Genomic DNA, 72089 nt, shown 5'->3' with positions numbered 1-72089 from the left:
TGATTCACCCAGAAGTCCTTTCATTGTTGAGGATAGTTTTAGCTATCCTGGGCTTTTTGTTATTCCAGATGAATTTGGAAATTGTTTTGTCTAACTCTCTTAAGAATTGGATTGGTATTTTGATGGGGATTGCATTGAATCTGTAGATCACTTTTGATAAAATGGCCATTTTTACTATATCAATCCTGCCAATCCATGAGCTTGGGAGATCTTTCCATCTTCTGAGATCTTAAATTTCTTTCTTCAGAGGATTGAAGCTCTTATCATACAGATCTTTCACTTGCTTGGTTAAAGTCACACAGAGGTATTTTATATTATTTGGGACTGTTATGAAGGGTGTCTTTACCCCACTTTCTTTCTCGGCTTGTTTCTCTTTTGTGTAGAGGAAGGCTACTGATTTATTTGAGATAATTTTATACCCAGCAACTTTACTGAAGGTGTTTATCAGGTTTAGTAGTTCTCTGGTGGAACTTTTGGGATCACTTAAGTATACAATCCTATCATCTGCAAATCAAGTTTCTCTCCATTTACTTTAATATTGGCTTTTGGTTTGTTGTATATGACTTTTACTATGTTTACGTATGGACCCTCAATTCCTGTTCTTTCCAGGACTTTTATCATGAAGGGGTGTTGAATTTTGTCAAATGCTTTCTCAGCATCTAATGAAATGGTCATGTGGTTTTTATCTTCAGTTTGTTTATATAGTGGGTTACATTGATGGTTTTCCATATATTAAACCATCCCCGCATTCCTGGAATGAAGCCTACTTGATCAAGATGGATGATAATTTTGATGTGCTCTTGGATTCAGATGGCAAGAATTTTATTGAGTATCTTTGCATCAATATTCATAAGGGAAATTGGTCTGAAGTTCTCTTTCTTTGTTGGGTCTTTGCGTGGTTTAGATAAAAGAGTAATTGTGGCTTCATAGAAGGAATTAGTTAGCACTCCATCTGCTTCAATTTTGTGAAATAATTTGGATAGTATTAATATGAGGTCTTCTCTGAAGGTCTGATAGATTTCTGCACTGAACCCATCTGGACCTGGGCTCTTTTTGATTGGGAGACTTTTAATGAATGCTTCTATTTATTTAGGAGTTAAGGGGATGTTTAAATGGTTTATTTGTTCCTGATTTAACTTCGGTACCTGGTATCTGTCTAGGACATTGTCCATTTCCTACAGATTTTCAAGGTTTGTTGAATATAGGCTTAAGTAGTAGGATCTGTTGTTTTGCCTCCCTTTTCATTTCCAATTTTGATAATTTGGACACACTCTCTGTGTCCTCTGGTTAGTCTGGCTAAGGGTTTATCTATCTTGTTGATTTTGTCAAAGAAAAATTTTGGCTCTGTTGATGTTTTGTTCTTTCTATGGTCCTTTTTTGTTTCTACTTGGTTTGTTTTAGTTCTGAGTTTGATTATTTCCTGCCTTCTACTCCTCCTGGGTGTATTTGCTTCTTTTGGTTCTAGAGCTTTTAGGTATGCTGTCAAGCTGCTGATATACACTCTCTCCTGTTTCTTTCTACAGGCACTGTGAGCTATGTGTTTTTCTCTTAGCACAGCTTTCATTGTGTCCCATGAGTTTGGGTATGTTGTACCTTCATTTTCATTAAATTCTAAGAAACTTTTAATTTCTTTATTTATTATTTCCTTGACCAGGTTATCATTGAGTAGAGCATTATTCAACTTCCATGTATATGTGGGCATTCTTTCCTTATTTTTATTGAAGACCAGCTTTAGCCCGTGGTAGCTGATAGGATGCATTGGATTATTTCTACCTTACTCTATCTGTTGAGGCCTGTTTTATGACTGATTATATGGTCAATTTTGGAGAAAGTACCATGAGGTGGTGAGAAGAAGGTATATCCTTTTGTTTTAGGATAGAATGTTCTATACATATCTGTTAAATCCATTTGGTCCATGACTTTTCTTAGTCTGTCTATGTCTCTGTTTAATTTCTGTTTCCATGTTCTGTCCATTGATGAAAGTGGGGTGTTGAAATCTCCTACTATTATTGTATGAGGTGCAATGTGTGCTTTGAGTTTTAGTAAGGTTTCTTTTATGTATGTAGGTGCCCTTGTATTTGAAGCATAGATATTCAGGATTGAGAGTTCATCTTGGTGGATTTTTCTCGTGATGAATATGAAGTGTCCTTCCTTATCTTTTTTGCTGACTTTTGGATGAAAATCGATTTTATTCGATATTAGAAAGGCTACTCCAGTTTGCTTCTTCAGACCATTTGCTTGGAAATTTTTTTTCAGCCTTTTACTCTGAGGTAGTGTCTATCTTTGTCTCTGAGGTATGTTTCCAGTAGGCAGCAAAATGTTGGGTCCTCATTGCTCCAGTTTGTTAATCTGTGTCTTTTTATTGGGGAATTGAGTCCATTGATATTGAGAGATATTAAGGAATAGTGATTGTTGCTTCCTGTTATATTCGTGTTTGGATGTGAGATTATATTTGTGCTTGTCTTCTCTTTGTTTTGTTGCAAAGCGATTAGTTTCTTGCTTTGTCTATGGTGTAGCTGCCTCCCTGTTTTGGGCTTTACATTTATTATCCTTTGTAGGGCTGGATTTGTAGAAAGAGAGTGTGTAAATTTGATTTTGTCATGGAATATCTTGGTTTCTCCATATATCTTTATTGAGAATTTTGCTGGACACAGTATCCTGGGCTGGCATTTGTGTTCTCTTAGGGTCTGTATGACATCTCTCCAGGATCTTCTGGCTTTCATAGTCTCTGGTGAGAAGTCTAGTGTAATTCTCATAGGTCTGCCTTTATATGTTACTTGACATTTTTCCCTTACTGCTTTTAATATTCTTTATTTTGTGCATCTGGTGTTTTGACTATTATGTTACAGGAGGAGTTTCTTTTCTAGTCCAATCTATTTGGAGTTCTGTAGGCTTCTTGTAGGTTTATGGGCTTCTCTTTCTTTAGGTTAGGGAACTTTTCTTCTTTGATTTTGTTGTAGATATTTGCTGGTCCTTTGAGTTGGGAGTCTTCACTCTCTTCTATATCTATTATCCTTAGGTTTGATTTTCTCATTGTGTCCTGGATTTCCTGTATGTTTTGGGCCAGTATCTTTTTCCATTTTACATTATCTTTGCCAATTCTGTCAATGATTTCTATGGAATCTTCTGCTCCTGAGTTTCTCTCTTCTATCTCTTGTATTCTGTTGGTGATGCTTGTATCTACGGCTCCTTGTCTCTTCCTTTGGTTTTCTATATCCAGGGTTATCTCCCTTTGTGCTTTCTGTATTGTTTCTATTTCCATTTTCAATTCATTCACCTGTTTGGTTGTGTTTTCCTGTTATTCTTTCAGGGATTTTTGTGTTTCCTCTCTAAGGGCTTCTACTTGTTTATTTGTGTTTCCCTGCATTTCTTTAATGGAGTTCTTTATGTCTTACTTAAAGTCCACCACCATTATAAAAAAATGTGATTTTAAATCTAAATCTTACTTTTCTGGTGTGTTCCAGTATTTTCTTTGGTGTGAAAAATGGGCTCTGATAATGCCAAATACTCTTGGTTTCTGTTGCTTAGCTTCCTGCACTTGCCTCTTGCCATCAGATTGTCTCTGGTGTTACCCTGTTCTGCAATTTTGACAGTGGTTAGACTGTCCTATATGCCTGTGTGTCAGGAATGCTGTAGACCTGTTTTCCTGTTCTCTTTCAGCCAGTTATGGGAACAGAGTGATCTTCTTTCAGGCGTGTAGTCCTTCCTGTCTACTGGTCTTCATGTGTTCCCATGGGTGTGTGTGCTGAGTCCACCAGGCAGGTCACTTTGAGTAGAAAATTTGGTCTTACCTCTTTTCTCAGGCCTGGAGTCGCTACTCAGATCTGGGTTTCAGGTCTCAATGAGGGCAGCGCCTGCCCCACCTTCGCTCAGGACCCAGTGCACAGGGGGCCCAGATGGCACTAGGCATTTTCCTCTAGAATCAGTAATGTGGGCAGAGAGTAGTCTCCTCTGGCTTCCAGGCATGTCTGCCCCTCTGAAGGTCTACCTCTCCCTTCCATGGGATTTGGGTGCAGGGAGCTATTTGACACGGTCCCTTCAGATCAGGGCCTTGTCTGGACTGCAGTGTTGAGTGCCCCTATCTTTCTGTTCCCAGAGACCCTATAAAGTTTCCTCTTGGGCCAGGGATATGGACTGGAGTGGGCAGTATTGGCGATCTCTCCTGCCCTGCAGTCTCAGGAATGCCCACCTCTCTGGGCGGTGAGCTCTCTTTCCCATGGGGTTTGGGAGCGGGGACCTTTACCTATCTTACATCCAATAGAGGGCTGATATCCAGTATATACAAAGTACTCAAGAAGTTAGACTCTAAAGAATCAAAGAATCCTATTTTAAAAATAGGGTACAGAGCTAAACAAAGAATTCTCAGCTTAGGAATATCAAATGATTGAGAAGTACCTAAAGCAATGTTCAATACTCTCAATCATGTAAGAAATGCATACCAAAATCTCTGAGATTCCACCTTATACATGCGCGTCCAACCTCGACCAGCAAGGAAGACACGACCAGAGGAGATCTTCTTCAAGCAGTTTTACTCAGGAACCTTGATACAATCTTCTGACCCCAGGGAGCCCCCGCACCACACTTAAATAGCTAGCGCTGGCAAATCCTAGCAAGCCACGTGGTTCATGCAGATAGGCTGTCACTATGGGGAAGCTAGCAGGCCAGGCAGGCATAGCCAAATAAGGACTTGTTTACTATAAGGAGCGCTCACGGTTGGGAGGGTGGAAGGCGGAAACCAGCGCCATCTTTGAGGCGCGGCACATCGCAGCTCCCTACATATAGCTGTCAGAATGACTAAAATCTAACAACAGATGCTGGGCATGATGTGAAGAAAGAGAACTCGCCTCTATTTGTGGTGGTATATTAATCTGATACAACAACTCTATAAATCTTCCTGGATGTTCCTCAGAAAATTGAACATAGTACTACCTTAGGACCTTGCTATACCACTCTTGGGCATATACTCAAATGATGCTCCAACATATAGCAAGGACACATGCTCTACTATGTTTATAGCAGCCTTATTTATAATAGCCACAATCTGGAAAAAAAGAGATGTACTTCAACAGAAGAATGGAAACAGGAAATGTGGTACATCTATACAATGGCATACTACACAGTTATTAAAATCAATGGCTTCATAAAATTCATAGAACTAGAAAATATTCTGAGTGAGGTAACCCTATCACAAAAAACACACATGGTATGCACTCACTGATCAGTGGATATTAGCCAGTAAAGCTCAGATTACCCAAGATACAATCTATAGACCACTTGATGCTCAAGAGAAGAAATAGCAAACTGCAGATGTTTTAGTTCTTCTTAGAAAGAACAAACATATTCATAAAAGGATATATGGAGGCAAAGTTTAGAGCAGAGACCAAAAGAAAGGCCATCCAGAGTCTGCACCACCTGGGAATCTAGCCCTTATACATACAGTCACCAAACCAAGACACTATTTCCAATGCCAAGAAATGCATGATGACAGGAGTTTGATACATCTGTCTCCTGAGAGGTTCTACTACAGCATGACTAACATAGTGGTGAATGCTGGCAGCCAACCATTGAACTGAGTCAGAATCCCCATTGGAGCAGTTAGAGAAAGGATTGAAGGAGCTGAAGGTGTTGGGAACCTGGTAAGTACAGCAATGCCAATCAACCAGAGCTCCCAGGAACTAAACCACCAACCAGAGTACACATGGACAGACCCATGGCTCTAGCTGCCTATTTAACAGAGTATGGCCATGTTTGGTAACAGTGGGAGGAGAAGTCCTTGGTCCTACCAAGGCTGGACCCTACCCTTGCAGGGGAATTTCAGTGCTGGGAGGCTGGAACAGGTGGGGATTAGGTGGGGGAACACCCTCATAGAAGGGTGAGGGGGTATATGATAGGTGGTTTATGGACGGGAAACCGTGAAAGGGGATATCATTTAAAATGTAAATTTAAAAAAACTAATAAAAATGTTAAAAATAGAGTAATATCTAAATAAACATTCAGTATCTTCATTAGCTCTACAGTTTTATTAAGAGTTTAAATCAATAATTCTAATGTCTGAGTTAGGAAGCAAATCATCTCCCTAGTTTCTTGTTAGTACTGAAGTTTTGTCTAGATATATCCAGTCAACATTATATCTCCTGTCCTTGAACTGAACCTACAATATATTATTCATTCCATTTGTGACCTTTATTTACCAGGTAATCGTTTCACAGTTTTCCTGAAACAAATGGTTAATTGTGAATCTGTTATAATCCTGCTTTCTATCTATTGCAATTAAATCATGACTTGTGAAGGCTTGCAGAGTTCTAATTGCAGCCCTTTTTATAATGGGCTCAATAATTAATATTATAAATTTAGGAATTTTATAGAATCATTATTAGGCACTAAGACATCATCTATTTGTATCACCAGCATTCACTGTATTGATAGCTTCTCTCTGCAGATAATGGCAGCTCATCTTGCTCCTAATGTTCCTGGGCAAGTCTGACATATATGGACATTGCAGTCAAAGTCCCCTACACTGTTATCAGTAAATGCTTTGACAATTAAAAAGGCTTTTTTCAGAGATATGTCAGTAGATACTTATGCCCAACTTTCACAGGAAAGGTGCACATATATTTTAGCATGCATAATAGGACTTAACTTGCCTTTTTCATTGCATTTTATTACGCTAAACATCAAATTGTTACCTTTAGTATTTCACACATAGTACAGTAATATAGCAAACTTCTTAACAGATTATTTCAGTACATTATTTTAATAACTGATATCCTGTGTATATTAATGAACTATCATTTCTCAGAACCTGTTCCTTTGAATGCAATATTTGATTTTCTAAGGTGGCATTTCTCTAGACATAAGGATAAATGGGCAGGTGGCACTGATATACTTCATTTGGGGTGCTGTCCATAATATTACTTTCCTTATTACATATGACAGCACAACTCGTTTAAAGCAGAGTAATGGCCTGTTTGAAACTGCTGATATTTTTGGACCAAACTCAGAAACAGGTTTTATTAGAGAAAGAAAGAAGTTTTTGTCCCTAACAATTATTGGACCATATGAAATACTCCAGGGTAATTAACAAATTACTCAGTAATTCTTTAGGGGGGAAGTCTCTGAAGTTGAAAAAGTATAAATTATCTTAAAAGTTCCATTTAAGGACCAAATCAAATAATTAGGGGAGAAGTCTCTTTCCAGGTAACAAAACCAAACTTTTTCCTGAGGTTCTCTATGTGTTTAGTATCAGTGGTACTGGTTACCTGCTGCTGTGTCCAGACTGGGTAGGGTAAGTGCTTCCTTCTATTCCATGATATGCAGCAGTAGTCAGACCCATCTGCTCTTCTTCATCTTTATTTGCTCTTCCTACAATTAAGTTAACAAAGATTATTCTCACCCTTGGTGTGGAAAAATGACATATGTTATTTCATTTTGAAAACCATACATGTCTGCATATCATTTTATATGAAACTATGACAGAAATGGTCCGAAAGCATTGATTTAGAAGCAGAGATAGCATGGTGGGAGCTTTTTTGTTAGTTTTTTTCTGTGTTAGAGGAACATGAATACATTCAACATCCTTGTGAACACTTAGGTCTTTAGAGATTGTAAATCCGTGTTCCTTATCATTCATTCGTAAATGGGTAAATGGAGGTTTGTGTGAGACTCACTGTTAATTTTTTAAATGCTAACACATTGTCAGTATCAAAGGATTTTTAAAAATATTCCAGTCTATGATAATGGCACAATGCCTTGTTTTTAATGTGGGAACTAATTTTTTTCTTGATCACAGTGTTAAAAGATAAACGTTTCTCTTTATGAACAGTAAAATATGAACAGCAATATATTTCTTTCCATTAAATTTAAATATAGCTGAGATAAAACACCGTTATCTTCTTTTATATAGTTGACCATAAATGTTTATTAGATGCAGCTTACAGTGTTGTGCTTCATGATTACAAATACAACTTCAATGAGAACCAAAAGCAAGACCTAAGCCTTGGATAAATCTGCATTTACCTAAGGCAATTCCCCAATGTTATGATCTGATGTTTGTTCATCTATAAGGAAGAAGTGTAGATGGATCAACAGTTGAATAAGAGTAAGAATCTTTCCCAAGTAGTAACATTCATGTAGAGTGTTTCCTCTAAATGCAATTAATATCCTCAGCTGTATGCATAATTGTGTAAAATTTTGATTATATTTAGAGACAGTTGTCCTTCCAATTTCTTCTGCGAAAATATTTTTAAAAATTAAGGATATTGTTGGTTATAATTTTTGGCCTGAAATAATAGCTATTTATTTGATGTATCGTTCTGATATCATGCTATACTTATTAACCAGTGCACTATTAGTTGTATTTAGATTTTTTTTCAGAATAATGTGCTACAAAACATGTGGACTTTTTGTCAGCTATATTTCACTGAAGACTTAAAAAATGACTTTAACATTCATATGAATGGATGTTATATAAGTGAATGTAAGAATATATATAACATTTAATATACATAAACACATTAAATATATTATATTTATATAATAATGCAATGTAGAATCACAAGAAGAAACAGAATGTAATTTTGTTTTTTTAATATATCATTTTTACATTCAAAAGGAGTTTTAATTATCCTTAATTGTATGATACCAAAGCCGGTGGTCTCTCTTTTATAATGATTTGATAAGATTTCCCATTGTTACCCCAGGATTTTGCACAACAAATTTCTGATAATTTACTGCACAAAACAAACAATTTAAATGAACTTGAAATTGTACATTGGCATCTATACTATTTAGAATAATTCATTTAAAGTTAACCAGCCCCAAAATATTATGAAAGCTTACATAGAATCAAAAATAGTGTTTATTTGGGTCACGCTGAAAAGAGAAGGGCCAAATTTTGCAACAGTCTCAGAATTATGTTAGAATTCATCCTGATGCTCAACACAAACTACCTATTCAACAAATATTTATAACTAAAACCTGACAAAAGACACACACACACACACACACACACACACACACGCACACACACACACACAACATATGCAAACAAACAAAAAGAACCCTACACATATATAAAACTATTTTTAATTACATTATCACCACCATTTAAAAATAAAAAATACAAATTTTATATTTTTTCTTTGAAAATAACTTCTGCGGATCATGGAACAATTAACATTATTTTGTGATATTTTCCTTCCCAACAACAGAAAAAGATTTGCTTCAGAAGAGTATAGAGCTTTTTTTCTTATTTGCATCAACAATTTTATTCTGTACTTACAATAGAAATGTAGATAAAGGATTGAAGAAATGCCTGGACATTTAAGAGCACTTGCTACTTTTACATAGTTGCAGATTTGGTTCTGACCACCCATAGTATGGCAGAAATTTGCTTATAGCTCTAGTTCAATGTCCTTTTCTGGCCTCCAGGTATGTCCAGAATGCACATTCATAAATGTAGCCACTTGACAATATACAGAAAAATAAGTCTCAAAAACATCCATACTGTTAAATTCTAAACTTCTGAATTATAATAAGAAATGGAAGACAAGATTGGCAAAGAATGGAAATATGCTACTTTTGCCTATTAGGAATGAGCTTTGAAGGTAGAAGCTTGTTTTTCTATAATCAGTTAACTTTATTCCAGGTACTGTACAAAGCTGTATACAGTTTTAGATAAATTGTGGACCCTAGGTAAGCTTTGTTTAAACAAAGTCATTATGACTTCTAACCTCTATGTTTATGATACATTGTCTGAATTATTTTCAAGTAATGGGATTTTTTGAAACAATGTGATACGAAATTGAAAAATATGGTACTCTAATTTCTATTATTGTTATACTTTTTCGATGAATATCTCTAGTTGTAAAGATTATATGGAAATTTAATTTTCTTTATTAATAAAACATTTTTTGGTTCTTTTTTTCGGAGCTGGGAACCAAACTCAGGGCCTTGCGCCTCTTAGGCAAGCGCTCTACCACTGAGCTAAATCCCCAACCCCCTTAATAAAACATTTTTAAAGATCAGTATATATATATATATGTACATATATATCAGGCTGTAAATAACTAAGTATTATCTCAAATTATTCATCTTCTTTCCTCCAGCTTCCAAGGGATCAAGGGATATGATTGCAACACATATATTACTCTTGACCATTAGATAGTTAAAAATAGAATACCTCTTACTATGTATTGATTGCAGAAAATATCAGATGATGAAATTTAAATGTCTATAACAAAATCTGATTACATTTAACTCCGCATTAGCATATTTTTTCTCCATTCAATGCCTGCTTTTCCTCTATCTTTCCCAAAATAATGACAATATTTTTCTATATCATTATCTTTTGTTAGTTTTTTATCAATCTTCATACACTAACTGATAAAGATGAACATTATGTTTTCCGTATCTTTGTAGCCCCATAGGGAATTTATTTTATATGTTGTAGTGAGACTTGGCATTTATTTAATGATTTCCTTTTATTGTATCTATCATAGTCTACCTCAGTAATGCTCAGAATCTGGAAAATTATTTTCCAGATTTCTTCTCAGGTATGGAAAGTGTATATATCACAGATCAAATTATAAAAATTTTCCTCAACAGTCCATAGTAAAATTGTGAAAATCTTGGGGATAGGCTTAAAAATTTTTTCTGTATTTTTAACTCTTATTTTCTTAGAGAACTATAATTGTCTATTGCAAAGGACTTCGAATGAGTTCATACTTAAGAAAGATGAATTTAGGTGAGTTATTTTTTGCTGTTTATGTGTGCATAGTTTCAGAAAAAAAAAACTATTTTTGGTTGTGCAACCAACAATGAGACTGACATCCCTTGACAGTAATTAGTTGCTTCTAATTCTTTGTGTTGAACTGAGATTCTGTAATATTTTTCTTTTTCTACATTGACATATAACTAAATTTTTTTCTCCATCTTTATTAAATTGGATATTTCTTATTTACATTTCAATTGTTATTACCTTTCCAGGTTTCCAGGCAAACATCCCCCTAACCCCTCTCCCTCCGCTTCTATATGGGTGTTCCCCTCCCCATCCTCCCCCCATTACTGCCCTCCCCCCAACAATCATGTTCACTGGGGGTTCAGTCTTAGCAGGACCCAGGGCTTCCCCTTCCACTGGTGCTCTTACTAGGATATTCATTGCTACCTATGAGGTCAGAGTCCAGGGTCAGTCCATGTATAGTCTTTAGGTAGTGGCTTAATCCCTGGAAGCTCTGGTTGGTTGGCATTGCTGTTCATATGGAGTCAGAGAAAGGACTGAAAGAGCTTGAAGGGGCTTGAGACCCCAGATGAACTAAATTTTTATACACAAAATTTTTATGTTCAAATATTCTTTTACTTTTCACCTGTAAACATATTTGAACAGGTGTATATTTTATAACTCTTATTATTTATTCCATCCAGATATCATATACTGTATGTCTATTATATTTATCTATCTCAGTTTTTCAAAAAACATCTATTGATAATGCAGATTGAGTTTTTCTTGGGCACAATATGAATTCCAAAGCCTTATATACCATTGTTGTATTACATGTTAGTGGAAGCCTTTTTAAACTGTATACTATAAATATCATTATGAATATAATACTATTATGTATTAAGGATATTTTGAAACAATCACTATGTTTCATGAATCTGCAGTGATAAAATTATAAAGTGTATATTTTCAAGCACATACACATATACACACAAATATATGCTCATACAGAATTTTAATATATAATATTCTAATGGTGTTGCACAAAAACATTTTATATGCCAAATGTTTGAGAGCTATTAACTGTTTTTGGTTTCTTTGTTTTTGATACAGGAGAATGAAGGAACACAATTTCACAGTGATGACTGAATTCATCCTATTGGGTATCACTGACCGTTCTGATTTGCAGGTCCCATTATTTGGGCTGTTTCTTGTCATATACATGACCTCAATGGTAGGTAATTTGGGAATCATTGTTCTCACCAAAGTGGACTCACGCCTGCAAACACCCATGTATTTCTTTCTCAGACACCTGGCTATTACAGATCTTGGATATTCTACAGCCGTGGGACCCAAAATGTTGGAAAATTTCGTTGTAGATCAAAATACAATATCATTTCATCTTTGTGCCACACAGCTAGCTTTCTTTCTTGTATTCATTGGTAGTGAGCTATTCATTCTCTCTGCAATGTCCTATGACCGCTATGTAGCTATCTGTAAGCCTCTGCTCTACACTGTCCTCATGTCACCGAAAGTTTGTTGGGTTCTTATGGCAATGCCTTATCTGTACTGCACATTTGTGTCTCTTCTCATCACAGTGAATATTTTTACTTCATCCTTCTGTGGCTACAATATCATTAATCATTTCTTCTGTGACTGTATTCCCTTGCTGTCTCTACTATGTTCACATGCAGAGGAAATCGCATTTATTGTTATGATCTTTGCTGCTTTTGATTTGATTGTGTCTCTCCTTATTGTTCTAGTGTCCTACATGTTTATCCTCACAGCAGTTCTCAGGATGAACTCTGCAGAGGGCAGGTACAAGGCTTTCTCAACATGTGGTTCCCATCTAACAGTGGTGACAGTATTCTATGGTACTTTAATATTTATGTATGTACAGCCTCAGTCCAGTCATTCCACTGACACTGATAAGGTGTCTTCCATTTTTTACACCCTGGTTATACCTATGTTAAATCCTTTGATCTATAGTTTGAGGAACAAAGATGTAAAATTTGCCCTACAAAGGACTTGGAGAAATATTTGTAAAACATTCCCTTAGAGATTTAATGCAATATGAATCATACATATTAGGGAGAAATGTGAACCATCTCTAATAGGAAGGTTCATCAAGCAGAGAGCGCTCAATCTGTACTTAAATATTGGTGCTTTTGGTGAAGATTTAAATTTCCTTGTATCACAAACACCTCACTAAATATTCATGAAAAGACATTGCCTTCCTTGAGAAGATGCAGCATTTTGTGATAACTAATAATATACAAATCCATATAGGTTTAAAGTCTCAATGTTTTAAAACTAGAATCTAGAATTGTTTATTGCTTTTCATAGAGGAATAATATATTGTGGGTTATTTATAAGTGCTATTTCTCATCCAAACAATTTTGTCTGTTTATATGTTTGTGTTTTGTACATATTCTGTCTAATCAATGATTAATCCTTTTGAAATTTCCAACACACAAATTCTTACCTAAGTGCTTGCTGACAGCAGCCTAGTATGGCTGTCCCTGAGAGGTCCTGCCAGCACCTGATTAATACAAATGCAGATACAACCAACCATTGGACTAGCCTGGGGTCCCTAATTGAAGAGCTAAGGGAAGGACTGAAGGAGTTGAAGGGAATTGCAACTCCATAGGAAAAACAATACCAACTAACCTGACTACCCAGAGCTCCCAGGGACTAAAGGACCAATCAAAAAATATGCATGGAGAGATCCATGACTCCAGCTATGTAAGTAGAAGAGGATGGTCTAATCTGGCATCAATAATATCAGAGACCCTTGTTCCTGTGGAGGCTTGATTCCCCAGCAAAGGAAGATGCTAGAGTGGTGAGGAGGCACTCTTGCAGGAGGCAGGAGTGAGTGAATGGGTAGAGAAGCATCTTCATAAGGATAACAGGGGTAAGAGGGGAAGGTTTGTGAAGGGGAAAACTGGGAAAGGGAATATCAATTGACATGTAAATGAATAAAATGATAAATAAATAGTCTGTTGGTATTATATGTTTTTCTACATTTGCCAGTATCATTTAAATTTAACATCAGGATTTTATGGCTCAATACAGAAAAAAAAATTGAGTTGAGAAAATTTTATATTTTTTGAGGTAGTGATTCAGAAACTTTAATATTTTTAAGTACAATTTTAGATACCTTAAGAATGATAAGAATGTTTGCTGCAAGATATCATGTGGTCTTAGCTTTATTTCATAAGCAGTGTAACATTGTTGTTGCATTTAAATAATCATTAAAATATAGAAAAAATTATGAATAGGGTCTTATAGTGAAAAAAATGTTTTAGGAAATCATTCTTATTCCACTGCCCCCAAACCAGATTAAGGCAATTAGATTCCTGAATTCAAGTAAAAATTTAGAGAAAAGAGATTTTCCATTCTTCAGAAATGCTTCCGGTTTAAATGAAAATATAAACAGATACATACCTTCTGATATTTCCAGAAACACAACCTAGAAAATATCAAAGGCAATGATGTTTGAAAAATATAAGCTAAATTTTACTAGAATATTTAGAAATATTTGTGAATAGTAATACATGAAGCTCTAGTTGACAAGAAAATTCAAATTTCGTTCAAATTTGTTTAGTATTCATCACATTGAGAGATGTGGTAGTTTGAATTTGCTTGGCCCACAGGGAGTGGAATGGCTTTATTAGAGGAAGTATAGCCTTGTTAGTAGAAGCATGTCACTGTAGAGGTGGAATTCTGAAACATCATACATATGCATAAGTCTGGTCAGTGTAATCCCAACCCTCCTGGCTTCCAGCCAAAGACAGTCTCATTCTACAAGTTTGTATCAAGATGTACAACTGTTGGCTCTTCTAATACCATGTCTGCCTGGGCACTGTTTTCCACCATTATGATAATACACTGTATCTCTGAAACTGTACACATGCATGCATACATACATATATACATACACACATACACACACACACACACACACACACACACACACACACACACACATTATATGTATATATCCTGCTAGGTCTTTTACTGTCACTCATATGTATGGGTTAGGGTGTTGCTCTTTAAGATTTCGTCCACCTAGGTTGGCATGTGAAATAGGTTTGCTGTCATGTACAACTTATTTTGGCAATAAAGTTATTGAGGATTTATGGGTACAGTTTCACTGTCATTTATATGTAAAGTAAAAACTATTGCAATGAAATCTTAGGTTGTTTTCACATATTGTGAGAGTTAGTGCTCACTGAGGTGACTTCCAGTTCATTAAAACTTAGTTGCTCAGAGTCCTGTGTTCACTATGTGTGATGTCTTCAACGATACGTGATTAAGTTTTTCGAAGAAGCAAAGGCAATGACAATAACCTGTATTGTTTTGCCATTCTTAACTCAGGGATTCCCATATTTAGCAACAATGATTTTGATAGTCATGGCTGATAGGGAAAACATTATCAAACATCTAAGTGGGGTAATTTGGCATTAAATGTTCATATACATATACGAACATATGTGTGTTTACATTAACATAAAATAATTTTCCCTGAGCTTTAAGCTTCTTTCCTTCATCATTTCATCAGAAATCAAGAGACAAGTCTGAATGTAATCATATTTTCTCTTCTTTTCTTTCTTTTCATCTAGTAGAATGCACAATTCTGCAATTGTCTTCCAAATTAAAACTTTATCTTTCCTTCACAGTTAAATATGTTTAGTGAGACAGGTGTGGCACATACATTTAGTTACTGAACTTACAGATTTAGGCAGATGGTGAGTTTTAGGCCAGCCTGGTCTACAGAGCTAGAAACAGGACAGCTAAGACCCCACCAAGAAACCCTGTTTCAAAAAGATGAAGCAAAAATCTGTTTGGAGTCACCCTTACAGCATACTCTACTTATGTGATCCAAAGAATTCCATACCTTTCAAGTTGACAGTGAAGATTAACTGGCACATGGCTATCTCTCATCAAGTTAACAAACAAGAATATTATAGCAGCTCACTCTTGACTCCAAAGTCTCATAATCCCCTGATAATGAAGAGTGAATTTAGTTATTCTGTAAAAAAGGGTCCAATATTAAACATTTGCAATGATGCTTAAACATGCAAGACTCTTTTTAGGTTCAAAAACATCTTAAAACAAAAGGTTTAGATTGTTGAAGCATAGATAAGGCTACCATTGGCACCTGATAACATACATGGGATTTTTGGATTTTTTTTTACTTTTCTTCTTGTTATATGGGCTTGTTTTTGTTCCACTACTTTTTTTATTCAACCCCATTTCTCATTTTGAAATGTGAATGCTTGTTCTGTGTTCTTATATCTTAGAAATCTGATTATTGTTATTATTGTTATTGTTGTTGTTGTTGTTCTTATTTCGCTAGTGCTGGATGGAGATTTTCCTGACTCCTCCAAGATTCATTACATTTATCCACACACATACATATCCAAACCTTATATTTCTCTCTCATATTAGGAGAAAAACAGGCATCCCAAAAATAATACAAGAAAATAAGGAAAATAAAACAAACACAAGAAAAAGAACCAAGGGGAAAGCATGAGAAACACATATAGACTCTTAAACACATGCATTCACACAAATAGAATGCCCATATTAATAGTATAATATCAGAAATCGTGATCTATAAGCTAAAGATCTATAATGTTACAAAGAAAGATAAAAGTAAAAACACTGTTGAGGTCTATTTCTCTTAAAACCCCATGGTCTGAAGGCCTCTCAGGAGATGTACTGCACATAGGGCAATAAGAAAAGGACCTTCCCAAATAACTGCAGTAGCTGGGAACCCCAAGGGGTACACCTGACTACTCCACTCTCTTTCTGGGATGTACCTTCCACCTGGGCAGATCATCAGCTTGTCTGCTCCTCTAAAACCTCACAATAGATCTGCTACACCCAAAACAACAGACTGCACTGTGTGAAGTACTCCCAGGAGTACTTCTGCTGCACCCAGATCTGCTGCACCCAGAGCAACAAATCATCCACCTCCATGTCCATCTGAACACTTCACAGTCTGAAGGCCTCCCAGGAAATCTGCTACAGCCAAGGCTACAGGCCTCCCAGGCTATCTGCAGCAACCCAGGGACATAGGAGGAAGGCTCCTGAGAAACATCCAGACCAGCTAACACCAGAGAGAACTGGATAGTGAGAAGAAAATGCAAGACCATAAACAACATAAGCCAATATATGTTAGCACTTTCAGAACCCAGTTCTCACACTACAACAAGCCCTGGATACCTCAACACACATGAAAACCAGATTGATGACCTAAAATCTTGTCTCATGAAGATAATAGAGTCCTATAAAGAGGATATAAATAACTCACTGGAAGAAATAGAGAAAAATACAGGTAAACAGGTAGAACCCCTTAAAGAGGAACCAAATAAATCCCTTAAAGACTTAAAAGTAGAAATAGAAACAATAAAGAAGACACAAATAGAGGCAACCCTGGAAATGGAAAACTTAGGAAACTGGTCTGGAATTAAAGATGCAAGCATAAGCATTAGAATGCAAGATATAGAAGAAAGAATCTCAGGAATAAAAGATACCTTAGAAGATATTGAAACAAAGGGTAAGGAAAATTCAAATATGAAAAAATTCCTAAGTAAAAACATTCAGGAAACATTGAAAAGACCAAATTGAAGTATAATAAGAATAGAAGAGAGTAATGATTCACAACTCAATCTTCAATAAAATCATAGGAGAAAACTTCCACAACCTAAAGAAAGAGATGTCCATAAAGATACAAGAAGCTGAAAAAGCCCCATATAGATTGGACCTGAAAAGAAAATCCTCTCATCACATAGTGAACAAAACACTAAATGTACAGAACAAAGAAAACAATTTAAAGCTTTAAAAGAAAAAAAAAGTACCATATAAAGGTAGACCTATCATAAATACAACAGACTTCTCAAAAGAGACTGTAAAAGCCAGAGGATCCTGGACTGATGTAATGCAGACCCTAAGAGAACACAAATGTGACCCCAGCATACTACCTAACAGATCGAGAAACCAATATATTCTATTACAAAACAAATTTCAACAATATCTATCTACCAATCCAGCCCTAAATAGGATCCTAAAAGTAAAACACCCACAGTAGGAGGATACCTTCCTTCATACTCACATAATGCCAACTACAACTACAAACATAGAAAAGAACACTTATCTTTTTTTAATATCCCTCGATATCAACAGACTCAATTCCCCCAAGAAGACATAGGCTAACAGACTGGATACACAAGCAGGATACAGCATTTTGCTGCATACAAGAAACATGCCTCAATAAAATGACAGATACTATCTCTGAGTAAATGCTGGAAATAATCTTCTGAACAAATACTCCTAAGAAACATGTGGGAGTTGACATCATATTATCCAATAAATTAGACACTCAACCAAAATTTATCAAGCAAAATGAGGACGAATACTTTATATCCATCAAAGAAAAACTCCACAGAAGACTGTTCCAATTCTGAACATATATGGCCCAAATGCAAGGGCATTCACATTCATAAAAGAAACTTTACTAAAAGTCAAAACACACATTGAGCCACACAGACTAGTAGTGGGAGACTTCAAAACCCCACTCTCACTAACGGAGAGGACATTGAAACAGAAACTAAAGAGAGACACAATAAAACAAATAGGGATTATGATTGTAATGGATTTAACAGATATATACAGAACATTTCAACCTAAAACAAAAGAATACACCTTCTTTTCAACACCTCATGGAACCTTCTCAAAAAACTGACCATAGAATCAGTCACAAAACAAGCCTCAACAGATATAAGAAGAAAATTACCCCAGGCATCCTATCAGATCACTATGGACTCAGGTTAGAAGTTAATAACAAAAAAAAGAAAAGAAAAGAAAAGAAAAAAGAAAAAAAAGAAAAAAGAAAAAAGAAAGAAAGAAAAGAAAAGGAAAAAAACCAACAGGAAAACCACATACAAATGGAAAGTGAACAAATCTCTGCTCAATGATAACACAGTCAGGGAAGAAAAGATATAGACTTCTTGGAATTCCAAAAACTAACACAGCATAACCAAACTTATGTCACACAATGAAAGCAAGAGAGTGGTTCTAAAGGGAAAATTCATAATATTAAGTGTCCTCTTAAAGAAATTGGAGAAATCTTACAGCAGCAAATTAACAGCACACCACAAAGAAAAAACAAACAAACAAACAAAAAAAGCAAACACACCCAAGGGGAGTAAAGGGTAGTAAAAGGCAGAAAATAGTAAAACTCAGGGCTGAAATGGACCAAACAGAAAGAAAGAGAAGAATGCAAAGAACCAACAAAACCGAAAGCTGCTTCTTTGAGAAAATCAAAAAGATGGATAAACCCAAAGCCAAGCTAACTAAAGGCACAGAGACAGGATCCAAATTAACAAAATCAGAAATGAAGAGGGAGACATGACAAAAGAAAAAGAGAAAATTAAAAAAAAAATCATCAGACCCTAATTCAAAAGCCTATACTCAACAAACCTGGAAAATCTAGGTGAAACGGATGATTTTCTAGACAGAGGCAATGTAACAAATTTAAATCAAGAGCAGTTAAACCATCTAAACAGGCACATTTCCCATAAAAAGTAGAAGACCTTAAAAACCTTCAAATAAAAGCTGAGGGCCAGATGGCTTTTGTGCGGAATTCTATCAAACCTTCAAAGAAGATATAATACCAACACTACTCAAAATATTCCATAAAATAGAAAGAAAAGAAACATGACCCAATTCATTCTATTCAGTCACAATTACTCTGATACCTAAGCCACACAAAGATTCAACAAAGAAAGAGAGCTTTGGGCCAATTTCATTTATAAATATTGATGCAAAAATTCATTAACGAAATCCACTATTAAGCAAACACAAAGGAAAAAAATCACACACACACACACACACAGGATCATATCATTAGATGTTGAAAGTGCAACAATGATAAAAATGGCAAGGTCTTGATACAGAGAGAGACAGGTTGATCAATGAAATAGAATTGAAGATGCAGAAATAAACCACACACTTATCGACAATGGATCTTTGGCAAAGATACCAAAAATATATAATGGAAAAAACAAAACATTTTCAGTTAATGATGCTTATCTAACTGGCAGCCTGAATGTAGAAAAACAAAAATATATCCATATTTGACACCCTGTACAAAGTCAAGTCTAAGTGGATCAAGGACTTCCACTTAAAACGAGGTACACTAAATCTAATAGAAGAGAAAGTGGGAATGGCATGGGGAGAGAAAAATGTTCTAAACAAAACTGCTCAGGCTCTAACACTATGAACTGATAAATGGGACTTCCCAAAACTGCCAAGTTTCTGGAAGGCAAAGGACATAGTCAATAAGAAAAATCAGCAACCTACACATTGAGAAAAAAATCTTTCCTATCCTCACATCTGATAGAGTGCTAATATCCAAAATATATAAAGAACTCAAGAAGCAAATCTCCTGAAAAGCCAAACAACCCAATCAAAAAAAAATCAAGTATAAAACTAAATAGAGAATTCACAACAAAGGAATCTCAAATGGCCAAGAAGCACTTAAAGAAATGTTCAAAATCCTTACTGATCTGGGAAATGCAAATCCAAATGACCCTGCAATTCTTATATCAATCAGAATGACTAATATGAAAAACTCCAGTGAGTGCACATGTTGGCAATGAATACAGAGACAGAGGAGCATTCCTCCATTGCTGGTCAGATTGCAAACAGGTACAACTACTCTGGAAATCAACCTGGCATTTCCTCACAAAACTGGAGATAGATCTACCTGAGTACCCATCTACACCACTCTGGTATACAACCAAAAGATGCCCCACTATACCATAGGGTCACATGCTCCACTATGTTCATAGCAGCCTTATTTATGATAGCCAGAAGCTGGAAACAAGCAGATGTTCCACAAGGAAACAATGGATACAGAAAATGTGGTTCATTTACACAATGGAATACAATTCAGCTATTAAGAATGAGGACATGATAAGATTTTCAGGCAAATGGGTGTAACTAAAATATATTCTGGTTGAGGTAATTCAGCCTCAAAAGGCCATGCATGGTATGTTGTAGGGAGCTGAGACGTGCCGCGCCTCAAAGATGGTGCTGGTTTCTGCCTTCCACCCTCCTGACAGTGAGCGCTCCTTGTAGTAAACAAGTCCTTATTTGGCTATGCCTGCCTGGCCTGCTAGCTTCCACATAGTGACAGCCTAACCCACATGGCTTCCTAGGATTGGCAAGTGCTAGCTATTTAAGTGTGGTATGGGGGCTCCCCAGGGTCAGAAGATTGTATCAAGGTTCCTGAGTAAACTGCTTGAAGAAGATCTTCGCTGGTCATGTCTTCCTTGCTGGTCGAGGTTGGGCGTGACAGTATGTACTCAATAATATGTGGATATTAGCCCAAAATATTTTCCTGGATGCAATTGCAACAACTCGAGACAGTTAACAAGCCGAAACGACCAAGTGAGGATATTTCAATCCCACTTGGGAGGGAAAAGAAAGACATCACATTGGTGTGTGTGTATGTGTGTGTGTGTGTGTGTGTGTGTGTGTGTGTGTGAGTGTGTGTGTGTGTGTGTGTGTGTATGTGTGTGTGTGAGAGAGAGAGAGAGAGAAAGAGAGAGACAGAGACAGAGAGAGAGACAGAGAGAGAGACAGAGACAGAGATAGAGACAGAGAGACAGAGAGACAGAAAGAGAGAGAATTGAGTGACTAGGGTGGAAGAGGGGGGAGAAAAGGGAACACAATTAGGTTTGGGGGAAAGACAGGAGTGAAGCCCTGAAGGCCAGGCTAATGAATGGGAATAAACAACCCTGGGTGGTGGGAGGTTGGGGGACCCTCTAGAATATACCAGAGACCTGGAGGTGAGAAACTCTCAGGTCTCCAAAGGAGGAACCTTAGATGAAATGCCCAACAGTTAGTAGAGGAAACTTATGGAGTCCAATTTCAGTAGAAAGACAGGACATCAAGTGGAAGATGGGGTTGCCATCCCACAGACAAAAACTCTGACCTAGAATTGTCCCTATCTAAAAGAACTGCAGGAAAAAAAAATGAAGAAGAGACTAGGGAAAGGAATTTCATTGACTGGTCCAAATTGGGATCCAGCTCAAGGGCAGGCTCCAAATCCTGCCACATTACTGATGCTATGGTATGCTTGTGGACAAGTGCCTAGTATGACTGGCCTCCAAGAGGCCAACAAGCAGCTGAGTTTGACAGAAGCAGATACTAACACCCATCAATGGACTGAAGATGGGGACACCTGTGGTTGAATTAGGAAAAGGCTAGATGAAGATGAAGAGAAGGGAGACTTCATAGGAAGACCAGCAGTCACAACTAACCTAAACCCCTGAGGTCTCTCAGACACTGAACCACCAACCAGGCAACTTACATAAACTAGTATTAGGCCCCCTACACTTATACAACAAAGGACTGCCTGGTGTATCCTCAGTGATAGAACATGAACTTAAGCTTTGAGGGACTTGAGGCCGCAGGAAGTAGGGGAAAGAGGGTTGGCCTGGTGGGATGGGGTAGGGAGAAGTGTCTTGAAGTGGAAAAAGTAGATGAAAAGGAGGAATGGGATGAGCAACTGGCAGAGGATAGACCAAGCTGGGGAATAATTAGTGGACTGTAAAAACGGATTAAAGATAACTTAAGAAGAAAAAACACTACTGAATTCAATTTCTGTTGGCCTTCTACAGCTAGAAATGGGGCCCACACTTAACTCTGGCTTACATACCCATTGAGATTCCACTAGAGATATGCATTTTTCCTTTGGAAGCAGTTATCAGTTGAAGATAGCTTCTTGATTAGAGATGGGAGCTTGTGTCCACTTTCCTTCTCAACATGGTAAATCTGGGTTAGATCTATTCAGGCCTGTGTATGCTGTCATATTCTCTGAGTTTATATGTGGACTAATCCCATTGAGTCTAGAAGGTCTACTTCCTTGTTGATTCCCATCTCCACTAGTTCTTAAAATCTTTATGTTTTTCATTCCCGCAGTTCCCTGAATTGGAGGAAGTCTAATATGAACACAGATGATCATGTGTCTTTGTGGTAAGGTAGAACATCTTTTATGTATATAACCAGATGAAGTATACCTGGTTCTTCACATTGAATTATTTCCACTTGTCTGAGGAACTGCCAGATTAATTTTCAGAGTGGTTGGAGCAGTTAGCAATCCCACCATTAAGGGAGGAGTTTTCAGATACTTACTTTTAACAAAAGTTAGCATGTTTGTGTATGTTTTTGATGCTACATGAAGCAAAGGTGCATATATATATATGTATATATATATATATATATATATATATATATATATATATTCCAAGCAGAGTAAACATCAATTGGCAAAATGCCATCATAAGATTGTGCACTAGGCAAGCATGTGGAGATTTCTCTTAGTGATTGATCTGGGAGGGACCAGTCCATTGTGAGTGTTATTACAGCTTGTCTGATAGTCCCAAGAGGAGCAAGTCAGTAGGGTATATATCTCCATGGCCTTTGCATATATCAGCTTGTGGCTCCAGATTCTTCACCTAACTTCCTTCCATGGTAGACTTTCAATGAAGATCTATAATGTGGACTTGAATGAAAATATTTTTTTCCTTTTTAATGTACTTTTGATCACGGTATTTTATCACAGTAAAAAGTAATCCTAACTAAATCAACATGCACATACACACACACACACACACACACACACACACACACACACACACATACACACACAGAATTTATATATGTAAATAAATTATTTATTTTACACATATAAATCATAATTAATTACTTAAATATTTTCAATTATAAATTCCATAGTAGTTGTAACACAGGCTTTAAAATCCTGCATGAACTCCTATCTCAATCTGCACCCTGGAGCTAAGGCTGTCCCAAAGCACACCATACTCAAATCTTGCCTGGAGATAACTGGTCTCCCAGGAGAGTTCTCACTCTAAGACCACAGGGAAAAACCCACTTTTGCTCCAATAACTGTCTAGAGAGGGACCTGCCTAGAGCACATAGGCAAAGAAAGCAATGGGCACCCTGGGAAAGCTTCCTTCCAGTTTCCATCTATGCCCAGAGCTAAGGCCGTCCCACAGCCCTCCATACCTAAATCTTGTCCTCGGGACACTGGTCTCTCAGGAGTGCTCTCACTCCTAAGATCAGGCTCACAGGCCCACATGAGGGACAATGTCCAGTGAGAGACAGTAAGACCAACTAATCCAGCGATAAACCGATGGAAAGAGACAAGCCCAGTAACTAAGCAACAGAAAACGACGCTTCTTGGCATAATCAGAATCAAGTTCTCCCACCACAGCAAGTCCTGGATACATGAACACACTGGAAAAGCAAGATTGGATTTAAAAATCACATCTCAAGTTGTTGAAAGAGAACTTTAAGAAGGACATATATAACTCCCTTAAAGAAATACAGGAGAACACAGGTAAACAAGTAGAAGCCCTTAAAGAGGAAACAAAAAATCCCCTAAAGAATTACAGGAAAACACAACCAAACAGGTCACACAATTGAATAAAAACATCCAGGATCTAAAAATGAAAATAGAAACAATAAAGAAATAAAAACGAGGGACAACCCTGGAAATGGGAAGGCTAGGAAAGAGATCAGGAGTCATTACATGCAAGCATCACCAACAGAATATAAGGAAGAGAGAATCTCAGGGGCAGGAGCTACTACAGAAAACATTGACACAACAGTCAAAGAAAATGCAAAATGCAAAAAGGTCATAGCCCAAAACACCCAGAAAATCCATGAAACAAAGAGACTATCAAACCTAAGGTTAATAGGTATCAAAGAGAGTGAAGATTCTCAAATTAAAGGGTCAATAAATATATTCAACATAATTATAGAGGAAAGCTTCCCTAACCTAAAGAATGGTCAGGAAAATACAAAATTGCAAATAGATTGGAACAGAGAAGAAATATCTCGTCACATAATAATCAAAACAACAAATGTACATAGCAATGAAAGAATATTAAAAGCAGTAATGGAAAAAGGTCAAGTAACACATAAAGGCAGACTGATCAGAATTACACCAGATTTCACAACAGAGATTATCAAAGATAGAAGATCCTGGGCAGATGTCATACAGTGGCATCTAACAATGGCAGTGTCTGTGATGTTTTTGTCTGCTACTGGGACTCTTAGTCACTTAATGGGCTTCCTTGTCCAGCCTATGAAGGCTTGTTTCTCGTTTTATGGCATCTTGTTAGGGTGTATTCAATTCATGCCAATGGGAGTGTTTCTATTTTCTGAAAGGAAACAAAGTAGCAATAAATCTCAGGAGAGGGCAGAAAAGGGGAACTAGGAAGAGTTGAAAGGAGGCCAGAGGAATTGAGAGAAATGGAGGAAGAGGAGGCTGAGGTAAGGATGAATTATATGAGATAAGAATATATGCAAATGGAAAAATAAATTAATAAAAATATCACTGAATACCAAGAGCAATGTAACATGCTAACATTGGGATGGGGAAGCCCAAAGAACCTTAAGCCTAGACAAAAATAAGAATAAATTTAAAAAAAACTAAGGAATGATGAGTTGAGAAGAATAAATTGCTCTTCTCCAAGTAATAGTCCCATGTTTGGTTATACTGTACCAAGTGACTAGTCCTGAAACAATATGTATACAAAAGAGTGTATGTGTGTGTGTTTCTACATGTGCATACATGTGTTTATGTGTCACACATATGTATACACATATACCTAACTTTTTACAAATCTATATTGATTGTTTTTAAAATCAAAATAAACAGAAATAAAAATGTACTTTTAGGACAGAGAAACTTTATACACTCATAACCTATGTTTCAATGAAAACCTTAGAATATCATTGCCCATTAGATCTTAAGGAGAGAGGACTGTAAACAAGACAGGAATATAGCCCAACACTGAGAAATGCCTCCTGTTACATAATAATCAAACACAAAATGCACAAAACAAAGAAAGAATATTAAAAGCAGTAAGGGAAAAATAACAAGTAACTTATAAAGGCAGATCTTTCAGAATTACACTAGATTTCTCAACATAGACTAGTCATTTATGAGTGAAAGCAAATGCAGGACATGCCTCTAACTTAGAAAATGTAAGATTATATACTTTTTTCTTTCTGGGGGCCTAAAACTCTCTTTCAGGACTGCACTGGACAGTTGGAGCTATTAACGATTTCATACCCAAATGACAGATATATCTTCACTTCTCTCTTGAGCTTCATTTCCTCTCCCTCCTAAAATGTAAATAAATAAAAATAGCACTTACTATAACCCCAATATTTTGGTAAATTTATTTTTCTATACTTAATATAGTAACTTCACATTTACTATGTCCAATGTGATTTGTAGCAAACGTCTGCTGGTTTTTTTTAACCTAAATGAGTTAATGTATTTTTATTAGCAACTCATTTTCCCACTCTCACTTTCTGCTATGCTCACTCAGTACCAGATTGTACAATTTTAAGTATTTTAGATACGTGTGGACTTGGTCATATTTGTCCTGTGGTTGGTTCCTATAATTTCCTGCCCTGTTTTTTTAGTTTCATGGTATTATTGGATAATGGATAAGCACTTTGTCCACTTGTTCATCAGTGACTGTTTCAACTTTTAGCTATTTATTAGATGTCTTCAGGGAATATTAGAATGCTAATATCCCTTTGAGATCAAAATGGTAATATTTTAAATTCCAACCCAGAAGTAAGTTTTCTAATTCCTTTACTTAATATATAATTCACACATAATGCAAATTCTCCCTGCTATTTAGTGAACAACCTTCAAGCAAATCAGTATGCATGGTAATGCTTTAGGGATACTCAACAAATAACTTACAACTCCACAGGGACTATATCTAAAATTCAAGCATAATTCATAAATCATCTCAGGGAATCCAATAAAAGAAGCACATGGGAGAATGAAGAGCAATGTTTTCTCACAGGTAAGACAGGAAGGAGGCTACTTGAGTTGTCCCACGCCATCACAACGCACAGCAACAGTCACACTCTACTCCAGTTTTTTCATATAACAGGAGAATGTTTCTGCTTTATTTCCTGTGACTCCTTCACTATCATACCCGAATCACAGTAGTGACAGGACCTCTCCTTTCCTTATATTTTCGCTATTGATTATAGATTACACATTAATATGTATATTTGCAACACTAAAGCTGATTACAAATATTTATTTAGAAAATGTATTTCATATATATTTACTTTATGGTTAATACATTCTAAAGTAAGAGAGGAAATGAAACACAAGTAAAGGGATTCCATAATGTTTAATCCAGAAATGAAAAATATAAGTAAATTATTTCATATGCTTCTAAATATTATGATGTTTGGAGTATCAAAACTCTTCTGTGATGCTCTTATTTATCATGCTAATCTGTGAGTGAGAATGTTTTATCTGTTGTTGAGGCAAAAGTCAGTTTTCATGTCTTATTGACTGTGTATGTCTATAAAAGACCACATTTTATGGTTATGTTAAAATTGTTACTTTACAGGGTAATCGAATGGAAATATTTCATTGTAAGTAGTAGCATAAAAAATATTCAGTGATAGTATTATTGGGTGACAAAACAATGAGCCTTGTTACACTGAACTGAAAAATGATGCAAAGACACATCTATTTGTGGTTCCAATTATTGAAGGGGTTATCTAATGTTTTAATCTCATAGATTTGAAATTCATGACTAAAAATCTATCTCACTAGAACAGCACCTGGGTAACAACTGTAAACATACATTGAACTTCAGTGTTATTTACATGTAACACACTTCACAGATATGAACATACATAGTAAATGGTATGATTCAGTTAGAAATTGCATTGCCTTTTCTAGTTTTAGCAATGTCATGTCAGTATTATAAGGTAGAGAGAGGAAAAATGTGCATGTTGTGACCTATTAAACTCATTCTTTATTTAATCATTATTTTACAATTGTCAAATAAAATATATGTTTACAAAGAATAATATTTATAAAGAATATTCTCACTTTCAACTATACCACCTGTGGGTATAAAAAATTCAGAGAACTTTCTGTTTTTCTTTCTTTTGACACAAGGTCTTCTAGAAATCAGGCTTGCCTCAGATTTACTTGATAGTTGATTCTGTCCTCAAGCTTCTGATTCTCCGAGTTGCTACTGCCAGAATAACAGAATTATAGGAATGTACGACATAGTTTAGGAAATGCTAGGAAACTAACCGAGGTATTAGTAAATGCTATTGAGCTGTATCTCATTCCATATTTCTTTTTATAGGGTTGAATTATGGAAATGTGGAGATGGTGCAGCAGTTAAAAGTATTTGCTGCTCTTACAGAATATAGAAGTGCATTTACATCTTTATATCTCTCTTTTATTCTTCCATATATATAAATAATATAATTTTGAAATAATTATTAGATAATTTCAATATATAACATGTATGACAATGATGTATTATAAAAATCACCTTATTATGACATTGAATGACATTAAAAATTAATTTAACTCTTTATACCCAGAATAAATTTAGTAATATGACTTCATGGAGAAACAGAACCTCACAGTTGTGAATGATTTCATCCTGATAGGATTCACTAATCACCCTGACCTGAAGGGCCCATTATTTGTACTGTTCCTCATCATCTATCTGATCTCATTTATGGGAAATATGGGCATGATTATACTCACAATAGTGGATTCGCGGCTGCAAACACCCATGTACTTCTTTCTCAAACACTTGGCTGTTACTGATCTTGGTTATTCTACAGCTGTCGGACCTAAAATGTTAGAAAATTTTGTCGTGAATCAAAATACAATATCCTATTATCTGTGTGCTACACAGCTAGCTTGCTTTCTTCTGTTTGTTACTTGTGAACTTTTCATTCTGTCTGCCATGTCCTATGACCGCTATGTGGCCATCTGTAACCCACTGCTCTATACTGCCATTATGTCACAGAAGAAGTGTTGGCTACTAGTGGTTATTGCATATCTGTATGGTTTGTTTCTGTCTCTCACAATTACTTTAAAGATGTTCAGGCTGTCATTCTGCAGCTACAACGTAATCAATCATTTTTTCTGTGACTGCATCCCGTTGATACCTTTGATTTGTTCCAACACTCATGAACTTCAGTTGACAATTTTAACATTTGCCATTTTTGATCTAATTTCTTCTCTTCTGGTTGTTCTTGTGTCTTACCTCCTCATCCTCATAGCCATTCTGAGGATGAACTCTACTGAGGGCAGGCGTAAGGCTTTTGCAACTTGTGGATCACACCTGACTGTGGTCATTGTCTTCTACGGGACTTTGATATCTATGTATTTACAGCCTAATTATAGTCACTCTTTTGATACTGACAAGCTGGCATCCATCTTTTATACCATGGTTATCCCCATGTTGAATCCCTTGGTCTACAGCTTGAGGAACAAGGATGTGAAAGATGCTAGGCAGAGGATATGGAAGAAGATGTGCAAGATTTGAGGCACCATTTCATGGGCGATGTCCTGGACTCAATAAAAGTGAGAAGAGTTGCTGAGCATTAACAGTAATTCCTGTTGCCAATTGGCTGTGGATATTCTGTGACCAACACTCTCTCTCTCTCTCTGCTCCTGTTAGCAGAAATCCTTCTCACTATGATACACTATATCCCTGGCTACTGAAACAGTAAGCTGAAGTAATTTATTTTTCTCCTAATTTGTATTTCTCAAGGTACTTTTCAAGAATCAGAAACACTGGAATATTTAAGTTTTTAGTTAGATAGAGGCAAAAAATCCACATTTTTAAATTCCTTTATGAAGTAGGCATGAGACTCTCAGCTTCTGCAACTTACAGCCTTCAGAAGTCTTTATTTCCTCCCATGTATTTCTGAAAAAATGAATCCTATCAAAAAAAATCTTAGAATTGTGAATAAAGATGCAGTTCAAATTCTTCAGAGTGTATTTTGAGGAATGAGTGTGTGTGTGTGTGTGTGTGTGTGTGTATGTATATATATATATATATATATATATATATATATATATATATATATATATATATATATATATGTGAGCTAAGCAAGAGCTAACCACTAAGCTAAATCCCCAACCCCTATATTTTAAAAATAAAGAATTTTCAAAAAGGACAATATAGCATGGTTCATTCATGATAGAAAATTTTCTATCGTGTATTATCTTTTAGGTATTTGGATAACAAAATAAAGGTATATCGTTTTCTAAATTGACTCGTCCTTAACTACAACCAGCATACAATGGTAATGTCCTCATAAGAAGCACAGGTAAAGTTTTAAAAATCCTGTCTAGTTATGATCATAGACAAAATACGTTTTGATGACCAGATAAATTAAAATGATAGACACAGGAAAAATTAAAGATAGCAAGATATAGTACTGAACAAATGAGAAGAGTAGCAGGTTAATCTTTGAGCATACAAGCTACAATATTAATTAATATGTGTATTCATGTCTCTGAAGTTAATATAACTTCCTTCAGAAAATACTTCAATGATGAACTGTATATAACTATGTTTTTTGAACTTTTATAATATTAAGAGCTTAGTTATTCTACATTATAGAATAAAACAGTGAGTTTGATGAGTTTGATGTCTTATTAAAATATTTATGTGAGAAAAATACCTGCATATAGTTTTTTAATGTAGTCAGTAATTGACCTAATATCAAGATTTCCTAACATAGAATGAAGTTTTTTTTTAAAGAAAGATATAACTGAGTAATCTTGCTGTTGTTTCAGTTGCTTTTAAAATTTTAAGAATATACAAATATTTTAATATTTTTAGATGTATGTGAGTTTTTGACTATTAGGTTAGAGCCAGTTATAGATAAATCCCTCTTGGGTTTCCCATAGAGCTGATATAATTGCCAAGTAATACCTCAGGAAAGTAGAAGATAGATTCAGCCTCTGTTAATGTAGACTAGTAAATTCTATCCAAGTAGGAGCCTAACATTTTATTCTTATGTATGGAAGAGACCTGTTATATTGCGAAAATCTATTACAGTTAAAATTATTAAAGATATTATTACCTACCCATGGAAAAAGCTGTTTCCTAAATTTTTGACTAAGGTAATGTCATAGATGTACACACACACACACACACACACACACACACACACACACACACACACACATTTTTTCTGTCTTGGAAAGAAATCAGGCTCATGATGAATTTTGTTATACTGGTGTGAACCACATACTCAAATGCTTGTGATTCTGAGTAACTGGAAGCAAGGAACTAATCCTATTAAACAACATAAACGGTTATATCCTACTCATCACTTTGTTTAAAACCTAGTTTCAGCTACTCTACATTCTGCCTTTGAGAATGCCTCTCTTACATTGAATACAGTGGGTCTAACTCTAACCTTGCCAAATCTTCTTTTAGACCTGTGGACTATTTCTCCCTGGCAATAACTAATCCATGTATCAAGCTACAAGCACCAACCAAACAATTTTTTTCTTTTCCTGTTTTAGTTTGTTTGTTTGTTTATCTATTTTTAAGAAACCAAACTGTCAAAATTGTCAAAACAGATAACCAGTTGGTATGCTCTTCCATGAGGAACACCGTTTCTTCCACTTTCAGTATTCCTTGGTTGCCTGGAGCTTGTCCTGTAATGTCAGTACCCCCTGGGCTTTCCTCACCCACCTCATCATATCCATTGGTGTCAGTTGTATTCAGCTTTTGTTTGAGAGACTGTGTTGTTGAGATTTTATGCATGCCATTTGTCTTGGATGATACCAGGATGGCCCCTTGTGACAGGGATTCACAACTTGTGGCTTAATAGAATTCAGTAGCCACTCGACTTGTTTTTGGTGACAACTTTGCATTTCAAATAATGTGTTGTTTAGAGGATCTGGAACTCAATAGCCCTGGCTTTCAAAATTTAGACTCCTACCTTGTTTTGGCACTTTTCCCTGTTACTAGTAAATAATATCGTCTCCTTTTTGGAAATAAATTAATAAAGTAATTTTCAAATGGAATCAAACAATACAAAACATCAATTATTTTTACTTAATATTTATAATTTATTTATTTTATATGGATGTTTGCTCACATAATTTAATGTGTACTACACCACTGTAAAAGTACAGAGAGGTGAGAGGAGGTCACCAGATCCCCTGGACCTGGCGTTACAAGCTGTGTGCTATGTGAGTCTTCTGCAAGAGCAGCAAACAATGCTCCAAAACGCTTCTGTTGCATCTTTCCTTATCCTATTTTCAAAATTTCTAAAGAATATTTATTTGATGTTACAAGCTTATAAGGGTGTAACATAGATGAACTTTCATGGAAAACTATTAGTTTATAAAACCAGTAATACACAAATCTATATTACACATATTAGAATTATGACAGGATTTTATATTTGATTTGTAGTGAAAATGCATAATATCAACCATAAATGGAGGGGAAAAAAGAGAGATGGTTCCAGTCCTATACTGAAGGCAAAAAAAAATAATAATCCTGCCTATGTTCAAGAAGAAAATGGCCCATGCTTCATAGTTACTAAGAATGGCCACCCAGGACAACATTCCAGATATAAGAAATCATACAGAAAATTTCACAAAATCCAAGTATGAATCAGATACAGAGAACATGAATAAAACATAACCAACAAGATTAACCCATAGAGGTTGGGGATTTAGCTCAGTGGTAGAGCGCTTGCCTAGCAAGCACAAGGCCCTGGGTTCAGTCCCCAGCTCCTAAAAAAAAAAAAAAAAACTAAAAGTAATTTAAAAAAAAAATTAAAAAAAAAAAGATTAACCCATAGAAAACCAGAATAATTCAGATGATGACTAGCTCAATGAATGCCACAAATCAGACCAGGGAAAGGTGACTTTTATGTGTATCAGAAGCAACCATCTCCATGAGGATGTTCCCACACCACCCCCATCCCATCAAACCTCCCTACTTCTTGGGGCCTCCAATCTCTTGTGGATTAGGTGCATCTTCTTTGACTGAGTCCAGACCTGTTAGTCCCTCTGTTGTATACATATACATATTGGGAGCTCATCATCTGGTCTTTGCTGCCTGGCTGGTGGCTCGGTGTCTGAGATTTCTCAGGGATCCAGGCTAGTGGACACTGCTGGTCATCTTATAGGGTTGCCCTCCTCCGCAGCTTCTTCTAACAGACATCTTTGTGAAGTTGGGGGAGGAGGAATGGAATGTGGAACACTCAGAGAGTGGACCAGGCAGTGATATAAAGTCTGAACTGTAAAAAATTTACATATAATAATAATAATAATAATAATAATAGAAAAATCATTACAGTAAAAAAAGTTTAAATTAATTGCCTTGATTAGAATTTTGGAATATTAATATAGCAAATTTTAAGTAGGATTCAATAAAAAATATATTAAAAACAATAACAAAAAGAAATAACTGCAATATCCAGGACATGTAGAATGTGACAGAGGAAAGTCTTATTTTATTGAATGCATAGAAAACATAAACTCTGTAATAAGCTCACATAACACAGAAGTTGGTTGTAGACCATTAAATGGGGCTGTGAAAAATTGACAACAAAAGAGATTCTGAGTTCCAAAACTAACAAGGTAAGACATCTGTATTGCATGATCTGAAGTGAATTTGGTTTTGTACAGGAAATTAAGCAGCATGAAATGGTAAGAGATGCAGAGTAGCAGGTATTATGATGACTCAGTCACACTTGGGGAGGAGAAGAAAGCAATCACAGGAGGGGTGAGGGTAGGTGGGTGGGAAAGAGGACGGGGAGGAAAAGAGGGGAACCATAATCAGGTATGGGGGAGAAACAGGACTTAAACCCGGAGGGACAGCAGAGAGAATGAAAACAGGCAACCTCGGAGGAGGTTGGTGAAGCCCTCTAGACTATATCATAGACCTAGGAGGTGAGAGACTCTCAAGACTCAAAGGGAGAGAGCCTAGATGAAATGTCCTACGGTGGCAAGGGGGAACTTGTGTAGAGCCCACCTCCAGTAGAAAGAGGGCATCAAGAGGAAGGATGGGTTTTTATCCCACAGTCAAAAATCTCTGACCCAGAATTGTTCCTGTCTGAAAGAACTGCAGGGACAAAAATGGAGAAAAGCCTGAGGAAAAGGAGGTCCAGTGACAGGCCCAAATTGGGATCCAGCTCAAGAGGAGATCCCAAGGCCTGACACTTACTGAGGCTATGCATGCTCACAGTAAGGAGTCTATCATGACTGACTGCCCTCTGAGAGGCCCAACAGGCAGCTCAAAGAGTCAGATGCAGATATTTGATCCCAACCATTGGACAGAAGCTGCAGAGCCCTGTGTTTGAATTAGGGCAAAACTGGAAGAAGCTGGGGAGAAGGGCAACCCTGTGGATTGTTGTCTATGTGCAGGTGAGGGCATGCACAAGATAAGGCAAGGCCTGTGATTGGGCAGTGAAAAAGTAAGGCGGGCACAGAATGTTAAAGAGAGAAGAGAGTGGAGAGAAGAACCAAGATGTAGGAGGAGAAGGACTATCCAGAGCTGTGTGGCCTTGAAGGGTTCATAGATAGTTATGAATGTTTCATAAGGGATAAATTTTATCGGACAATTTGTCTTATCTTGGTGAACAGTTCATAATAATATTAATTGGTTCAGAGTTTATTGTTCAGATGTTTTGGAGGGTGAGGATTTACTAATATAAATCTGATTGATAAATTACAAGCTTATTGAATTTTGATTTTAGTAGGTTACTGGGAGTTTTGACTATGACCATAGTGGGCAGATGCTGGGACTGTGAACAGAGTTCACTCGCAATAGAGTGGCTGCTACTGGGGCTAGAGAGTAGCCGGTGACAATGTGGGGCTAGCTATGGCAGCTAGATCTCTTCAGGTCCAGAGTAGAGCAGGTGACAGCTTGGGATGGAAAATGGAAACTTAGGGAATCGGGTTGATGCATTTTGTTGATTATGATGAAAATACCCCACAGATGCCATGTGGCCTGATGGTTCTGACAATATTGTTTGTTGGCAGATTCTTTTTTTTTAATATTTACCTCTACGTGACCCAGTAAGAAGCCCAGTAATTTCAACTAACCTGGACCCCCGAGATCTCTCAGAAGCTGAGCCACAAATCAAGCAGCATACAGCAGCTGGTATGAGTCTCCTAACACATATAGAGCAGAGGACTCCCGGGTATGGGTTCAGTCAGAGAAGATTCACCTATCCCTCAAGGGACTGGAGGTCCCACGGAGTTTAAAGGTCTAGTGGGGGTGGGGTTGGGGTGGGGGTGGGGACATCCTGATGGAGACTGGGGAGGAGGTAGGGATGTGGAATAGTCAGAAGGTGGACTGGGAGGGGGTAAAGTCTGGACTGTAAAAAAGATTAAAAAACAAACAAACAACAAACAAACAGACCAAAAGGAAAAAAGAAATAAAGAAAAAAGCAAAAAAGAAAAATGAAATAAAAAGAAATGTAAAAACACCGAGAAAATACTGTATTAGTTTGTGGAGCTGAGAGTTCCCAATGATCTATATAACAGATGCTAAGTTTCCAGAGAGGAAAGTTACTGAGAAATGTAAAAATAAGATGACTTAAATCTCACAGTTATCTGTAAATCACATTTATATAACCATAGTGACCAGGTTAATCCTTCTGCTGCATCTGACGTTTCATGTCTGGTGACATCATGATCATTTCTGTTTTATATTGAGAGAGTATCCCCAATTATTCATTCAGTTTTGTCTTAGAAGTATAGTGACCCTACACTTTGGCCCACACATGTGCATGCTGCAGTATAAATCAAATTAAGAAACTACTTATTTCATTTCTTGGTAAATTTAAGAAGTTAAACCCTACAAAAGCTCCTCCCTCCCCCAGGAAGATCTTTATTGTAGTTCATTTTTAGTTCTATTTTCTGCCACCTAATGACCAACTACAATACTTTTCCTCTTAAATTTCAAAGCTCTGTAAATATTAAGGTTATTAAGTTCACCAATATAATAGTAGAAAGTATACTTTAGGAATTTTATATTTTCTTCGAGTAATATGGAATTAAAAATATTTTAAAGTGATTAAATACAAGCAAGTAAAACCCATGTTTGCAGAATCAAATGAGCACAGTTACATCAAAAATATAAAATGTCTCTGTGTTAGAAAAATGTTGCCTTAAGCTTACATTTAACATCATCATACCAGATTTCAAAGAAAAATGAATTGCCTCCTAGGTATTCTTTGTCATATTTTAAAAGTTTCTTATATATTAATTTTTCAAATTTAACTTCAGGAAATTTTCACAGATCTAGTTTCACTCCAAATTTTCCTTTTTTTCTTTTATTGTATTGTTATTTTAACATCTTGAGATAATAAACTTAATTCATTTTATTCTTTACTTTCCTCCTAATAAACACTCCTAAATACAGTCCTTTCTCATTTTTCAAATCTATGAACACCTTTTTATATGTAATTTGCTGTTATATGTATATGAGTGCATGTACATACAAAAATAATCCTATGTGTAGTCATTTGACTCCATATAATGTTACTTATATGTATGTTTTCAAGGAGGATTATTTGTATTGGAAAAACAATTGTGTTTTTCCCTAGGGAAAACTATTGCTTCTGCACCCAGGATTTTCCTGTTGCTTGTAGTTTTTTATTTTTTTGTTTTTTGGTTTTTGTTGTTCTTTTGTTTTGTTCTGGTTTTTGGTTTTTGTTTTGTTTCTTGGTTTTTTTTTATACTGTTGAAGTCACATTTACTTTTCCCTGTCTGCTTTGGTATTCATTAACATAATTTTTCAGCTTGTATTTAGCCAATTATGTTGGTGAGGCTTTATGGGTTCAATTTTCTGAAAGTACTGGGAGATACAAACTCATAGCAAACATTCTGATCTCCTGTTTTTTACAATTTTTTTCACCATCTTATGCAAGATTCCCTGAGTCTTAGGTGCAGGAAAATTTTGCATATATATATATATGTGTACATATATATATATGTATATATATATATTATGAATGGATTCCAGGACTTTGCATTTTGATTGGCTTTAGGTTTTGTTGTTGTTGTTGTTGTGGTTGTTGTTGTTGTTTTCCTTGTTTTTGTGTTTGTTCTTTTTTTGGTCTGTTGTTTTTGTTTTTGTAATTTGTTTGAGTGTGGTGAAGGCCACACTTATTTGTGGGTGTAAGAACAGATGTTTATTGGGTGTTGTTAGAGATTTGTTTCTTTAGCAATCTGATAGCTGTGGATCCTTAAATAACCATGATTTCACTACTATTGAGTAGAGAGTTCACTTAGTTATTTCCAATACAAGTTACATTTTCCCTCTTGTTTAAAGGACTTAGGTCTAATTAGAAAGGTTTTTTTAGGAGCTGAGGACCAAACCCAGGGCGCTGCACTTGCCACCCAAGCGCTCTACCACTGAGCTACATCCCCAACCCCTAGATAGATATTTTTTTTTTTTACCACCAAGATGTGCGTGTCACTATTCAGTCCTTCGAGTTATTGTGTCATGCTGGTCATTGATACAGTTCATAGGAATCATAGGTAGGCAGCACTGAGGGTTGCCTCTCTCCTTTAGAAGCTTGAATAATGCCTTCTGTTACTATGGAAGGTAGTCTTCAGTGAGCAGGTATTGTGGTTTTCTAATATGGTCCTTGCCTCTTACCCAGAACATATCTGCCCAGAGAAGAATATTTCATACAAAGTACACAGAATTTTGTGTTTTATAAAATTTTTCTTAAGTAAAATGTTAATAGTATGATTCTTTTTGCCCATGTCATTTTACATACCCCCTTTTCATCAGTGTTTATTTATTTCCCCAATTTTCCTAATGACCACACCCCCATTTCCCATTTACCCTATCAAATCACTTGTACTCTTTAACTTCTTCCAACCTTCTTTGGCATTACCTCCCTTCAACTCCCTAAAAGGACTCCCTGTAGACTTCCCTGATCAGAGCACATTTGTCCTTTTATTTCAGTCTCTATTACTCCCCAACCCTGCTTTCATGGTAAAAGTCAAGTTTTACTCTCGTGATTCCTGCAGGTTCTCCAGGACATAAATTCAGAACTGCGGAGCGAGGAGCCTGCAGTCAGAGTAAACATGTGACATTTGTTTTTCAAAGTCTGAGCTATGCCACTCAAAATATAGTCTTTCTTTACATTCCATACATTTATCTGCAAGGTTCATGATTTAATTTTTACTCACAGCTCAGTAGTTTTCCATAGTGCATAGGGACTATAACTTCAGTATCCATTCATTGTTTGAAGGATGTTAACCCTGTTTCTATTTACTAGCTATTATGAGCAGAGCATTACTAGGCATAGATGAGCAAATAATGTCTGTGGAGTTGGATAATAAGTTTTCAGCACATGCCAACAGAGTTGTCCTTGGGTGCTATGGAAGATTTATACTTTTGACAACTCTCTACAGGTTTTTTTAATCATTATTTTATTGTACGTACCATTTTGTAATTCCACCAACAGTGAATGAGAGTTAGCTTTGTCTAGCATCCACTCAAACGTTGCTGTTCGTTGTTCCATTGATCTTTGTCATTTCTGACTGGAATAAAATAAAACTTCAAACAGTTTTAAATTTTACATTTAGTTCTGCATTCATTTGGAGTTAGGTTTTTGTGCAAAGCTATAGATGAAGGTCTAATTTCATTCTTCTGCAAAACTTTTATCAAATCCATTTGTTGAAAATGCTGTCTTTTCTCCAACTTATATTTCTGGTATATTTGTCAAATATTAAGTGACTGAAATTACATATCCTAATATTTGGATCATGTATTTTGTTCCAAAGGGATACATGTCTATTTTTGTGTCAGTAGTATTCTGTTTTTTTTTTTTTTTTGGTTGTCCTATAGCTATGTAATATATCGTAAGATCTACAGCAGTATTCTCTCTACCACCATTCTTTTTACTGGAGATTGTTATAAATATGGGAGTATTTTGTTATTCTGTGTGAATTTCAGTATTTTTTAAAATTCTGTGAAGAATGAAATGAGAATTTTTATTATGGTCATATTGAATCTATGAATAGCTTTTGGTAAATCGGTCATTTTCACAAAAGTTTGGTCTACCAATCTATTAGCATGGAATATATATATCCTTTTTAATTCCGATCAGTTGCTTTATTTCTCCAGCTAGTATTTAAGTACAATGCTGATAAAGATTAAAGGTAGGAGACATCCCTCTCTCCTTCGTAACTTCATTAAGATTGCTTTCAGATTTTTTGATGCAGAATGATGTGCCACATTTTTAATATAGCTTTTATCATGCTAATATATATTCCTTCAATTCTTACATTCTCTAGAATTTTTATCATTAAGCCTTGTTGGAATTTGACAAATAATTTTCTACATCTATTAGTGAGATCAAATCATTTTTATGTAAGTTCAGTCATATGACGTATAACATTTGACTACATATTTTGAAGCATTATAGATTTCAGTGATAAAGCAAACTTTGTGATAGTATATAATATTTTTCATGTATGTTTATATTCTGTGCTTACAATATTGAATTGAGTAGTTTTGAGTATATGTTCGTTAGGCATACTGCCCTGAAATTTAGTGGGTCTTCACTTGGTTCATGTATGAGAGTGGTGCTAGCTTCATAGGAGGAGTTTGAAAGTATTTCTTTTTGAATTTTCCCTTCTTTGGTTAGTTTCAGATGAACCAGCTTTATATCTTCTTAGGTTGATTTATAGAATTTTTTGTGACTCCATGTATTTGGGGAAGGTTTTGGATTGAAATCTTTTAAAAAATTATTTTATTTGTTTACATTTCAAATGTTATCCCCTTCCTGGTTTCCCCTCCAAAATTCACTCACCCATCCCCCTCCCTATGTGTCTAAGAGGGTACTCCCCTGCCTATCCATCCACTCGTCCCTTACAATACTAACATGCTCCTTCTCTGGGGCATCAAGCTTCCACAGGATGAAGCACCTCTCCTCTTACTGATACCAGATGAGGCAGTCCTCTGCTACATACATACTGGAGCCATAGACTGGCCCATGTATACTTTTCAGTTGGTGGGAATGGGTCTCTTTAGATTGACAACATGACATCATGGTTTAGTTTTGGTTGGTTTGCTGAATGTAGATATTTGACATTACTTGTAGTTTTTTAGATTAAATACATTTTATTAATTCCTCTTCTCTTCCCTCCCCCCTCTCTGCCCACCCCCTCTCTCCTGCCCCCTCCCTCTCTTCTCTCTCCCTCCTCTCTCTCTCTCTCTCTCTCTCTCTCTCTCTCTCTCTCTCTCTCTCTCTCTCTCTCTAGCTCTCATTCTCATTCTTGCTCTCTCTGGTTAGTAAAGCCATGGTTGTGCCAATTTGGTTTATAATACTCTAAGGAATGATGCCTTGGATTTGCTGAATCCCTTTATTATATTTTCCTTATCTATTTATTAATCCTTTTTTTATTATTCTCTGATATTGACTAAGTTTAAAATTAGTTTGCTCTTCCCAAATGCTTGTGTTATAGGAATAAGTAATTTAATTTTCTCCTGGCCTTCTAGGCCTCTCTGTCTTCCCACACCTGATTCTAACCCCCATTCACTTCCACCTTTCATCTCTCACCAAGAAGCCGCCCTCCCTCCACCTCCAATCTCCAATAACTGTTTTGTTCCCTTTCTCAGTGTGATTTAAGAATTTCATCTTGGGCATTCCTTCTTGTTTAATTTCTTTAGGGTCTATAGGGTGTATCATGGTATTCTGTTCTTTATGATTAAGACCCACTTATCGATTAGTATATACCATGCATGTCCTTTTGGGTCTGGGTTACCTAAGGATGATATTTTCTATTTCTGTCTATTTGTCCACAAAAGTAATGGTCCCCCTGTTTTTAATAGCTGAGTAGTATTCCATTGAGTAAATGTAACACATTTTCTGTATCCATTCTTTGGTTGAGGGACATCTGGGTTGTTTCCAGTTTCTCCCTATTATGAATAACACTGCTATGAAATAGTGGAGCATGTGACTGCATAGTATGGTGGAACATCTTTTCTGTATATGCCTAGGAACAATATAGGAGTGGTATAGGAGTGTCTTCAGGTACAACTATTTCCAATTTTCTAAGAAACCGCCAAATTGATTCCCAGATTGGTTGTACAAGTTTGTGATCCCACCATTAATGAACGAGTGTGCATCATCCTTTACACGTACTTATGGACTTTTGCTTGAGCATTTAGCCATTCTGATTGATGTAAGGTAGAAGCTGAGGGTCGCTTTGATTTGCATTTGCCTGATGACTAAGGACTTCAGGATTTTATATTTCTTTTCATCGTTTGGGTTTTTTTTCCCCATTTTTATCTACTGGTGATAAAATAAAATATTATTTTATGTTATGTCAAATTTTTTACACTCCAGATTTGATTTCCCTCCCAGTCTCCCCTCTGACTGTTCCACATCCCATACCTCTGCTCCACCACCTTGTCTCCACGAGGATAGCCCCTTGCCTCCACCCTCCACTCCAGAGACATCTAAACTCCCTGGGGCTTCAAAGTCTTCAGGGTTCTGTGCATTTTCTCTGACTGAACCCAGAATAGCAGTACTCTGCTGTACATGTGGTAGGAGCCTCAAATGAGCTTCTGTATGGTACCTGGTTGGTGCCTCAGTGTCTGAGAAATTTCAGGGGTCCAGGTTACTTGAGACTGGTAGATTTCTTATGGGGTCATCCTCCTCCATAGTTTTCACTATCCTGTTTTTTTTGTTGTTGTTGTTATTCGAAATGAATTTTCAAATTGTTCTTTCTAACTCTATAAAGAATTAAATTGGAATTTTGATGGGGATTGCATTGAATCTGTGAATTGCTTTTGGCAAAATGGCCATTTTTACTATATTAAACCTGCTAATCCATGAGTATGGGAGGTCTTTCCATCTTCTGAGAACTTCAATTTCTTTCTTCAGAGACTTGAAGTTCTTATCGTATAGATCTTTCATTTACTTCATTAGAGTCACACTGAGGTATTTTATATTATTTGGGACTATTGTGAAGGGTGTCATTTCGTTAATTTCCTTCTCAGCCTGTTTATCCTTCGAGTAGAAGAAGACTACTGATCTGTTTGAGTTAATTTTACACCCAGTCACTTGGCTGAATTTGTTTAATGGGCTTAGTAGTTCTCTGGTGGAACTTTTGGGATTACTTAAATATACTATCATATCATCTGCAAGTAATGACCTTTTCCTTTGCAAATTGTATCCCTTTGACCTCCTTTCGTTGCCTTATTTCTCTGGCTAGGACTTCAAGTACTAAACTGAGTAAGTAGGGAGAGAGTGGGAAGCCTTGTCTAGTCCCTGATTTTAGTGGGATTGCTTCAAATTTCTCTCTATTTATTTTAATGTTAGCTACTGGTTGGTGTATATTTCCTTTACTATGTTTATGGATGGGCTTAAATTTCTGATCTTTCCAGGACTTTTATGAAGGGCTGTTGAATTTTGTCAAATGATTTCTCTGTATCTAATGAAATGATCATGTTTTTTTTTCTTTGAGTTTGTTTATATAGCGGATTACCTTGATGGATTTCCGTATATTGAAACATCCCTGCATCCCTGGGATGAAGCCTACTTGATAATGATGGATGATCATTTTGATATGTTCTTGGATTGAGTTTGTAAGAATTTTATTGAGTATTTTTGTGTCAATATTCATAAAGGTACTTGGTCTGAAGTTCTCTTTCTTTGTTGGGTCTTTGTGTGGTTTAGGTGTAAGCATAATTGTGGCTTTATAGAAGGAATTGGGTAGTGCTCCTTATGTTTCTATTTTGTGAAATACCTTGGACATTAATGATATGAGTTCTTCTATGAAGGTCTGAAAGAATTTTGCACTAAACCCATCTGGTCCTGGGCTCTTTTTGTTTGGGAGACTTTTAATAACTGATTCAATTTCTTTAGGAGTTATGGAACTGTTTAGATGGTTTATCTGATCCTGATTGAACTTTTGTACCTGGTATTTGTCTAGACAATTGTCTATTTTCTCCAGATTTTCTAGTTTTGTTGAATATACATTTTCGTAGTAGGATCTGATGATTTTTTTAATTGCTTCAGATTCTGTTGCTATGTCTCCCTTTTCATTTCTGACTTTGATAATTTGTACACTGTCTCTGTGCCCTTTGGTTAGTCTGGATAAGGGTCTATCTACGTTTTTTGATTTTCTCAAACCAGCTTCTGGTTTTGTTGATTCTTTGTATCATTCTTTTTGTTTCTACTTGGTTGATTTCAGTCCTGCCTTTGATTATTTCCTGCCTTCTATTCTTCCTGGGTGTATTTACTTCTTTTTGTTCTAGAGCTTTTAGACGTACTGTCAAGCTGCTAATATATGCTCTCTACTGTTTCTTTTTGGAAGCACTCAGAGCTCTGAGTTTTCCTCTTAGCACTGCTATCATTGTGTCCATTAGTTTGGGTATGCTGTGCCTTCATTTTCATTAAATTCTAAAAAGCCTTTAATATCTCTTTTTATTTCTTTCTTGATCAAGTTATCATTGAGTAAAGCATTGTGCAACTTCCATGTATATTTGGGCTTTCAGTCACTTTTGTTATTATTGAACACCAGCCTCAGTCCATGGTGATCTAATAGGATGCATGGGATTATTTCAATCTTCTTGTATCTGTTCAGGCTTGTTTTGTAGCCGAGTATATGATCCGTTTTGGACAAGGTACCCTGAGGTGCAGAGAATACAGTATATTATTTTGTTTTAGGATGAAATGTTTTATATATATATATATATACATATATATATATATATATATATATATATATATATATATATATATGAGAGTAGGGTGTTGAAATCTCCTACTATTATTGTGTGAGGTGCAATGTGTGCTTTGAGCTTTAGTAAGGTTTATTTTATGGATGTAGGTGCCCTTGTATTTGGACCATAGATATTTAGGATTGAGAGATCATCTTAGTGGACTTTTCATTTGGTGAAGATGAAATGTCCTTCCTTATCTTTTTTGATGACTTTTGGTTGAAGGCCAATTTTATTCGGTATTAGAATGGCTACTCCAGCTTATTTCTTTAGACCATTTGCTTTGAAAGTTGTTTCCAGCCTTTTACTCTCAGGAAGAAAGTCCTTGTCTCTACGGTGTGTTTCCTGTATGCAGCAAAATGCTGGGTCCTCTTTACATATCAAGTCTGTTAGTCTATGTCTTTTTATTAAGGAATTGGGTCAACTTATGTTCAGAGATTTTAATGAATAGTGATTTTTGTTTCTTGTTACTTTCATTGTTATAAGTGGAATGTCTCTCTTCTTTCGGTGTCATTGCAAGGAGATTACTTTTCTTGTTTTTTTGTTTTGTTTTGTTTTGTTATTTTAGGGTATAGTTTCCCTCCTTGTGTTAGAGTTTTCCATCTATTATACTTTTTAGGGCTGATTTTGTAGAAAGATATTGTGGAAAATCTTGGTATCTCCATCTATGTTAATTGAGAGTTTTGTTGGATATAGTAACCTAGACTGGCATTTGTGTTCTCTTAGGGTCTGTATGACATCTGCCCAGGATCTTCTGGCTTTCATAGTCTCTGATCAGAAGTCCAGTGTAATTCTGATAGTTCTTCCTTTATATGTTAGTTGATCATTTCTTTTACTGCTTTTAAAATTCTTTCTTTGTTTTGTGCTTTGTTTTGTGCTTTTATACGATGGGAAGGATTTCTTTTCTGTTACAATCTATTTGGAGTCCCATGTGTTTCTTGCATGTTTATGGGCATCTCTTTCTTTAGGTTAGGAAAGTTTTCCTCTATAATTTTGTTAAAGATATTTACTGGCCCTTTTAGTTGGGAGTTTTCACTCTCTTCTATACATATTATCCTTAGGTTTGTTCTCCTCATTGTGTCCTGGATTTCCTGGATGTTTTGGGCTAGGAGCTTTTTGCATTCTACACTATCTTTGATTGTTGTGTCAATGTCTTCTATGGTATCTTCTGCCCTTGAGGTTCTCTCTTCTATCTCTTGTATTCTGTTAATGATGCTTGCATCTATGTCTCCTGATCTTTTCCCTAGGTTTTCTATCCCCAGGGATGTCTCCCTTTGTATTTTCTTTATTATTTCTATTTCCATTTTTAAATCCTGGATGTTTTTGTTCAATTCCTTCACCTGTTTGGTTGTGTTTTCCTTTACATCTTTAATTGATTCTTAAACGGATTTTTGTGTTTCCTCTTTAACGACTTCTATTTGTTTACTTGTGTTGTCCTGTTTTTCTTTAAGGAAGTTATTTATGTCCTTCTTTAAGTTCTCCATCATCATCATAAAATGTAGTTTTAAGTCCAAATCTTGCTTTTCCAGTGTGTTAGGATATCCAGTATTTGTGGGAAAACTGGTCTCTGATGATGGCAAGTAGTCTTGGTTTCTGTTGCTTAGGTTCCTGTGTTTACCTCTCACCATCAGGTTGTCTCTGGTCCTAGCTTATCTTGCAGACTCTGAAAATGGCTGTGCATTCCTGTAGGCCTTCGTGTTAGCCCTCCTGTATCCCTGTTTTCTTACAGCTTTGCTCTCAGAAGTGTAGGCGTTCCTGGTTACTGGCTTTCAAGTTTTGGTGCAGGCAGAAACCTGATAGGTCCTGCCCCTGACTGCTCTTAATTCCTTTGCCCAGGGGCACAAATGGCACTAGTTGATTTTCTCTTGGATCAGGACTGTAGGCAGAAAGTAATGATCTCCTCTGGGTTCTCAGGAGTGTCTGAACTTCTGAGGGTCCAGATCTCTTCCCCATAGGATTTGGGTGCAGGGAGCTATGTGACTGGTTCAGTTCAGTTCCAGACTCAGCCAGAAACCAGCTTGTTCCTGTCACTGACTGCTCCTATACTCCTGTATCCAGAGGCACTATACAGTTTTTTTTTGGACTGGAAATGTTGGCAGCAGTGGGCAGAATTAGGCAGAATTGGTAATCTGTCCTGAGGTCTCAAGATTGTCCACACTTCTGGGAGTTCAGCTCTCTCCCCCATGGGATTTGGGTACAGGGAACTGTGGGATTGGTCTCTTCTAATCTTTTTACTTTTGTCTGTGATGATGCCTGAGCATTGGGAAAAAGTGTTTCATATGGGTTCCATTAATAGCTGAGTATTCTTGTGTTCTTTACATATTGACTAATCGTGGGTATCTTTTTGAACTACTTCAGACTGCATAAAGAAGCTTCTCTTATGGGAATTGAGAAATGTACTAAGGCATTAAGGTAAGTAATTAAGGGAATACTTAGGAGAATAATTAGAGGAATAAAAAGTAAGGGGAAATTAGGGAAATAAAACATTATTATATTCTTTTAGGAGGATCAGAATCAGAAGTTTTCCTTTATGACCAACAACCTAGAAAGACATGAGATAATTTCCAGTTAACAATACAGGCATGAGTTCTATGGAGAGAGATAAAACAAGTAAAAACTAGTAGATTACTCTCACACCATCAATGCCACTATTGTTTCAGTGGGCACGTCTTCTAGACCAGTCATTATTTAATCTCCAATTATTCACAACCAGTTGAGTCTATTGATGTTTCTTCTTCTCTGGTAATATGCAGAGAAACTTCTATTGAAATTGAAGCTATGTATTTTTACAAGAGTGTTCAGAAGGAAAACCAAGAGCAATGACTATAGTCTAGACATTTAAAGAAGTTTAAGGGGAGTCACTGACCAACAATTTTAAATCATGTTTATTGATATTATCTACTTTTTGAAGTATTCTACTTGTCAGCTCACATGTTCCCATTAATAATCAACCACAAGTATATCAAGTGGTTATTATATAAAATAATATATGTGTGGCTGGAAAGATAACTGAATAGTTAAGCATCTGTAGTGCTTTTTTAGATACCACCCATTTTGAGTAGTTTGTAATTGCTTATAAGCCTATCTTTAAGAATATCTAAAGTCTCAGACTGTTGCAAATACCAGCAACCAGCACACACACACACACACACACACACACACACACAGAGAGAGAGAGAGAGAGAGAGAGATGCACACACACACACATTTTAAATAATTAAAATAGTTTTTAAATGAAATACTGAAAAGCATTCACTACATCTTGGCCTAGTCTTAACTTTGTATTCTCATGATATCATGGACATTCCATAACAAAGTAAGAAAGCAAAACGATATCAGTAAGATAAAAGCATTTATAGCTTCTAATAATTCCAAATTGCATATGCCCTTTGATAAATGGAAGATAATACATATAGAAATTACTTAAAATAATTAAAATAATAAATAAATAGCCAAAGAACTGAATATACTTTTTTCAAAGAAAATGCTTATGCCATTTATGGAAAGATGTTTAGAATCACTAATTGTCAAATAAATTCAAATGTAAATTAGAAGTTAAAAAAGTCATTAAAGCACAAAAGCAAGGTAGCTAATTTTTTTTCTTAAGTATAGAGGAAAAGATTAGGTTCAAATTATGAAACAGAAAATAATTAAGCCTATTCTCTAAGGAATATTCCCTAAGTAAATTGTCAACAACTATATAAGTATATAAAATCAACACAGAATGACTGAATTTAATGTACTTAGAATAATCATCTATGTGTTTGGTAAGACAAACTTTTTAGATATTTCAATTGATACTTTTTTTTGATGTTTTTTAAATTTCAAGTAGAATTGCATTCCATATTTTGGTTACTGCCTATTTGAATTCTTGGTAGTTGTATGGATGGGACTCATTACACACACACACACACACACACACACACACACACACACATGCATGCACGCACAGACAGACAGACACACACACACACACAAATCAAGTATGCTTGTAACTCTGCTTATGTACTATACCAAGCAATCTTTGGAAGTAATAAAAAGAGAAAATATATATTATTTCATTTAGATCTGAGGTTCTAGATTTTGAACACAGGAATGCTATGAACCAAGCTATATTCTCATCCATCAAATGTCTAATTCATCTTATAAATAAAAAATAAGTTCCAAAATGTGTGTGCATGTGTTTGTGTGTTTTATTCCACTAATACAAGTACTTATTTAAAAGTGATCATATATCAATAGAATATAAGTAAGTATCTGTCATAGTAATACAAATGAGTAATGTAGATTTTGATGTAATAACCACATGGAAACTAAACATTCCTCAGTTAAAGCAGCATTTATCTTATTTTAATTAGTATTTAATTATCTTAATGTCTATTAACAGTCTAGAAGTTCTCAAATACATCAGAAACTCATGGGTTTCTTTGCTTGTTTTCTTGCTTCTTTTGCTTTTGTTTATTTTCTGGAGTAGGAGCAAATAAATAATGCTATGAGCTCCAAGACACATAGCACCTATTGACATCTTATCTTTAGTAATTATAAAATATGAACATTTCTATGTGATAAATTAATAAAATGGGGACAAAATTTTATCCTAAAAGTAATTTTTCTATACTGATTTCTAGAATTATTTTTGTACTTGAAAATGTATTTTATGATAATGAATGAAAATAAATTTGGAGTTTTCTATTTGAATTGAATTTATTAAAGTATACTATTATTTTTCCAGATATGCTCATTATAACCCTTAATTTATCATCTGGAAGAAACTCATTTCTCATAAAATTATAAACTGAAATAATTCTTCACCATTTCCACAAATAAGCCATTGTAGTATTTAAAAGGTGTCTGCAATAATTAAAAGAGAGCTCTGTGTGTGTGTGTGTGTGTGTGTGTGTGTGTGTCAGTGTCTGTCTGTGTTTGGTTATGAAGGTTATATGTGGGTTTAGGTATGGGTATGTGTATGGGGTTGTGTATTAATGACACATACATGAGGACTCAAAGCATCTGTAATACAAGTTTTATGTTATCTGATATACGAGATATATGAATATGGCTTATTCATGCACCAAAAATTCATGTGGTATCCCCTTATATACATACATATACAATGCTTTAATTATATAAAATAAATATAACTTTTAAAAACTATAAAAATAATTCAAAAATGACAATATCAGAAAGGCATCATAATACAAATATATTTTATTAAATTTTATACATACAGAATTAGTATAGTCATCTGATTCATCAACTCTAGAGTTAAAGGGGTATTAAAGATTCATTTTAATATCATTTCTTTAATATTTATTTCAATCTCATAAAGAAAATATTAGTGTTCTTATTCCATAGATGAATAAATTCCAGAGAATTTTATGATATTTACATTATTTTCTAGTGTCTGACACCAATACTTTTCAAAAATTCAGAAGCCACTCATGCTTTATGTATTTGTGTGATTAATAGGGAAGAGCTAATATATTTATGAAGTGTATTTAAAGGTGTTCTGGTCTTCGTGCTTTGAGAAGTGTCATGAAGCCATACTGTGAAAACATCTACGTATTGTGCTTGTTTTTTATTGAGTTCCATTAACATACAAGATGTGATGATTTTATTCATTTTTAAGCAGTCCAGAGAAAATTAGCCACTGTCAAAGAATATAAATATTAGCATAGATATAGATTATGTTCTTTAGACTTGTTGAATTCTTCTTCTTTTACAGTATCACAGAGCTGTAATTTATGTTTATATTCAACAACTTTAAGAGTTAAATGTACATTTAACACCAAAATCACTGAATTTGTATTGAAAGACCTCATACACAACGATAACCTACAAGTTACCTTTTACTTTTATCTAACAATTTACATTTTTACTCTCATGGAGAGTTTAGATTGGACTGATTGATCTGGTTATTGGTTATTCCTGGCTACACAACTTGCATATTAATTTTGAATGTGCTGTCTTCATTAGCACCTTCATTTTTCTTTGCAGTCACTCCACAATTGTCAATAGGTTCTGTGTCAGAAAGGAAAGGCATTTCATTCCTCAGTTGTGTTGTACAGATATTTCCTGCTGTTACTTTTGGAAACACAGCATGGTTTCTGTAGACCATGATGGCTAAGAACATTATTGTGTCATGTACAACCCACTACTATATGTATTTAGCCATCATGAGTCTATTTGCCACTAACCATTGCTTGCTATGCAACAGAAGGTTTGAATGCTATTATTCATACTGTGGCTACTTTCAGCATTTCCTTCTTGGATACAAAGAAATCATTCTTATTTTGCACAACATCCCTGCTTAGTTGGCATGTTTTTGTTCTTACAGGCTCTTCAATCAGCTTTTTCTCTTCTATTACTTTCTGTCTATTGAGACAGTCACCATCTTGATTGTCTTACTGGTGTATGGCATCATTCTATCTGCTATCCTGAGGACATGCTCTGCTGAAGGTAAAAGAAAAGTCTTTGCTACATGTGGCTTTCATATAACCGCAGTTTCCATTTTTCACAACACTGTTGTGTTCATGTATATAAGACTAATTTCCAACTATACCTTGGAGTAGGACATTGTATTATTAATATTTTATACTATTATGTTTCATATGCTGGATCCTGTCTTTTTTTATAGTTTGAGTAAGAACAATGTATAACAAGCAATGAGAAAATGTATGAAATTTCTCTTATTGATAATTCATATTTTAACTTTAAATATTACAGTCCAAAATTTTAGTCGTGTTTTCTTTGTTGATATGGGAGTCTTAGTGAGAATATTCATTTAAATTCATAACTCTAACTGTACCTGTATTGGAAACCATTTTCAAGTAAAGATAATAGATAATAGTCATCTTTGCTGTTTTCACTAATTTAGAGTTCAGTTGGGCCATTAAAATGTATGATGCCCATATTAATATATTTATATACACATATGGTGATATTAAACAATAAACAAAAATTATATGCGAAAGTTTTACATGTTCTTTACTTAAAATTCTGTGATCCATATTATTATTGATTCCTGTTACTGAAATTATGAATAAGTTTAATATTCTATCTACTTGAATCAAATCTAATATGCAATCCTAAATAAACTAATGCTCCAGTATCACAGGGCATTTCTCAGTGAGTTATAATGCACAGTGCTATATGTCATCCTTCTCATATCTCATTGTTTATGACAAGAAGTAACATGAAAAAATTCATGTATGTTTTCTCTGGGTTAGTCAAAGAGGATAATTTCTTCCTCTTCTATTTTCCATACTAAAAACACAATGGCTTCTTTGGTTCCTCACAGTACATGGAAAGTAGGCATTTAGACTGAAATTATGAATAACAAAGGAAGGAGGCAGAGGAGCTGATTCAGTAGTTAACAGCAAGTACTTTGACTGTAAAGATTCAGTTCCCATATAGCATTTTATTACCATGATTATCTTTATTACCAGGGGCTCAGTTCCCTCATCTAACTTCCAATAGGATTGGTAGATTATCTCTACTGCCAAAATGAGCCAATTAAAACCAAAGTAAATTATATAAGGGCAGTTTTATTGGGTGCAACTCTCTGGCTGATTCAAGGATTTCATAGAAGAATATCAAGGAAGGAAGTTTTCATGCAGATGAAACCTGGAGACAGTAAACAACAGGGCAGAGTGGAGGGTAAAGAGAAAGCCCCTTCAGACAGACAGACAGAGAGAGAGAGAGAGAGAGAGAGAGAGAGAGAGAGAGAGAGAGAGAGAGAGAGAGAGAGACCTGTATTATGTAGTAAAGAGCCTCTGGAGGAGAGGAAGCCCAGCTCTGGGCTGGAAAGTTCAGGTAGGGACTGAGGAGTTCCACTGAGGTAGAAACTGAAGTGGAAGCCATGTCTGCTTTCTTATGTTAAATAGGTATTTCAACCCAATCACAGAAAAACACACATGGTATGCACTCATTGATATTGCTATTAGCCCAAATGCTCGAATTACCCTAGATGCACAGAACACATGAAAATCAAGAAGGATGACCAAAATGCGAATGTTTCACTCCTTCTTTAAAAGGGGAACAAGAATACCCTTTGGAGGGAATAGGGAGGCAAAGTTTAGAACAGAGGCAGAAGGAACACCCATTCAGAGCATGCCCCACATGTGGCCCATACATATACAGCCACCAAACTAGATAAGATGGATGAAGCAAAGAAGTGCAGGCCGACAGGAACCGGATGTAGATCTCTCTTGAGAGACACACCCAGAATACAGCAGATACATAAGCGAATGCCATAATTTAACCACTGAACTGAGAACGGGACTCCCGTTGAAGGAATCTTAGAAAAGACTGAAAGAACTTGAAGGGGCTTGAGACTCCATATGACCAACAATGCCAACCAATCAGAGCTTCCAGGGAGTAAGCCACTACCCAAAGACTATACATGGACTGACCCTGGGCTCCAACCTCATAGGTAGCAATGAATAGCCTAGTAAGAGCACCAGTGGAAGGGGAAGCCCTTGGTCCTGCCAAGACTGAACCCCCAGTGAATGTGATTGTTGGGGGGAGGGCAGTAATGGGGGGAGGATGGGGAGGGGAACATCCATAGATAAGGGAAGGGGGGGGGTTAGGGGGATGTTGGCCTGGAAACCGGGAAGGGGAATAACAGTCGAAATGTAAATAAGAAATACCCAAGTTAATAAAGATGAAAAAAAAAATAGGTACCTCAGTGACTTGTCCTGGGTCTGAATCTTAACAGCCATGACACAGGAATGTCTTATATTCAGGTAAAATTCTCATACTGATAAAATAAAATAAATTACTAAATACAAATTTAAAAAATGAAAAATTCAATTCAGAGAGTAGATTTCATTGAACATTTGGCTCTTCTTAAAGTAGAGGTTTTACATATCATTTTCCAATCCTGGAAAATCTTCTCCCACTCAGTTTATGGGTAAATTTCCTTTTAATGCCTGATACCTCTGCTTGAGAGTAAACGATTTTTACTCTCTGCTTCCAGCAGAGCTCTTTTCAATGTGACAATGTCCCTTTCAGTCCTGAAATTAGGTTACATTGTTTCTTTGCCTTTTCCTGAACTTCTTTTTCTTACTTATTAACTGTTTTAGAATAATATTTTATTCAATATATTGCAAGATTATAGTAGGATGTCACTTTTAAATCATTATTTTATAAACGCAATTCATCCATTGAGAAGTCTTTTTTTATTTCTTTATATTTTTTATTGGATATTTTTTAAAATTTACATTTCAAATGTTATTCTCTTTCTCAATTTCCTGGACATAAGCCCCCTATCCCACTCCCCCCTTCTTCTATCAGGGCGTTCCCCTCCCTATCCACTCCCCCCCCAACATTCTCCTATACTGGGGGTTCAACTTTGGCAGATCCAAGAACTTTTCCTTCCATTGATGCCCAACAAGACCATCTTCTGCTACATATGCAGTTGTAGCTATGGGTCAGTCCATGTTTATTCTTTTGGTAGTGGTTTAATTGCTGGGAGCTCCAGTAGGTTAGTATTGCTGTTCTTATGGGGTAGTAAACTGCTTCAGCTCTTTCAATCTTTTCTCTAATTCCTCCAATGGGGGTCCCATTCTTAGTTCAGTGATTTTCTGGTAGCATTTGGCTCTGTATGGGACATGCTCTGGATGTGTTTCTCAGGAGATATCTACATCCACCTCTGAGCTTCATCAATCTTATCTAGTCTTGGTAGCTAGCTATATATATGGGACACATGTGGGGCAGGCTTTGAATGGCTGTTCCTTCAGTCTGTGCTCTAAACCTTGCCTCCATATCCCCTCCTATGAATATTTTTGTTCCCCCTTTTAAGAAGGAATGAAGCATCCACATTTTGGTCATCCTTCTTCTTGAGCTTCAGAGAGGTCTTTTATTAAAGAACTATAGCTGGGTAATAACCTTTCCCTTACCACACAGTGTATAAGAAAATATGTCATAATAAGATAGATAGCATTGAAAGAGTACATGTATAGAGCATCCTCTATAGAACATTCATACTTAGCATCTTTAGAATTTGTTCTGATCTTATATGCTTTTCTCTGCGGTAACACATTGTCCCCAATATTGGCAAAAATACAACATATCCATTTATACAAATTATTTCTGTTTATTTGAAAAATTCAAGTACTTACTAACCTTGTATGTGAGTCTATACATGTGTATATTTGTTTATATTATCGAAAAAAAGAGTATTTTCTATAATTGAGACTACAATTTGATTAAAATATTTCTTTCTACCATTTTCTCCCTCAAAATCCTTCCACAGAACCCATATTTTCTTTCATAGCCATGGTCTCTTTTCTCACTAATTATATACACAAGTATGCATGTACACATATATTATTCATAAATATAAGATGCTCAGTCCATATAATGTTGCTTGTGTAGATGTTTATAAGTATAACCATTTGGCACAGGACAACCAACTGGTATGCTCTTCTCTTGGAAGTTTATTTCTCCTGCTGCCAGCTTTCCTTAGTTTTTATAGTTCTTTGTGTAATGTTGAGACCTCATTGAGCATTTTTTTCACCAGTATGGCATGCTTATTGTTTTTATTCTTGTTCACCTCACATTATGGCAGTCATGTTGCTCAAGTTGGAGGAGAATCTAGAATGACTAATTTGCTAATCCAGCATAATCACTAACAACGTCTCTACACATTCACTACGATACCTGTAGCAAAGAAATAAACTTGTAGTGTTCGGCCCTCATAAAGGAAACCTCTTTTTCCAAGAAAAGGAGATGACAACAGAAACCCACAATTTGTCAAAACAGAGTTATGGGGCCGTAGTAGCCCACTGTGATGGCATAGTAAATTTCCACGACAGACAATGCCATGTTTGACCTGTGTAACATAGAGAAATGAATCTCAATGGTACTGAAAAGAACTCCCTTTGTGATGGTTAGTTTTTCTTTCTTTCTTTTTTTTTTTCTTTTGCCCCATCCATCTTTGCTTTTCTTAGCCTTTGACTTCGATTGAAGATCCTCACTGGAATCTTTTATCTTCTGTTTTTCTTAATTTTTTTAAATTTAATTTTTTGTTAGATATATTTCTTTATTTACATTTCAAACGTTATTTCCTTTCCCAGTCTCCTGTCCATAAGCTCCCATTCCATCCCCTCCCCTTTGCCCATACGGGTGTTCTCCCACTGTCTACTCCCCTTACCACTGCACTCCGATGTTCCCCTGCACTGGGAGTCCAATTATGGCAGGACCAAGGGCTTCCCCTTCCACTGGTGCCCGAACAAGGCTATTCTCTGCTACGTATGCAGTTGGAGTCCTAGGGCAGTCCATGTACAGTGGTTTAGTTCCTGGAAGCTCTGGTTGGTTGGCATTGTTGCTCTTTTGGGGTTGTAAACCCTTTCAGTCCCTTTCTCTAATTCTTCTTCTTCTTTTTTGGGGGGGGGGGAGTTCTTTTTTTCGGAGCTGGGGACCGAACCCAGGGCCTTGTGCTTCCTAGGCAAGCGCTCTACCACTGAGCTAAATCCCCAACCCCCTCTCTAATTCTTCTAATGGAAGTCCTGTTCTCAGTTCAGTGGTTGCTGCTAGCATTGACCTCTATATTGGACATGCTGTGGATGTGTCTCTTAGGAGAGATCTATATCCAGTCCCTTTTAGCATGCACTTTTTAGCTTTATCAATCGTATCTAGTGTTGGTGGCTGTATATATATATGGGCCACATGTGGGGCAGGCTCTAATGGCCATTCCTTGGGTCACTGCTCTAAACTTGGCTTCCATATCACTTCCTATGGATATTTTTGTTCCCCCTTTTAAGAATAAGTAGGAGCATCCACATTTTGGTCATCCTTTTTCTTGAACTTTCTGTTGTCTGTGGATTGGATCTTGGGTAATTCGAGCCTTTGGGTTAATATCCACTTATCAGTGAATGCATAACAAGGATGTTTTTCTGTGATTGGATTACCTCACTCAGGATGATAGTTTCTAGTTCATTCCATTTGCCTATGAATTTCATGAAGTCATTGATTTTGATAGCTGAGTAGATGACTGTGTAGATGTACCACATATATTGAATCCATAACTTTATTAAAGGTCATCTGGGTTATTTCCACCTTCTGGCTATTATAAATATGGGTTCTATGAACATAGTGGAGTATGTGTCTTTGTTGTATGTTGGAACATCTTTTGGGTATATGCCCAGGAGAGGTATACCTGGGTCCTCAGGTAGTTCAATGTCCAATTTTCTGAGGAACCTCCAGACTGATTTCCAGAGTGGTTGTACCAGTTTGCAATCCCACCAACAATGGAGGAGTGTTCTTCTTTCTTCACATCCTCATCAGCATCTACTCTCACCTGAATTTTTTATCTTAGCCATTCTGACTGGTATGAGGTGGAATCTCAGGGTTGTTTTGATTTGCATTTCCCTGATGACTAAGGATGTTGAACATTTCTTTAGGTGCTTTTTGGCCATTCGATATTCCTTAACTGGGAATGTTTTGTTTATCTCTGTACCCCATTTTTAACAGGGTTATTTGGCTCTCTGGAGTCTAACTTTTTGAGGTCTTTGTATATTTTTGATATTAACCCTCTATCAGATGTAAGATTGGTAAAGATCTTTTCCCAATCTGTTGGCTGCCATTTTATCTTTCTTTTTAAAGAAATTGGTTATTTTATTTATTTATATTTCAAATGTTATCTCCCTTCCCAGTTAACCCTCTATCCCCTCCCAGCCTCCTGCTTCTATGAGGATGCTCCCCCACTCTTCACTCCCTCCCACCTCATCATACTAGTCCTAGCCTTCCAGTACACTGGATAATCAAGTCCCCAGAGGACCAAGGAGCTCCCCTCCCATCTATGCCAGATAAGATTATCTTCTGCCACATATGCAGGTGGAATCATGAGTGCCTCTATGTGGATGATGGTTTAGTCCCTGGAGCCTTTGTGGAGTTGGGTTCCTTGATATTCTTGTTCTTCCGGTCAGGTTGATGATCCCTTCAGCTCTTTCAGTACTTCCCCTAACTCCTCCATTAGGTTCCCCACACTTAGTCTGATGGTTGGCAGTGTGTATTCACATCTGTATTGGTCAGGCTCTGCACAGCCTCTCAGGGGACAGTTACTCCAGGCTCCTATCAGCAAATACTTCTTGACATCAGCAATAGCGTCTGGGTTTGGTGTCTGCAGATGGGATGGATCCCTAAATGGGGCAGTTTCTGGATGGTTTTATATAGAAGTTATTAGGTAGGATGTTGGATGGAAAAGAAATCACTAGTAACACAGAGGCAGTCACTTTATGTAGTACCTGCCAGGCAAAATGTGTCCACTAGTAAAATAGAAATATGACTGTCCTAGGATAGATAACTACTTTCTGGTTGGATATGAGACTTAATCCACAGGAAAATGTTTTATACATTGTCCTGTAATTAATCACATCCAAATACTCATGGTTGAGCCTATCATTCACCTTTGGGTAGAATCTGCTATCATAGTTTCACTAAATGGTAAGGTTATCAATTTATCTTTAAAATTTATGGTTTTACCAATACACCTTGGCTGCTTTCAACCTTCATGAGTGATTTTCTGTGGTAAACAGCTTTCACTAAAGATGTACACACCTTCTCAAAATGCTGGGAATCTGAAACTGAGTGTTCAACAATGATACAACATATATACTAAGACCCCACTACGTAGCCTCAGGAACACAGTGGGGAAAAGAGGCAGAATGTATAGAAGAGCAAGAAAATGAAAGAGAATGCTGTTGAATACGGTCTACCGAAATGACACTGATGAATTCCCAGTAGCTATAATTACCTGCCAGAGATTAAGCCACTCAAAGTCCTGGCAACATGGAGAAGATGATGATGAGGTCATGATTTCTTTGTAGCTAACAGAGGCAAAAGAACCATTCTTTTAGTGGGGTGACTATTGTTAGGTTTTCTATGCGGTAGTTGTTGACTCCCACACCCATACACATATGGACAAAAGAAACTGTATTTAATGGTTTAATAAAAGTGAGGGCATCATGATTTTGGAAGAGGATATGTTGAGGATAACATGATAATAGAGAAGGGAAATGACACGGATATGATTGTATTTCACTATATGCATATCTGAACTCTCGATTGAAGGAGTTGAAGGGATTTGCAACCCCTTAAGAACAACAATACCAACCAACCAGAGTTCTCAGGGACTAAACCACCAACCAAAGAGTACACATGGACAGATCCATGTCTCCAGTTGCGTATGTAGCAGAGGATGGCCTTGTTGGGCACCAAAGAAGGGAGAAGTCCTTGGTCCTGCCAAGGCTGAACCCACCGTTGCAGGGAATGTCAGGGTGGGGAACAGGGAGGTGGGTGGGTGGTTGAGTGGGGAACACCTTCATAGAAGCAGGGAGAGGAGGATGGGATGGGAGTTAATGGACTGGAAACTGGGAAAGGGGATAACATTTGTAATGCAAGTAAAAATCGAATAATAAAAAAAAAATCCTAAAAAAAAAGAAAATAATGAAAAAACTTAAAAATATAAGAAGTCAATAATTAAAAATTATAACAAATAGTGAAGTTTATCTTTATATAATATAAAAAGCTACAACATGAACTATGAAGAATAACAATCAATGATTTGAGAGAATACCTATTGGTATTTTCACATTGAATCAATAAAAAGAAGTGGCTAAATTACAGAACAAACACAAATATCAATTCACAGTTAGACCACATATAAACTTTCAGAGTAACTTACCAATGGCAAATATAAAGTAATACAAATATTTATAACCATGAATTAATACAAATTCAAGAATAAATGACTCTTTTGAGTAATCCACAAGCAAGTTCTTCGGTCTAATTCACTTTCATCCTGAATACTCTTCTCTTGGTCCTCATGATTCAAGTAGCAGTTGAAATATCCTTCAAAAAAATCCAAAACCTGTTCAAATTTATAAAAAGTCTGTTACAATCAAGTTGTTGTTTGATGAATTGCACATGTGTACAATGATACATACATATATGTATTCTCACATGTACGTACATAAACACATACACACACAGAGTAAGTGTGAAAGAGAGAGACAAATTTTAAAAGTTTATCAGTATTTTTAGTATTAGCAGAATTTCTTCAGTTACATTTAGAAAAACTTGAGATATTTGAAAATATAACTTCTTGTTACATATAAAATTTATATGAATACAAAATTATGTCATAATCTACTAAAATATTAATCCCCTTCATGTTGTTTTTAATCTTAAAACAAAAAAGATCTGTTCCATTATATAGTTTATTTTGAATTAAGATTTCCTTGTCATGTTATAAACTCCAATTTCAGATTATGCAAGTTTTGGGTTCTGTTTTACACTGATGTGTCTCACTCAAAATCATATTCTAAGGCTCCACCTTTTATTGCATAGTGCTCTCTTGAAGAATGAATAATATAATGTTTCCTTATTTATATTTACATCTAATTCATCCAGTCATATGTCTACAGACAATGTATATTCTGTATCCCTGATTTTCATATGTCATCTACCATGAATACTAGCACACTAACATCTTATGATACCAATATCATTTGTTTTGGATAAAATCCAAGGGTTGGAATGATAGCATACACAATTACTAAATGCACAAGGTCAGAGATAAATATGCTTTGTTTCTGACAATTAGTGGCTAACTTTCTGCCATTTCATTAAGATTTCAAATGCTTTAGGGATAATCTGCAAATTGTGTGACATCTCCTGAGGGGGAGTCTCAAATGGTAAAAAAAAAAAAATCTTTAAATTGTCCTCAACAATGCCCTGTTAAAGAACATATTGAAGAGTAAAGAGGTCTCATTACTAGTCACATGATAGACAGGATACATCCAGAATCTAAAGCAATGATGTCCTCTGGCCTTGTCATCATCTGTAAGTGATCATTTCTAATTAACTTTCTGGGATTTCTACTTCCAAAAAGGTCTGAGGAATAAATGGACTACTCTTTTGATGCCTACTATTTCAAATTATATTTGGACATAGAGAAATAGGGACAGTGAACAACATGGTATACATTGTCTTAAGAAAACTTAATTTTGTATATGTTTACATATATGGGCATTTATGATTTTTAAATTATGTGATTTATCAAGAAAGACAGAATTGAGAATAGATGATGCAGAAATGTCATGTGTTTACATGTGTTTGTAGGTATTAGTGTCTGCATATAAATAAATGTGTATGTATACACACATACATATATATATAAAGCCATTGCATATATATATATATATATACATACATGTATATGTAAACATATACATGTATATGTGGCAAAATTTGAAGAAATAAATTTTTAGCCTTTTTTTCATATTTTTACAAATATTGAACTAGTCAGTGACTTACATTCTTTGGTAATCATTTCAAAATAATTTTAAATGGTTAGTATCTTCAAGGGATTCCTCAATATATGAATGAATGAGTCTCTGTTTCTTGTGATTTCTCCTGTGCTTTTTTCTTGTTTGTGTTTTCCAATTCCATTTTGTCAGCATTTTTTAATCTTATTATATTGTATTATTATCGATCAGAAACCTGTTTCTTTTCTAATGAGAGACAGAAAGTAAGTTGATCCAGGTTAAGGAGGGAGCAGTGAAAGAAGTCGAAGAGGAAACGGTAATCAGGATATGTTATGAGGAAAAAATATTTTTAATAAAAAGGAAGAATAAAAATAGAAATAATTTTCAGGTGCTTTTATTCTCTCTGAAATCTAGCATCCCTTTAGCCAAAGAGAATTTCAGAAGCCTTCATTGTAATGACCTGTATTTCTCTTAATTTGCTCTGGTTTTTCACTTCCAAAGATGTGGAGTGCAAATTCTTCTGATATCTATAAGGAAGGAAAATTCATGTGTAGTGACAGTGCCTCCAGAGGGAAAATTAATATTTTAAGTAATGTTATACTAATATAACTTGTATTAATTTTATGCAAATATTTAAGGATATATACGATTTTATTTTTGAAGACAGTGCTTTATTCTGGTCATCCAGTACGTTAGCTTGGTTTGGTGTTAGCTGTGGACACAAGACGCATGTATTGGTCAGCCTTTACCTGTCTTCCATATATGCTGCATTGTAGCTCTGACAATAATGTAGCAGGCCCCTGCAGAAGCATATATACGTACATTTTTAAAAGTAGGTTTCTTTAGGTAGGTTCCTGTCTACTTTTAAAAAAAACATTATGTATTTCATTGTAGAGAACTATGCTCAGGTATCTAAATTACCTAATCAACTTTCTTGATTCTCTACAACCCTGCAGGGAGATGTTGCCATTTTATAATTGAGTTATGAGTTTCTGTTAACCCTTTGGTCAAAAAAAGGTAATGAGTACACCTAGTTAAGGTGTAGCCTAGACTTTATAAGCATGCAGCATCATTTGTCATTTTAAATACATCATATAAAGAAATTTTTCATCATGATCTCTTACAGGTTTTTTTCCATAATATATATTATTACAGTTTCTCTTCCCACTATTCCTATCAGATTTTGATGGTGATAACTTGTCCTTTTGGGTGAGTTTTCTATCCCTTGGTTTCCATTTCTCTCTCTGGTTCTGAGGAGGGTGTGATGGCTATGGGTTGTTTGGTAGGAAATTATTCTGACATCCTGCCTATTTTAGGGTCTCTGGGGGGGTTCCTGTTAGAATATGATTTTGGTACTGGGACCTAATACTTAGCGATGGAAATAGTCTAAAAGGTGGGTGTTTTGAGATAGTCCACATGAGAGAGGAAAGCAGGGTGTGCCACCAAGTTATGCTTAGTCCCCTGGAAATGGAGAGAGAAAAGGAGGAGAGGTCATAACAGGTAGTGGGCTACAGAAATGAGGATGAGACTGGGGATAGCATTTGGAGGAGAGAAAGGAATGCCTATAGGATTTGGTAGCTTTGATAAAGGGATGTTCTGGTGAGAAGACTGCAAGAGTAGATCTTTATAGTCTTGTGGAGGTCAGATTGGGCAGAGGGAAAGGGGAGCCCATCAGAATCTGGAAGATAAGTAAGGATGAAATTTGGATATTTGATTTATTTTTTATGAGTAATAAAATGTTCAGTTTTATGCCAAGCATAAGGAATTTTAAACTATTAGGATATAGGATGCCTGGGTCAGCATTGGCTGTAATTTCATTTACAAGTACTCTAACAAGGACCCACACCACGTCTAAGGTACTAGCTAGTCCATAGTTAACAATTTTCTACAACCTCCACAAAAACAAAAATGTAAGGTGCATTGCCTCTGGACCACGTGGATTTTGCTAATCTATGCATTAGTTACTAAAGCACAAAAGCAGCTCCAGTGCCAGAAGACACTGGAATAATTTCATGTGCATGGGAGGAACAGTCATGGTGTCCATGGTGAATGATTTACCTAGTGCTGATGAAAACCCTAATGCTCAGAATGTTCTCCTCCACTTTTCTTCTTTTTCCAACAACCTCTCTTGTCCTTCTCTTCACTTTCATTCCTCATTCTTGTGTCTTACCCTACAGCAGTGCCTAGGCTAGTAACAATAGGAGTTAGTCTGTCAATCTACCCTCCTCAGACACTTTGATCTGTTATCTCCTTCTAAACTATCTTTCGATTCTCTCTCTGTCTCTCTCTGTCTCTGTCTCTCTCTGCCTCTCTCTCTCTCTCTCTCATGTAATATTACAGCCTCCTATACATACTTTATGCACACTTTCTTCAATTATAGGTTTCCAATCTCTATCCCTGCCTCCAATCTCAAAGCCATGTGTATGAGATTCAGTTCATCTCTTGAGTATTCTTTTTATATTTTATCTTAGTACTCTACATACTGGGGTTGGCAGTCATAGGTACTTCTCTAAACTACTGGGATAAAGTTCTCTATATTCTAAATTAATACACATGGAGGTTACATTTAGTATTGTAACCAATGCTATAACAGTATTCCTGCAACCCATAGCAATGCCTTCAGAATTATCAGGAATCTAGCCTGGTTCACACAGTCAGGAAGCAGCAGAGATTATATTTGCTCTTTATTTTGAATGAAAGCGGTGGGGAATGATCTTTAACCATGTATGCCTCACTTATTAGAGATATTTTTAGTGCAAAGAGACTAAATATCACACAGATATCAGTCCTCATGTATCCTGTATTATGAAGGGTTTTCTTTTTGCTGGCACTCTAGATGGCTGAACTTAGTCATCTACTAGAGATTTTCCTACCCAGAGCATCTGTGATCTGAGAATGAGCATAGAGATGGATTGAGTTTCTCTAGACCGCTCCTGAGTCTGTGTAGATCTCTGAGTCTCCAATCTCGCTCTTCTTTCTGGATGCTCAGTTGTACTGCATCTAGAACAACAGGCCTTGGCTCAAAGCCACAATTTTCTTAAAGCGGGCCAAATAGAAAGCAAAGCTGGTTTTCCTTCTGGCCTTGTGCAAATGGAACTATACCCAAGACTTCCAGAACCAACAGTAACTGGAGTTACTCCTTGAAGCTATTTGGATCTTTGTTGACTCTGCTTTTACAAACTGTGGCAGCATCTGATTCATGCGATCTCATTCCCCTCATCTCTCTCTGCTCTCTGATTATACGCATAAAGTATTTCTCCGGAGGAAGCCAAGGAGGCCTGCAGTTTATCTTGAGGTAATTTGGCATCTGTATAACTATGAGAATGACCCTAGATAGTTCATTCACAGGAAATTTTGTCTCAATCAGAAACTCAACCTCAGTATACACCCAGACATTGATGGATTTCCGGTAGATTTTTTTTTCTCATAAAGTAATAAAGCAGATCTCTGTTGCATATCTTCTCAAATAACTTTCAGTGTCCCTCTCTACTACCTCTTGTCTTTTAAAAATGTCTAATGTCAGAAAGTACCTAAGTGGAATTGTGAAGCCTAATGTCAGGAAAAGACTTAAATAGACTTAAATGTTAAGGCTGAGCTAACTACTCATATGTGCGGGACACATGTTACCGTCACTCTGCCCACTTCCTACTTTGGCTTAGTACAAAGATTCTTAACCTGTGAGTCACAACCCCTTTAGAGGGATCATACAATTTTTTTCACAGGGGTCTACATATCACATGTTTACATTCATAACAGTAGCAAAATTATAGTTATGGCATGCAAAAATAATTTTATGTTTGTGGGTCACAACATGAGGACTATATTAAACAGTTTCAGCATTAGGAAGTTAAGAAGCACTAGTCTAGCAGGACTTATATTTTTTTGCATTGAATGACAGTGAAAATTCTGAAAAATATTATAGAAAGGAGAAGACATATAGTAAGAACTACCGAGTAGCCAGGTGATGAATTGAGCATGATATTCATATAATGGCATTTTATGGGTATGAAGCACAAAGCAATCAGGGCTGTAGGCAACACTGAGTATGGTGGTTACAAACATAAATTTGAGAAAGAAATAAAAATTTAGAAGTTGATAGCATTTATCTGAAGGGTAAGAATGTCATGTGAAACACTGAAACAGGTATTAAAATTATGTGCTGTGTCAAATAGAAAACTTGGGATCTGTATCAGAGTAACAAACCATGATGGGTGCTAATTACTCTAAGTAAAAAAGAAGAAGGAGGATATTCTTGGGACCTTGGGGATTTCAAAATTACATTGCAGTATTCTGTTTCACACTGTTTCCTAGATACACAAGCATTTTTTATATTAATCTACCTAGTTTTTATAACTGTATGTTTTTTAATAAAAAGGAAATAAAAAACCTCATGTAGGTTACTGACCCACCAGGAGTTAATTCAAGAACTTTAATGAAAACTTTATTGGCCTTATGAATATTCTTGGATAGCTACTTAATATGTCCAATTAGCCAGAGTTAAATGAGGCCAAGGGTTGGCTTGATAAAAATTATGAAATGGAAATAGAAAGGGTTTACAAAAGAATGAAAAATTGATCTGCTAAGTTTCAGAGTTAGGGGATATTCTTTTAATTATGAATCTTAAAGGGCTGGGAATATGTTTCAGCTGTTTGAGTGTTTGCTATGGAAGCAGGGGGGGGAATCAGAGATCAGCTTCCAGGGTCCACATAAAACCACATTCAGTATCACACACCTGTAATACCAGTACACAGGAGACCAAGCTAGGTTGATCCATGGGGGTCAAGGTCACCCAATCTATCTAATAAGAGAGGCCAGGACTAACAAGTGAGAGGTGCTGTCTCAGAAAATAAAATGAAAGTGACTAAGAAAGACTAACATTGACCTGCCCTTTCGTAGCTTACATCAATCCACACACATGCAATGTATCCACATACACATGTTCACAGACAAGCACATACACACATACACATGCATACATAGGGAAATTGAGTGTGCTGTAATTTGTTTTGAGTTGCAGTAGTAAGATGTTTATAATACTAAATTGGGAAAAAAGTATTTACCTTCCTTTGCATATGAAGAGATTTAACAGCATCAGGTTAATCATTTAACCAGATTCAACATCAAGGTTAGGGATGCTTCAGTGCTTGGAAAACTCAGGTTTCCATGGAATATTTTAAGATGGTGAAAATTTAACCCTGTTAACTTTATTTGGATGTGTTACTATGTGTTTTTTGTTTTAAGGTGTATTTCAGCCTTATTAAGAGATAAGGCTTTCAAGACACGACCAAATTCCAATGTTAAAATATTTGATAGTTTTTGAACTTTATAAATGAAAATATCTAAAAGTAAAATAGATCAATTTATTGAATTACTATGATTTTACTGAGATAAACAAATCTTTCATGGCTAATACAAACATTCTAATAGGTGAGATTTCATCATTACTGTTACATAATGAGTATATTAGAAAAGGTCAAAATACACATACACTTTTTTTAAAAAATATGTAAAGGTTTATGACAACATTGTTATATGAGCAACTGCATATAAGTTTTCCATTTCACATATGCATCAATTCAATCACATATTAGCTATTTGATGTTTTATATTATTAGAGTGTACTTATTCTATTTTTGTGTCTCTATTTGGAACAGATTTTTTTAATGAAAACTAATGGAAAAACACAACCTTACAACAGTGACTCAATTCATCCTCATGGGCATCACAGAGCGCCCTGAACTACAGGCTCCATTGTTTGGATTGTTCCTGGTCATCTACATGAGCTCAATGTTTGGTAACTTGGGAATGATCATCCTAACCACAGTGGACTCCAGGCTGCAAACACCCATGTACTTTTTCATTAGACACCTGGCTATCACAGACCTTGGTTATTCTACAGCTGTGGGACCCAAGATGTTGGTAAATTTTGTTGTCGATCTGAACATAATATCCTATAATCTTTGTGCTACACAACTAGCTTTTTTCCTCGTGTTCATAATTAGTGAGCTTTTTATTCTGTCTGCAATGTCCTATGACCGCTATGTGGCCATCTGTAAGCCTCTGCTCTACACTGTCATCATGTCTCAAAGGGTGTGTCAGGTGCTGGTGGCAATCCCCTACTTGTACTGCACATTTGTTTCTCTTCTAGTCACCACAAAGATTTTCACATTGTCTTTCTGTGGCTATAATGTCATTAGTCATTTCTACTGTGACAGTCTTCCCTTGTTATCTTTGATCTGTTCAAGCACACATGAAATTGAAATGATTATTCTGGTCTTGGCCGCTTTTAATTTGATATCCTCCCTTCTGGTGGTCCTTGTTTCTTACCTGTTCATCCTCATAGCCATTCTCAGAATGAATTCTGCTGAAGGTAGACGCAAGGCTTTCTCCACCTGTGGATCCCACCTGACAGTGGTCACTGTCTTCTATGGGACTTTAATATTTATGTATGTGCAGCCCCAGTCCAGTCACTCTTTTGATACTGATAAAGTGGCTTCCATCTTTTATACCCTGATTATACCCATGTTAAACCCCATGATATACAGTTTGAGGAATAAAGATGTAAAGTATGCACTTCAAAGAGCATTGAGAAAGATATACAGCATACTTTCATAAATATTACATATTATGTAAGATGATTTCTACTAACCAGAATTTAATGAATATTTCCTATGTCTTTTGTCAGAATGTATATCATGTACAAATGAGTCTATTTTATATTTAAAGATTTCCCTCCTTTGTAACTAAACATTGCATAATTCTTTGAAAACATCATGAAATGCTTTTGTTGTTTTAAATTTTATTTGTATATGTATGTACATGTCTCACCATAGATGAAGACCAGAGTACAACTTGCAAGAGTCATCTCTCTCTTTCTGCCATGTGGGTGAGTCCTGGGAAAGGACTCAATAACAAGGCCCTTAACCAATTGGGCTGACCTCTTGGTTCCCCTTAATTGGAAGGATGAATTGTGGCAAAATAATAGAGGGACTTACTTGGCATAACAGAGTGTGTTTATGTCTGTATCATCAATATGTATACTATTTGTAAATAAAAACTTACTAGATTCATATGAAGAATTGATTTGTCCTTTGTGGCATCCCTGTTACAAGGTAAAATTCAGCACCTATGCATATTTAATTATATTTTTTGTCTTTTCAGTCACCAGAACAGTTGCATTTAGACTTCTCATATTCCTGTAGGTTGTTTTCAAAGCATATTCTGTTATGCTGCAGCAGACACCTGGTTGCACAATGGTTATAAAAACACTAGTATATAAAAGTCAACTTCAAAGTCCTTATTGTGTGTGGGGATCTGAAGTTGTTTATTTTTTATTTGAATATTTTATGTATTGACATTTCAAATGTTATCCCTTCACCATTCTCTCATATACCTCCCCCCATCCCTCTGCTTCTATGAGGATGCTCCCACCCCCACTTCAACACTCTGGCATTCCCCTACATTGGAGATACTAGCCTTCACAAGACCAAGGGCTTTTCTTCCTATTGATGCTGGATAATGTCATCATCTGGTACATATGCAGCTGGAGCCTGGGTCTGTCCATGTATAGACCACAGAGTTTTTCATCCCCCTCCCCTTTGCCTCTGAGAGAGTGCTTCCCCACCCAACCACCCCCCTCATGCACCCAGTCACCCACCTATACGCACGCTTCAGTATCCCCTTCCCAGGGCCTCAAGACTCTACAGAATTAGGTGTATCCTTTCCCACTGAGGCCAGACAAGGTAGTCCTCTGCTACATATGTGTCTGCGGCCATGGCCCAGATCATGTATGTTCTTTACATGGGCTCTGAACTCTAAGAGGTCCAGGTTAGTTGATACTTTTGTTCTTTCTATGGGGTTGCCATCTCCTTCCACCACTCCACAGGGACATGTGCTCCACTATGTTCATTGCAGCCTTATCCATAATATCTAGAAGCTAGAAACAACTCAGATGTCCCTTAACTGAAAAATGAATATAGAAAATATGGTTCATTTACACAGTACAATATCATTCAGCTCTTAAAAACCATGGCACCATAACTTTTAGAGGCAAATGGATGGAACTAGTAAATGTAGCTGACTTTTCCCCTAACTGATTGATTGGATAATTAAGATAACAAGAAGTCAATCACTGGACGAGGAAGAAGGAGAACGAGGGAACAAAAAGAAAGGAACGCTCCTTTTGGTCTGAGATGTGGGAGCAAAACAGGCAAGATATAGACCAGGGATTCTTAGATCAGGTAGCAGAATCCACCAAGATCCACCACTGAAAGATTTCTAACATAGAACAGTTAACGAGCTTAGGACAATAGACTCTGTGCCCAGCTATTGTGTTCCCTGTTGATCCTAAACTAAGATTGTCTGGTGGTTTCTAACTCAACTGAGCTCCAGAGGAAAAGTAACCACAGCAGAGAATGGGATGGGTTGGCAACAATGTGCCCCCAGGTACCCACAAACTTGGGATTGCTGATTGGTTTGACAGCAGCCAGTCATAGGGATTGGATGACTGGGAACAGTGGTTCAATAGCAAGCAAACCCAAAAATTTGGGCAGACTGACACATGGGGATAAGCATGGGGGCAAGAGAGTAGCCGGGGATAGCATGAGTTGATTTGTTAATAATATACACATTGAGCAAATATCATCCTGAATGAGGTCCCCAGACCAAAAGAACATGCATGGTACTTACTCACTGATAAGTGGATATTAGCCAAAAAGGACAGAATACCCATGATACAACTCATAAACCTTATGAAATACACTAAGAAGGAAGGCCCAATTGTAGATGCTTCAATCTCACTTAGAAATGGGAAGAGTATAATCACAGAAAGCAGAGGGATGGAGGGATTATAATTTTAATTATTTTTTCTTCTCTGTTCTTTTCTTTTTAGATGCTCTCTAGAAAGCAAATATGTTTTTCTTTCCTTTTTATAAACTATTCACTGAATTTCCATACATATCTCTAAAGAACCCTTCCCTTCCATGAAGCTCATTGCCTACTATGACGTTTATCTCCATATTGTCTTAGAATGGACAGCACAGCTCTCTCTTCCTCACCTTCATTTTCCTCCTATTGGCAGATGTCATGATCTACAGCTTAGCTTCCTTCTGGTTTTTATTTAAATTCTATTAAATCTCAATTATTTTGAGTTTTTTTGCAAATTATTTTATTGGTGACACTGAGAACCCTAAGGAAACCCATTTTCTCTTGTATTGTCAGCATTTCCTCCAGGAACAGGTGACCAGTAAAAGTAATGGCGGCTTATCTTGTTTCCAATAATGCTAGCATAGGCTAGCATCATCTGGACATTCAGTCTAGGCCCTCTTACACTGATATTAGCAAATATTGAAAAGTTTTTTCATAGACTTGGCAGTAGATACTGATGCCCATTTTTGACAGGAAACATGCAGACATGTTTTAGCATAATGACATTCCATTATATTTTTTCTATTTATTAGGCTAAACATCACATTGATACTTTTAATATTTCAAATACACAATGCAGTGCTGTGGGTATTTTTTATCATATGTTGTAATACAGTTTTGTACATAACTGAGATTCCAAGTTTATGTAGGCATGAATGCTCAATTCTCATACCCACTTACTTTTAAACAAAACTCTAAAATTTTTATCTTTAAAGATGATGGGGGGAAGGATGGAGAGATCTGGGTATAAAAGGCAACAGGGAAGGGAATAAGGGAACATTATCAGGTACTGGGGGTTAAGGGTGGGGGACAAGACTGAAGGACCATCAGAAAGAACTGAAATAAGCAACCCTGAGACGTAAGACGTGTGTGTGGGGGGGTGGGGGGGATGGAATGTACCAGAGCCCTGGGAGGCGAGAGACTCTTAGGACTCAATGGGAGGGACCTTAGATGAAATGCCTTACAGTGGGGAGAGGAAACTTGTAGAGTTTACCTCCAGAAGAAAGACAGGGCATCAAATGGAGGGTTGGGGTTGCCATTCCACAGTCGATCACTCTGACCGAGTATTGTTCCTGTCTGAAAGAACTACAGGAACAAACATGAAGAGCCTGAGGAAAAAGAGGTCCAGTGACAGGACATTCTTCATATTAATCTGAATGTAAAATATTCTGCTGTTAGTGTTTAATTACCAAAAATCTTGTTCTGACTCCAATTTCCAGGGGATTCAATGATATCATTTGTACTCTATAAGAACCTATGATAATGCTGTACTTTTGAAATTTTTATATATGGATCCTTCAGTAACGAATGGAGTGCTTCCTACAAGTTCTTGGCTTTAGTCATCATCACAAGAATTTGCTGACATTTGCTTACCTAAATATAACCATTATAACTGAGGTGAGAATGAATAATAATATACTAAAAATATGCATTTTCTCTGAATTGTAATCTAGAAGTTTTTTTTTTTTCTTATCCTTATTTGTCATTTGTGCTTTTTTAAAAGGTAGAACTATCTGGGAATAGAGAGGCAAAGTTTAGAACAGAGGCAGAATTAACATCCACATGTGGCCCATACATATACAGCCACCAAACTAGATAAGAAGGATGAAGCAAAGAAGTGCAGGCTGACAGGAAACGGATGTAGATCTCTCCTGAGAGACACAGCCAGAATACAGCAAATACATAGGTGAATGCCATCATTAAACCATTGAACTGAGAACGGGACCCCGTTGAAGGAATCTTAGAAAGGACTGAAAGAGCTTGAAGGGCCTTGAGACCCCTTATGAACAATGCCAACCAACCAGAGCTTCCAGGGACTAAGCCGCTACCCAAAGACTATACATGGACTGGCCCTGGGCTCCGACTGCATAAGTAGCAATGAATAGCCTAGAAAGAGCACCAGTGGAAGGGGAAGCCCTTGGTCCTGCCAAGACTGAACCCCCAGTGAATGTGATTGTTGGGGGGAGGGCGGTAATGGGGGGAGGATGAGGAGGGGAGCACCCATAGAGAAGGGAAGGGGAAGGGTTAGGGGGATGTTGGCTCGGAAACCGGGAAGGGGAATAACAATCACAATGTAAATAAAAAATACCCAAGTTAATAAAGATGAAAAAAATAGAACAATCTATTAAGTTCATTTATGCATTTATTAAATTTAATATTCTTTCATTTTTGAAGTTAAGGATAATTTACAAAACTAATGTTTTAAGTTATATTATATTATTGATGAAGCTAAAAATACATGCTGATAGGGACCAGATATAGATCTCTCTTGAGAGACACATCCAGATCATGTCCAATACAGAGGTCAATGCTAGCAGCAAACCACTTAACTGAGAACAGGACCCCCTTAGAGGGAATTACAGGAGGGATTGAAAGAGTTTAAAGAGCTTGCAAACCCGTAAGAACAACAATGCCAACCAACCAGAGCTTCCAGGGACTAAACCACTACAGAAAGACCCAGGGCTCCAAAGGCATATGTAGCAGGGAATAGATATGTTGGGGCACCAGTGGAAGGGGAAGCCCTTGGTCCTGCCAAGTTTGGACCCCCAGTGCAGGGGAATATGGGGGAGGGCAGTAAAGGGGATTGATGGGGGGAATACCTGTATGGGGGAGGCAGAGGGGATGGGTGCTACAGGAAACTGGGAAAGGGAATAACATTTGAAATGTAAGTAAAGTAATAAATCTAATGAAAAAGAAAAAAAAATTCAAAAAGTTAAAAATAAACCTACCATAAGATCTAACTATACATCTGTTTTTCCTGAGGAATCTGAACCAATTGTCAGATAAATTCTCAACCATATTACCTGTTTCACCATTCATCATGGTCGACATGGAAACAGCCTAAATGTCTGTCAAGAAATGATTAGAAAAAAATCTAATGTTCATACACAGTGGAGTATTGTTTATCCATCAAAAATGAAAAGTGCAGTTTATAGGAGTATGGGAACAATTAGAGATCAATGTTATAGGCGAAGCAACTTATTCAGAAAAAAATTGCAGTTTTTTCACATGAAAATAGAAAAAGGAACTGTTTGAGAGGATCAAGGGAATATGGTGGCAGCTGAGAAAAGAGTTCAATGGAAGTTGAAAATTATGCATATCTGTATAATGATAACCCATCACCTTATTAAATTAATATGATTGAAAAGATGGAGAAAAGCATTATAAAGAAAAATTTATTATTTTATTATGAAGGTAATTATTATGCTAATTTGAACCAAAAGCTACTAGGATTACATCCTCATTGGAACATATCCTTTGTCTATATGACAATTAAATAAATGGATATGCACAAATTAAATCCAGGAAAATTATTAATTTATTGTTGTTTCGGTAGTAAAAGATCATACATTATTAGAGATTATGGGGAGCTAAGACCTAACATTTCAAGAACAAATGTCATTTTGTCTATTACAACTTCGAATTCTAAACATTTTTTTATTTTCTTGATATCTTCTTTACAGTACCTGTATTGATTGATTTTCCTATGAATAATTCTTAATTGTT

General features: G+C 36.2%; 2 protein-coding genes and 2 pseudogenes across 2 annotated transcripts; all 4 read left to right on the top strand.

Annotated features, from left to right (window-relative positions):
* Positions 1 to 11834: 11834 nt before the first annotated feature.
* Or8k40 (olfactory receptor family 8 subfamily K member 40) lies at positions 11835 to 12776 on the top strand. The gene is given in 1 exon segment (NM_001000314.1): positions 11835 to 12776. A coding segment is annotated over 1 exon segment (942 nt).
* A 15466-nt stretch (positions 12777 to 28242) lies between these two features.
* Positions 28243 to 29178, top strand: Or8k39 (olfactory receptor family 8 subfamily K member 39). Its single transcript, NM_001000313.1, has one exon. The coding sequence runs from the start codon at positions 28243 to 28245 to the stop codon at positions 29176 to 29178; it is 936 nt and encodes a 311-aa protein (NP_001000313.1).
* Or5n2-ps1 (olfactory receptor family 5 subfamily N member 2, pseudogene 1) lies at positions 49153 to 50042 on the top strand (annotated as a pseudogene).
* Positions 65331 to 66272, top strand: Or8k3b-ps1 (olfactory receptor family 8 subfamily K member 3B, pseudogene 1; annotated as a pseudogene).

Source organism: Rattus norvegicus, chromosome 3 (genome assembly GCF_021556685.1).
Source record: "Rattus norvegicus strain SHRSP/BbbUtx chromosome 3, alternate assembly SHRSP_T2T, whole genome shotgun sequence".
NCBI classification, from domain to species: Eukaryota; Metazoa; Chordata; class Mammalia; order Rodentia; family Muridae; genus Rattus; species Rattus norvegicus.
This window is presented reverse-complemented; position numbering and strand designations above follow the sequence as displayed.

Bases quoted from the DNA above. Each gene is read 5' to 3' on its own strand.
- Or8k39 (NM_001000313.1), top strand. From the start codon at position 28,243: ATGGAGAAACAGAACCTCACAGTTGTGAATGATTTCATCCTGATAGGA.